Source organism: Sus scrofa, chromosome 6 (genome assembly GCF_000003025.6).
Source record: "Sus scrofa isolate TJ Tabasco breed Duroc chromosome 6, Sscrofa11.1, whole genome shotgun sequence".
Lineage (NCBI taxonomy): Eukaryota > Metazoa > Chordata > Mammalia > Artiodactyla > Suidae > Sus > Sus scrofa.
In genome coordinates, this window is record NC_010448.4 from 55,793,582 (window position 1) to 55,848,982 (window position 55,401).

General features: G+C 53.9%; 1 protein-coding gene and 1 long non-coding RNA gene across 2 annotated transcripts; both read left to right on the forward strand.

The window, feature by feature from the left end:
* Positions 19,780 to 33,218, forward strand: LOC110261036. Its single transcript, XR_002344768.1, has 4 exons — positions 19,780 to 20,504; positions 29,261 to 29,561; positions 30,506 to 30,783; positions 32,260 to 33,218. It is a non-coding gene; the product is annotated as an uncharacterized LOC110261036 (long non-coding RNA).
* Positions 34,897 to 52,680, forward strand: LOC100512905 (igLON family member 5). Its single transcript, XM_003127376.5, has 9 exons — positions 34,897 to 34,920; positions 37,329 to 37,467; positions 45,784 to 45,862; positions 46,261 to 46,493; positions 48,517 to 48,636; positions 49,941 to 50,075; positions 50,285 to 50,405; positions 50,969 to 51,123; positions 52,150 to 52,680. The coding sequence occupies exons 1-9, from the start codon at positions 34,897 to 34,899 to the stop codon at positions 52,236 to 52,238; spliced, it is 1,095 nt and encodes a 364-aa protein (XP_003127424.3). The 3' UTR covers positions 52,239 to 52,680.

A 55,401-nucleotide genomic window follows, 5' to 3' on the forward strand; every position in this document is an offset into this window, starting at 1 on the left:
CCACAGCACATCAAGTGGACTCAGTAAATCTTTGAAATGACTTGAAGTCAATTTCAAGTGGCAGACACAGCGGGGCTCTGCCAAGGCTTCCCATGTCGTGTCTCCAACCCAGGCCACTCTCCTAAGTTCTAAACCCTCCTGTCCTTCACATCTTTCTTTGACTGACCTCCTACTTTGAGCACCTCCCAAACTGGACTCTGCATCACTCTTCCAGCTGCTTTTGCCCCGGGCTCCTGCATCCAGACGGTGAGGCTGTCCGGCCACTGTCGTGGAGCAGACTCCCTATACCAGGAGAGGAGAGCTTTGCATCCTGGCGCCTGGATTAGCTCCAACTCCCCACCAGGACACAGGTTCCGGTCGGCCCCTTCCTGGATCCTGTGAAACAGGCCTCCCCCCTTTGCCTAATCTCTCTGGTCTCGATTTAGGCTCCTCTGGGTCTATTCCTCTAAGAGGCCACTGTCCAACCCACTTCTTCATTCTGGCGGGTCAGCATCTTCTCTTTTCTGCTGGGGGTTGTAAGCCCCACCCTCCACCCTGAATAAACTGCCTCAGGGCCCAGCTACCAGGATGGATAGTTCTCCAGGCCCAGCTTGCCTCGGGAAGCCTTCTTCAACCCTGTCCCAATATCCCGGGGAAGAGTCTAGAATGACTCCCTCCTCTGGAACCCCACACACATCATTTGTCTCTTCACAGTAGGTTTTTTGTTTTGTTTTTTTTTAGGGCTGTACCCATGACATATGGAGGTTCCCAGGCTAGGAGTCCAATCGGAGCTATAGCTGCTGGCTTGCACCACAGCAATGCCGGATCCCTGACCCACCGAGGGGAGCCAGGGATCGAACCCGTATCCTCATGGATACTAGTCGGATTTGGTTCCATTGCACCACAAAGGGAACTCCCTCCACAGTAGTTTTCATCACAGAGCCCAGAGGCTGTTGAAACTGTCTTAGCGAAGGCAGGAGAGGGCAGCTGTTTAAACTGTAAGTCCCTCAGGAGTTCCCTGGTGGTCTGATGGTTAAGACTCAGTGTTTTCATCACTGTGGGCTGGGGTTCAATCTTTGGTCTGGGAACAGAGATCCCATATCACACTGCAGCCAAAAAAAAAAAAAAAAAAATTCTTTTGAAGCCCCTGAACCTTCCTACACGTTAGTGGGAAGGTAAATTGGTGCAGCCACGCTGGAGAACAGTGAGAAGATTCCTTAGAAAACTAAATATAGAGAAACCATATGATCCAGCAACCCCACTCCTGGGCATCTATCCAGACAAAACTCTAATTCAAAAAGGTGGAATTCCCATCGTGGTGCAGCAGAAACGAATCCGACTAGGAACCATGAGGTTTCGGGTTCGGTCCCTGGCCTTGCTCAGTGGGTTAAGGATCCGGCGTTGCCGTGAGCTGTGGTGTAGGTTGCAGACACGGCTTGGATCCCTCATTGCTATGGCTGTGGTGTAGGCCAGTGGCTACAGCTCCGATTCCACCCCCAGCCTGGGAACCTCCACATGCCGTGGGTGCAGCCCTAAAAAGACCAAAAAAAAAAAAAAAAAAAAAAAAAAGGCTAAATAAATAAATAAAATAAATAAAACACCATCCTCATTAACCTCCGGGCTCCAGTCCCGTCCCATCCAGCCCATCCTCCCAGCAACAGCAGAGAGCATGGATACCCAGCTCCAACTCTTTCCCGGCTATCCACCCTTCCAGGCTTGCCCCTGTCCCTCAAGGCAAGTATCGACTTCCAGGGAGAGTGACTGGAGAACTGTCATTCTCACCCTCATCCGTTCCGCCACCACCCCCACCTTCAGCCTTTAGCCACCGCCTCTCACACACCTCAGCCATCAGCCACAGCCCTGACACTTCCTAAAGATCTCATGGCCCTTGGCGTCTGACCCAGCTCCATGCCCATGCTCCATAATACTGTCCCCTTGCTGCATCATGGCTATCCTTTGAGATTCGGCTCCTATGATCACCTCCCTAACCAGCTACCTTCCTGCCTTGCCCGCCCCCACCCCTGCCCTTTCCCAGGGCTTGGATTGGAGCTTGGTGTCCCAACCTGAGTGCTATGGATATTTGGGCATTTGGGGCTGAAGCTTCTTTGTTGTGGGGGCGGGTTCCTGTGCATCACACGATGTCAGGGGCATCTTTGGCCTCTCCCCACGAGATGTCAGTAGCTTTCCCTGCCCCCCCAAAAAAATTGATTTTTCTTTTTGGGCCACCCAGGGCATATGGATTTCCCTGGCCCAAGGATCAGAACCAGAGCCACTAGGCTCAGCGCCAGATCCTTTAGCCCAGGGTGCCAGGCAGGGGATGGAACCTGCCTTCTGGTGCTGCAGAGACACTGCCCATTCGGATATGGCGCAGTACAGGAGCTCCCCCCCCGGCCCCCCTGCCAAATATTGACAACCAAAAATGGCTCTTGTGGCACAGCGGGCTGAGGATCCAATGTTGTCACTGCACAGCTCAGGTCACTGTGGTGTGGGAGCCGTCTCTGATCTGGGAAGGTTCGTGTGTCAAAGGCACGGCCAAAAAAAAAAAAAGTAGTCTCCAGACATTGCCAGATGTTCCCTACCGCTGGCCGAGAACCCCTGGGTTCTTGGCACTCACACGGATACGTGGACACAATGGCAGACCTTCTCCAGTTCTCCTTTCCAAAGTCACCAGAAACACCATTTCTTCACAGCTAGTCTGTTTCAAAACCATCAAGTGCATTTCACTTCCCATACATCAAGTTCAGGAGGGGGCCTCGTGGGAAATTCTTACATTTGATCATCACTTTCATGTCCCCAAACTCCCCCCTCCCCCCACCCCGTTCCCAAACTGCAAGCCTACCATTTGCTGAGAAATAACAAGAGGAAGAAGACATAGTTCCTGCCTCAGAGGAGTTCAAGTTCATGGGGCAGGGTTTAGGGAAGGAACGGAAATATATAACCTATTAAAACACTGAGTGGCGTGCCCGCTGTGGAACAACAGGATCGGCAGGTCCCTAGAGCGTTGGGATGCGGGTTTGAGCCTCAGCCTAGCACCGTGGGTTAAGGATCTAGCATTGCTGCTGCTGTGGCGTAGATCTCAACTGTGGCTCAGATCTGATCTCTGGGCCAGGAACTCTATGTGCTGTGGGCCACAAAACACAACAAAAACGAAAACAAAACCAGTGTGATGAGATCTTTCATGATGGACAGAGGGTGTTAACAGATACTTACAGGAGTTCCCATCATGGCTCAGTGGACATGAATCTGACTAGCATCCTTGAGGTCACAGGTTCCAACCCTGGCCTCGCCCAGTGGGTTAAAAATCCAGCATTGCTATGAGCTGTGGTGTAGGTCGCAGACTCAGCTCAGATCCGGGGTTACTGTGCCTGTGCCTGTGGCTGTGGCTGGCAGCTACCGCTCTGATTCGACCCCTAGCCTGGGAACCTCCATATGCCACAGGTGTGGCCCCAAAAAGACAAAACCAAAACAAAACAAAACAGATGCTTACGGACCATGATCTAGGGGGTTTCAGAGCGAGAGCACTGTCCTCGGCCTCCACAGCGGGAAGAGAGTTAGAAGGGCCTTCTCAGGGGAAGCTCCTTGAGTGGAAAGCTGGAGTTGATCCAAGCTGAGAAAGGGGAAGAGCAGCCCAGGTAATGATGACATCAGCATAAAGCAAGGACGTGGGAGAGGACGGGGCAGCTGGTGAGTAAGAGCAGTCAGTGCGCCGTGGCTGAAACCTGGGCTAAAGGACACCAGGTGATGTCTCACCCCTGGAAACTCGAGCAGAGCTCTGTTCCGCAAGGGCTTTGAGGCGAGACTGAGGCTGGACTTCATCCTTCAGTCTATCACACGCAAAGCAAATCTGGATTAAGATAAAGAGAGCCTTTATTCAAAAGGATTGTTGCAATAATAAGGGGAATGGGATTACTGCAATTGTCTTTTAAAAAATTTATTTTTTTGGCTTTTTAGGGCTGCACCCGCAGTATATGGAAGTTCCTAGGCCAGAGGTAGAATCAGAGGTGCAGCGGCCAGCCTACACATCAGCTCAAGGCAACACCAGATCCTTAACCCACTTAGCGAGGCATTACCCCTGAGCCACAACGGGAACTCTTTAATACATTTTAAACGGGGGATATCATACACAACCTCGCTTCCAATCACAGGGGAATGAAACTAGAAATTGATAACAGAAGGGAACATGGAAAACTCGCAAATATGTGGAAATTAAACAGCATACTCTTTTTTGGGGGGGGCTCACTCATGGCATGAAGAAATTCCTGGGTCAGGGATCAAACCCAAGTCACAGCAGTGACAACATGGGGTTCTTCACCCACTAAGCCACCAGGGAACTCCTAAACACCATGCTCTTGATCAGTGGTCAAAGAAAAACCCACAAGGGAAGGTAGAAAATACCTTGGGACCAATGGAAAGCAAAACATATCATACCCGAAATTTATGGGATGCTGTGAAAGCAGTGCTAAGAGAAAAATTTTGATGCTCATATCAAAAAAGAAGAAAGATGGAGTTCCCGTCATGGCTCAGCAGAAACGAGTCTGACTAGTATCCATGAGGACGCAGGTTCGATCCCTGGCTTTGCTCAGTGAGTTAAGAATGCAGCATGGTCATGAGCTGTGGCCTAGGCCAGCAGCTACAGCTCTGATTCGACCCCTTGCCTGGGGATTTCCATATGCCATGGGCGCAGCCCTAAAAAAAAGACCAAAAAAAAAAAAAAAAAAAAGAAGAAGAAGAAGAAAGAGGAGTTCCCTGGTGGCTCTGCAGGTTAAGGATCCAGCATTGTCACTGCTTGTCATGAGACAGGTTTCCACAATCTTTTCTTAGCCTCTTTGCTTCTATTTTCTATGCTGAAAACTCCATCTTGTCCTGCTTTACTTCACCCCATCTTCCAGCTTGAAAAACAGTCCCAGTGCTGGTAAATGACTTAAGCTTAAGCACAAAGACCTAAAGGCATAAGTCATGCATGGGGTCAGCTGAATGAGGACATAACGCGTTGGTCTAGGCACGCTTGACCTGTGCAGATAGGCACGCCATTTGCACAGCATGATATGTCCCATTAAAATAAGAGAAAGAGGAAGCTCATGGCCAAGTGGTTTACAAGTGGTCGATAGCAGGATATGCATTAGCAAGCAGAACTGAGGTGTAAACCCAGGCACGCAGGGTTGCTGCAGATAGGCATGCCGTTTGCTTTTGCAGAAGCACAATGATGATTCTCTAGGTGCTATGGCCAAGTTTCCTCAATGCTAATGTCTGTTAAAATGGCTGAAGGTCAGAATAAAAGCTTAACCATCCACCAGCTATGAGACTTTTAAAATAATAAAAGAACTTTTAAAATAATAATAAAAAACCACCCTATATCCTGCACCTACCACCCCCTCCTCACTTGACATAATCCTGAAGAGCACAATAAAAGCAGTGTGGTTTCTTGAGGCGGCGCTCTTGGTCCCTGAGACCTTGAGTCCCCCAGTTCACACCTTTAACTAAGTTTAAATGTCTCTGTGTCTTGTTTTATGTTAACTTTTTCCCTTAAGTTTCACGGCACCCATTCTTCAGCCCTCACCTGCTGAGCTAGTCTCCGCAACTGCTGTGGCTCGGATCACTGCTGTGGTATGGGTTTGATCCCTGGCCTGGAAACTTGCACATGCCGTGGGTGAAGTCAAAAAATAAGAAGAAAGGAAGGGAGGGAGGGGAGAGAGAGAGAGAGAGAGAGAGAGAGAGAGAGAGAGGAGAGAGGAGAGAAAGAAAAAGGAAAGGAAAAGAAAAGAGAAAAGAGAAAGAAAGACAAGTTGCCGCTGTGGCACAATGGAGCTGGCAGCATCTTTGCACCGCCAGGTCACAGGTTCCATCCCTGGCCGGGCACAGTGGGTTAAAGGATCTAGCGTCGCCGCAACTGTGGCGTAGGCTGCAACCTGTGGCTCAGATCTGATTCCTGGCTTGGGAACTCCAAATGCGTCGGGGCGGCAAAGAAAAAAGAAAGAGAAAAGACCCAAATTACAAAAATCAGAAATGAAAGTGAGGACATTACTACTGATTCTAAAAAATAAAATACTATTGAGTCTACAAAAAAAAAGAACAAGTGTACACCTGGTGTACAACCACCCCCTCACCCCACACCCACACCCGCACCCACACCCACACCCACACACGATACATACTTTCAGCTCCTGATTGGCTCTGGTAGCTGGGCATCAAAGGCATGTGCTCATGCGCAAAAGCTTCATCTGCCTCATGGATTGGCTGTGGAATACTAAGCCGCGCAGTTACTGATTGGCTGTGAAATAGGTCATGCAGTCGCTGATTGGTTGCGAGGGAGACGCTTACGGCGCATGCGCACTGGCCCAGGGCGGCTCCCTCGCGCCTCGGCGCCTGCTTTCGGGTTGCGGGCCGCGCCTCGCGGTGTCGCAGGGCGGTGCACTCGGCTTTCCCGTCGGTCGCTGGATACGGGACATGCATCGGGACTCTCCAAACTGGGCTTCTGTGAAAACGGGGCTTCTCTGTCGGGCAGCGTGACCGCGAGGTCGGTTAGACTGTTAACCCTGCTGACCGGCGTGAGCGTCCCCAGGAGCCCCTTAGTCGGAAAGGCTAATTCTGGGTCAGACTGGGGACTGGGGGGGTGCTCCCTGAGCGCCAGCTCTCCCACTAGTCAGCCACTTCGCTAAGGACCTGTCTTTGTATGCATCAGCCTGCCATCAAGGGGGTCACCCAGGCAGCCTGAAGGGCAGCCAGGGGGTCACTAACCGAGAAGAGATCGCCAATTGGTGTGTCGATTGATGATCGAGTTAGTGCCCTTACGAGTCAACAGCTAGTCCCCTCGTAAATCTTTGAATAAGCTAATCAAATAATCCACCCCCTTCCACCGCCCGCCCTGTTAATCAGTCACATTAGGCTCAGTCACACTTAGAGATACATCAGCCTCTTCATAAGCTAATCGCTCTGTAAGGCCCTCAGTCATTAGTCACACAATCATCCCCTGTGTAAGCCAGCTAGTCAGTCTCGCGTTAGTCCTTGGGTCCTCTAGAAAATTCATTTTCCAGGCAGCCTAAATAGGTCCGTCCTCCAAAAGTCAATCCTGTGCCTAGCGAGTCTGGAAAGCTCCCTAAGTCTCTGCGGGCGAAATATACCGACGGAGGTCTGCTGGGAACCCTCTCCTGGAGCCTTTGGAAGAGAGGCAAAGGTAACATTGAGAGCAGAAGTGATGGGTGAAGGGTGATGGAAGGGGCAGGAAACAAAGAGGATACATGACCAGTCATGCCGTGTATCGCAAAAGCTTGGCAGAAAGGAGCAAGAAGAAATCAGAGTTTTAGAGCTGGACTGACCGTCATGTCTCAGACAATAAAGCCTATTCGTGTGACAGATGAGGCAAGGCAAGGAAAACCAGAGGGGAAAATAATTGACCCAAGTTACTCAGTGATTTACTGGCAAAGCCTGGGCCAGGACCCAGACAGGGCTCATTCCAATAGACAAATGTAGTTTTAAATCGGACAAGGGAAAAGGCATTGGGCGGGAGGTAGTGGTGCAGTGCAAAATGGAGTGGTTGTGGGGTGTGAGGAAGAGAAATACTTCATTACCCGGAAGCCTGGATGGCGTCTTTTTTGTGCAAGAAGGTGAAATCTGTTTTGACATGTGAGCATTAAGGGTTGGGCCTTGGAGTTCCCGTGGTGGCTCAGTGGTTAACGAATCCGACTAGAAACCATGAGGTTGTGGGTTCGATGCCTGGCCTTGCTCAGTGGGTTAAGGATCCGGTATTGCCATGAGTGAGCTGTGGTGTAGGTCGCAGACACGGCTCGGATCCCATGTTGCTGTGGCTCTGGCCTAGGCAGGTGGCTACAGCTCCAATTGGGCCCCTAGCCTGGGAACCTCCATATGCTGCGGGAGCAGCCCGAGAAATGGCAAAAAGACAAAAAAAAAAAAAAAAAAAAAAAAGAAAAAAGAAAAAGGATGGGAAGGAAAGGAAAGGAGGGAGGACGAGAACTGGCTATAGAACCAAATATGTATATATCTCTCAGAAAAGGATTAGAAGTGGAATAGGGTAGTCCCAAGTCAAATGATGGCAGGGCAAGTTCCCTTTGTGGCGCAGTGTTTATTAATGAATGCGATTAGTATGAGGAGGCAGGTTCGATCCGATCCCTGGCCTCACTTAGTGGGTTAAGGATCTGGCGTTGCTGTGATCGTGGTGCAGGTCGCAGATGTGGCTCAGATTCAACCCTTAGCCTGGGAACCTCCATATGCTGTGGGTGCAGCCCTGAAAAGCAAAATAAATAAATAAAATGTCTGGGTCAGATCTAGCTTGGGTACCACCAGTTGGCCATCTCTGATGCAGACCAACAAGAGTGAGGGAAGGGGTTCACCCAGAATCTTCCAGAAGTGAGAGACAAAGATTAGGCTTTCTGACTTCTGGTCTAGTTCCAGGAAGATTCTAGAAAGCCTTTTTTTTTTTTTTTTTTTTTTGCTTTTTAGGGCTGCACCCGTGGTATATGGAGGTTCCCAGGCTAGGGGTCCAGTTGGAGCTACAGCTGAAGGCCTATGCCACAGCGCACGGCAACACCGGATTCTTAACCCACTGAGGGAGGCCAGGGATGGAACCCGCAACCTCATGGCTCCTCATCGGATTTGTTTCCGACGTGACACAACGGGAACTCCTAGAACCCTTTTGAAAGAAAAGAAGAGAGGGGGGGATGGATGGGCAGGCATCCTGTGTGTCAGGTCAGGCTATAGCTGAAAATGTCTTTTTTTTTTTTTGGAAGATGTTTTCAACTCCCATTGCTGTAGAATTTATAGCTCTTTCTCTGCATATTGTAGCGTCTCTGTGAGGTGTTCAGGGCTCTCAGATTTATTTCCATATTTTATTCATGAGGAAATGGGCTCATGGAGGCGAAGGGCCTCCATTCTCTCACACAGCAGCTTTTAAGGTAAATGATGTCATGGAAAGGACACCGCCTTTGGAATCAAGGGTCGAGCCTGAAATCTGCCACCCTAAGGCCTGCAGTCCTGTGGGTCCGTCACTGTCTGGCAGGGCCCCCTTATCTGTGCTTTCATTTTCTGTGCTTCGAAGACCTGTGGTCTGAACTGTTTGAGCGCCGGGGAAAGAGACACCATTGACCAGAACCGTGAGATCGCAAGCAGAGTTCTCCTTTTTTATTTTTGGCTTTTTAGGGCCGCACCCACGGCATATGAAGGTTCCCGGGTTAGGGGTCGGAGCGGACCTGCAGCTGCCGGCCTGTATCACAGCCACAGCCACACTGGATCCAAGCCACATCTGTGACCTGCACCACAGCTCACAGCAACACCAGATCCTTAACCCACTGAGTGAGGCCAGGGATCGAACCCTCAACCTCATGGTTCCTAGTCGGATTTGTTTGTGCTGCGCCACAACAGGAACTCCCATCCCTGCTTTTAATAGGAAGAGGGGTGAAGGTCTCCTCTCCTGTAGCTTCTTCCTGTTGAATAGGGGCATGGATTAGGGGGTGGGCGGGCGGGAGGCCTCTGGTGGTGTCCTAGGTCCGTAAGGCCAGAGGGGAGCTGACCCATCCTTCTGTGACTGCTTGATGGCTTTGCGCCATCTACTTCTGATGTCCTCTTCTCCTCGTCCTGGTATAGTTTTTCCTCAATGCGAGCACGATTTTGCCAGCAGCCCTCTCTGTGGACCAGTCCAGTGCAGGAACCTGGTTCAGCATTACGGTCTGAAAATCAGGAACTTGTCTTTGTTAGAAAGTCCTTTCTATAGACCTCCTTGAAGAGGAAGCATTTTTGCAAAGGCATCAGCACTAAGCTGGTAACTGCCTATCCTGACAAAAGACTTAAGAAGGCACCTGTAAGATCTGATGACAATGCAATTGGCAAATGTGGTGACTGTGGAGACATCGTACTGTGTAACCTGAGGAGGCGTGTCACTCAGTACATAATGCTCTGCAGGTATTTTCCTCGTTCACTCTCCTTCCCCCATCTCTGGGATGCCTCAGGGCCCTCGGAACCATCCTGAAGTTAGCTGATGTCAAAAAGAACAAGCATTGGAGTTCCTGTTGTGGCTCCGTGGTTATTAACAAATCCGACTAGGATCCAAGAGGTTGCAAGTTCGATCCCTGGCCTTGCTCAGTGGGTTAAGAATCTGGTGTTGCCATGAGCTGTGGTGTAGGTCAAACACGGCTCAGAGCCTGCCTTGCTGAGGCTGTGGTGTAGGCTGGCGGCTACAGCTCCGATTGGACCCTGAGCCTGGGAACCTCCATATGCCATGGGTGCGGCCCTAGAAAAGGCAAAAGGACAAAAAACAAAAAACAACTCAGGGGAGGGAGTTTATCAGGTTTGAATGAGGAAGGCGGAGGGGGAAGAGGGGGAGGAGAGAGAGCTCTGGCCGTGATCTGGGTTAAGAGTCCTCAGCCTGTGGCTGGTTTTTTTTTTGGGGGGAGTGCAGCTGTGTTGGTGGGGTCCAATTCAGAGAGAGAGGAAAGGTAAGAGGGTGGGGGGGGGGTCTCTGTGGTTTAGAGATAGGGTCTTCCCTGAGCAGAAGGACCTGGTAGGCATTGCAGTTTTTAGCAGGAGGGTAGGGATCTTAGGAAGATTTCCAGGCTTTCCTGGAAATAGAGATGCTCCAACCATTTCCCACTGCGTTGGAGTAAATGCTCAAGATTGCATTGAATTTGCAAATTGAATGTGCCATTCTCTGGCCACTGGCTCCATTATCTAATTGATGTTGGGGCCAGGCCACATTAAAGAAGAAAATGAGATGCTCAGGCTTGGTATCCGGGCAGAGCCCTAGAGTTGAAAGGTTGCGGAGAAGACTCCCTAAAGCTGTATCTCTTGGAAGGTGAGAGGCGGCGGCGTGCAAAGCATTAATTTGGGAGTGGAGGTTTGAAATGAGGCATCTCGAAGCCCACCTAGGCGCTCTGCGGAGCATCCCCCTGAGAGGGCTTAGGCCCTGGATGAGATGGGCCGCGTGGATGTCCAGAGGGGCGTCCCCTGTGAAGTCTAGGGTCTGAACGATGCTCGCCCCGATCAGGAAACGTCTTTCCCGAGAGGGCGGGGTGCACCTGATGCCTGGGACCAGATGGAAACCCGGCCGACTGGATGTCCAGATTTGAATGAGGAAATGAAAGATGGGCAATGAGATCAGACCAGGTTTGGGAGGAGAGTGGGGAGGGAACCGCAGGATTTACTCACCTTCCACTCGTCCTGAAACGGAGAGGTGCGAGGTGGTGGGAGTTGTCGAAGGGCCCTTCAGATCTCCGAGCTCCCCAGTCGCAAGGAAGAGGAGACTTTTGCTCTTCCGAGCGCTAGTTCCTGGGAGGGAGGGAGCTCTAAAACCTTCAGAGCCCACCAGGGAGTAGCCCTGGCCTGAGTCTCCAGCTGTTCCCATGGGCTCACTCTGTTCACTGCAAGTCTCAGGCTTAGGAGATGGAAAGCAGGGAAAGAGTTTAGAAACAGAGGAGGCATCCACTCTTTCAGACTAAAGCTACTTGCTCCTAGAGCCTAGAGGGACCGTCAGAAATCTCCAGAGAGTAGGTGTCTTCAGCTGTCCCCCCAAGCCTTGGCGCATTCGTGGAAGCCTGGAAATTGGAAAGGGAGCGCCGGCTAGCCCTCCTGGGTTTCGGCACCGAAGTGTAGGCGCGCCTGGGAAAGAAAAACAGTGCTTGACTGAAGCAGTGAGATCTCGAGCGAGGCTTATTGACCAGCAGAGTGGCTGCAAGAGGAACTCAGAGCTGGGAGAGAATCAGGTTTTATAGGCAGGGGATCATTCCTTGAGGTCATCGTATAAAATTTTAACTTTCTGGAGCTCCCATCATGGCTCAGCAGTTAACAAACCCGACTAGCATCCATGAGGATGCGGGTTTGATCCCCGGCCTTGCTCGGTAGGTTTAGGATCCAGCATTGCTGTGAGCTGTGGTGTAGGTTGCAGACGCAGCTCAGGTCCCACATGGCTGTGGCTGTGGTGTAGGCCAGCAGCTGTAGCTCCAGTTCGACCCCGAGCCTGGAAACTTCCATGTGCCGCAGGTGCGGCCCTAAAAAGAAAAAAAAGAAAATTAACTTTGTCCTGGGGGCTGTTTTTGTCCTTCAAAAGTCAACCACTTCCTGAGCTTGGTTGTTTGGCCTGTGAGGTCTGATCAGGTGGAGACTGAAGGTCTGGGTCTGGGTGGGTCAATGAGTCATGCAGACTCTTCTTTTGTAGGCCTTCACTTTAATTTCCACCTAGAAAGAAACTAGGGTCTGAAAATAGTAAATGGAAATTCCAGAAATAAACAATTCATAGTTTTCAATTGTGAGCCATTTTATTACAGAATAGGATTGTAATTGTTCTATTTCATTATTAGCTATTGCTGTTCCCGCTCTCAGTCTGCCTAGTATATCAGTTAAACTTTATCATGGGTACGTGTGAATAGGAAAAAATACAGTCTCTCTAGGGTTTGGTACGAGGTGCAGTTTCAGGCATCCACACTGGGGGTGTGGGAATGTACCCCCTAAAGATAAGGGAGGGACCACTGTACTTCTCTGAGTCTGTGCTGTTGTCTGTGAAGTGGTGATGGTGAGATCTGTCGGACGAGGTTGTTGAGAGCATTCAGTAAAATAAGTGAAATAAAATTTCATCGTCCCTAGAGCTGTCAGTGGCCACGATCATGTCCCATTAGGTGGTAATTGAAAAGAAGTGACCGGGAGTTCCCGTCGTGACGCAGTGGTTAACGAATCCGACTAGGAACCATGAGGTTGCGGGTTCGGTCCCTGCCCCTGCTCAGTGGGTTAACGATCCGGCGTTGCCGTGAGCTGTAGTGTAGGTTGCAGACGCGGCTCAGATCTGTCATTGCTGTGCCTCTGGCGTAGGCCGGTGGCTACATCTCCGATTGGACCCTTAGCCTGGGAACCTCCATATGCCACAGGAGCAGCCCAAGAAATAGCAAAAAGACAAAAAAAAAAAAAAAAAGTGACCTATTCCTAACTGATCTGAAATAGCCAAAGAGTACTGAGAGCAGACAAGTAACCCAGTGTTAGCTGATGAATGGATAAGCCAAGTGTGGCCCAGCCCCCTTCAACCAAAGTAATGAAAGGGGTATTGATACCGTGGGGAAAAACCTTGAAACCATCACGCACAGGAAAGAAACCAGCCACAGAAGGCCACACCCCTGTGTCACCTCATTTTCTGGTGACAGTGTCCAGACTAGGCAGACACCAATACAGAGAGGGGATTAGTCCTTGCCTAAGACTGGAGGCTGGGCACAAGGGGCTGGGGGCCAGGGGACATGGGGACTGGATGGATATTGCCTGTCTTTTTGTTTGATTTGGGGTGATGGCAACGTCCTGGAATCTGATGATGCTGATGGCTGCCCCCTGTGTGAGCATACTAACAACTGGTGAATCATACACTTTAAAAGTGAGATGTCAGGAGTTCCCCATCATGGTGCAGCAGAAATGAATCCGACTAGGAACCGTGAGCTTAGGGGTTCAATCCCTGGCCTCGATCAGTGGGTTAAAGATCTGGCGTTGCCGTGAGCTGTGGTGTAGGTCACAGACATGGCTCAGGTTCCACGTTGCTGTGGCTGTGGTCTAGGCCAGCAGCTGTAGCTCTGATTCGACCCCTAGCCTGGGACCCTCCTAAAAGAAAAAAAAACTGATGTCAGAGTTTCCTGGTGGCTCAGGATGTTAAGGATATAGCACTGCTGCTGCTGTGGCTCCGGCTCAGTCCTTGTCCTGGCAAGTCCATAGGCTGCAGGTGCAGCCAAAAAAGAAAGAAAAAATGTTGGTTGACTGAAAAGATGGATGAAAGTCCCATCCCAGGGAGTTCCCGTCACGGCTCAGCGGGAACAAACCCGACTAGTATCAGGTTAGTATGAGAGAGAAGAGTAGTCAAAGCAGACTCCAAGGTTTGGATGCTTAATTTCCTCCTGAATATGATATTATCATTGTTGTTGTTGTTTTTTTTCTTGACCACACCCGTGGCACATGGAAAGTCCCAGGAGTTTGTGTTGTGGCTCAGTGGTAACAAATCTGATTACCATCCATGAGGATGCAGGTTTGATCCCTGGCCTTGCTCAGTGGGTTAAGGATCCAGCATTGCTGTGAGCTGTGGTGTAGGTTGCAGATGCAGTGCAGATCCAGCATTGCTGTGGCTGTGGTGTAGGCCGGCGGCTACAGCTCTGATTCGACCCCAGCCTGGGAACCTCTGTATGTCACAGGTGTGGCCCTAAAAAGGGGGAAAAAAAAAAAAGATGCAGATTGAACCAGAATCACATCAGGGACCCAGTCTGCTGAATTGGCCACACCAGATCCCTAACCAGCTGTGCCAAACGAGAACTGGGATTTTATTTATTTACAGATGTATTTCCTAAATTTTAGGTGATTGACTTTCTTTTTTCTGAGAAGAGGGTGAGGCTATTTTATTTGGTTATGTTTTATTTTATTTTATTTATTTTTCGTGTGTGGCACATGGAGGTTCCCAGGCCGGGGATCGAACCTGTGCCGCAGCAGTGACCTGAACCACTGCAGTGACAATGCTGGATCCTTAACCCACTGCAAAGGGCAGGGGTGAGGCTTTTAAACTTTTCATATTAACATCCACCCTTACCATGTTGCCCATTGGCCAGAGCGTATGGGTAGCTTATACAATTTCTACTCTCTTGAAAGTTGGTGTGGAGAAAGAGAAACCCGAGTTTTAGGAGTTCCCGTCGTGGCTCAGTGGTTAACGAATGTGACTAGGAACCATGAGGTTGCGGGTTCGATCCTTGGCCTTGCTCAGTGGGTTAAGGCTCCGGCGTTACCGTGAGCTGTGGTGTGAGTTGCAGACGCGGCTCGGATCCCGCATTGCTGTGGCTGTGGTGTAGGCCGGTGGCTACAGCTCCAATTAGACCCCTAGCCTGGGAACCTCCATATGCCTCGGGTGCGGCCCTAGAAAAAGGCAAAAAGACAAAACAAAAAAGAGAAACTAGAGTTTTAAAAGTGTTGACATCTTTATTTGCTCAGCCACTCTGGGAAAATCACTTATTTCTCATGTTTGTTCCCTCTTGTATGAAGAGAAACTCATAAGGCTTAGTCCCGCAAGTGTTGCTGAAATTCAGCCTCTGTCTGCCGTTGCCACGTTGAAATGCTGAGACAGAGTTTGGGGTGAAGGAGAAAAAGATAGCTTTATGGCATTGCCAGGAAAAGGGGGCCACAGCAGGCTCAGGCCTTAAAGACTGTGCCCCACCTTGGGGGGATTAGGAAGTGGTTTCATAGTTTGGGGAAAGGAAAATAGGGCCCCAGATAAGGATCAGGGAAGAGGCATCGTTTCTCAGAGCTGCTGTTTAGTGGCCCCAGGACTGGCTCTGGTGGTCCTCCTTGTTCCCCCCAGAATGAAGAAGGCTTCGTCCAGCAGTTAAGAGCTTCCGTTTGTTGGGGGTTTTCGTTCTGCAGAAGGGCTCCAAGGTAGTGTTGTGTACATGCCTTGAGGGGGAGCCAGGACCCTGCCCCAAGGCGGCACTCTTGTCTCTGGATGGCTCCTCCCGGATCTCTGCGTCCCCTCCCTTCCCTGATGAGCAGGTGCCCTTTGGAACTCAGGGAGGGTCCTGCAGGCTAAAGCTCATTCCCTAATAACAAGGAATGAAGGACACAGAAAGGCTTGTGTGCCCAGGAGCCCCACAGGACCCTGCTCAGTTACAGTTACAAGGGGTAAAATTTACCAAAAATGTTTTATACTTTTTTTTTTTGGTCTTTTTTTTTGCTATTTCTTGGGCCGCTCCTGCAGCATATGGAGGTTCCCAGGCTAGGGGTCCAATCGGAGCTGTAGCCACCGGCCTACACCAGAGCCACAGCAACACTGGATCCGAGCCGCGTCTGCAACCTACACCACAGCTCACGGCCACGCCGGATCGTTAACCCACTGAGCAAGGGCAGGGATCGAACCCGCGACCTCATGGTTCCCAGTCGGATTCGTTAACCACTGCGCCACGACGGGAACTCCCCCAAAAATGTTTTAAAAAGATGTCTCCAGGAGTTCCCGTCGTGGCGCAGTGGTTAACGAATCTGACTCGTATCCATGAGGACACGGGTTCGATCCCTGGCCTCGATCAGTGGGTTAAGGATCCGGTGATGCCATGCGTTGTGGTATATAGGCTGGCAGCTACAGCTCCGATTCAACCCCTGGCCTGGGAACCTCCATGTGCCGTGTGTGCCACCCTAAAAAGCAAAAAAAGGGGGGGGGTCTAAGATGTCTCAACCCCCCAAGGATCTGACTCATTGGATGCATAAGAAATGCAAAATAACAAGAACAAGTTAAATATACTATCCCTTGGTTATTTCTGTATGCGATCCCTCAAATAAAAGTAAAGGCCTAGGTGGATCCTGGCAGTGGACCAAGTTTGGACTCTGTCCAGTCCAAGATACAGATGTTAGCCTCAGGGCTGATGCTAAAAGGACAGGTTATGTTGAAACCACAGAGCTCACAGAACATTAAAATGACTCACAGAGGAGTTTCTGCTGTGGCGCAGTGGTTAACAAACCCGACTAGCATCCAAGAGGATTTGGGGTCGATCCCTGGCCTTGCTCAGTGGGTTAAGGATCTGGCGATGCCGTGCGCTGTGGTGTGGGTGGAAGATGCGTCTCGGATCCCGCGTTGCTGTGGCTTTGGTGTAGACCGGCAGCTACAGCTTCAATTTGACCCCTCGCCTGGGAACTTCCATTTACTGCGGGTGCAGCCCTAAAAAGACACCCCCCCGCCGCCGCAAAAAAAAAAAAAAAAAAAAAAAAAACGCTAGAAGCCTGAGCCCATAATCTAATCAAGATAAAGATTGATACGGGGGCCTGGGTTCCTCGGCCCCACTCCCATCTGGGGACTCAAAATCTCACACAAAATGCACATTAGTGGTTAAATGGAGGAGATATTTCTGGGATCCCATTAACGGGGGAGTCCCATGCACTGTGATTCTGAAACCTGCTGGTGAGTCCTAATGGGAGTTATAGTTAGAGCTTGAAGCTATGGGTATACAAGGATTGATGGGTCTAAGATGAGAGTCTGGATGAAACTGGGAATGTGTGGGAATTCCCTGGTGGTTCAGTGGGTTAAGGATCTCACGTTGTCACTGCTGTGGCTCTGGTTACTGCTATAGTGTGCTCCTGGCCCGGGAACTTCTGCATGCCACAAACACAGCCAAAAAAAAAGGGGGAAAAAAAAGCAAAGAAAATAAATCTTATTTTTTTTAATTGGAATATTTGAATAGATTTTATGCGAAGTCATTTGTCCCCTCCTTTTCCTGAATGGAGATAGGTAACTATGTATGACTAGGAATCATTTCCCCTACCTAGTATTTTTATTTTTATTTTGTTTATTTATTTCTTTGTTTTTGCCTTTTTGTCTTTATAGGGCCGCACCTGCGGCATATGGAGGTTCCCAGGCTAGGGGTCTAATCGGAGCTGTAGCTGCCGGCCTACACCACAGCCACAGCCACCCTAGATCAGCTGCAGCAACGCCAGATCCGAGCCGTGTCTCCAACCTACACCACAGCTCACGGCAACACCAGATCCTTAACCCCCTGAGCGAGGCCAGGGATCGAACCCGCAACCTCATGCTTCCTAGTCGGATTCATTTTTGCTCCATCCCCACCTAGTATTGTTAAACAGGAGACATGTAAATCCACCTTTCCACCAAAAATTGATTAGATGTGATAAATGGGAACCAGTGAGATGGCCGAAGTCCATAGATGCTAATTTGGAAAGTATAGGATACTTCGTGGAAAAAAGAAAAGGGAGCCCACAGACTGGAATTTATGGAAAAAGCCAGTGAGCGCCACCCAGTGGTGACTACTGGGATTTTAACCAAAAGACCGTTTGAGAGCCCACTGGCTGGTGGCTGGCTTTAACTGAGACGGCCCCTATGTCTGAGAACATAAAACAATCCTGGAACCTGAAATACCCATCATGTCTTTGGTAATGTTGGCTAAAAATGCTAATAAGGAAGGTGATGCCCAGAAGGGTTCCATGATAATGGAAATGGTTGATACATGAACACCAGGGAAATTCAAGAAGGTTCTCATTGTATTCTATTTGTGTGCGTGCGCACGTGAGTCTTTTTAAGGCCGCATCCGTGGCATATAGAGGTTCCCAGGCTAGGGGTTGAATCAGAGCTGTAGCTGCCGGCCTCCGCCACAGCTCACAGCAACGCTAGATCCTTAACCCGCTGAGTGAGGCCAAGGATCGAACCTGCGTCCTCATGGATGCTGGTCAGATTCATTTTCACTGAGCCAGGACAGGAACTCCATCTGTGGTACTCTTGAGCAGGTAGCCTCTTTTCCACCAGCACCAACTGTGGAACCCATCTGGGGAGCTGCCAGATCCTCCTGCCCCTTGGGTGGTGCCAATGAATAGCTCTCAATTGACCAACACAAGAGCTGCCTGCCTATGGACGGCAGTTCCAAGGGGAATGAATGTGTTCCTTTGAGTGGGAAATGGGATGCTGGCAAATATTTAATAGTCAGATCTCCAAAGTGAAAAAAAAAAAATCTCGAACTGTAGTATTGCCAGCTTCCATTATGTAAATACTCTCATCATAGTTATTTTCAGGCTCCTAACCCATGCTGTGGAGTTAGGAAGAGCCGAAGTAGCACAGCATGATGTAGTATTTCCATCATACAAACAACCTCAAGAATATAGATAACGGTGAAATTAGAAAGTAATCAGTTTTGAGTAATTATTTTGGTTTTTTTTGTGTGTGTCTTTTATTGAAGTATAGTTAATTTACAATGTTGTGGAGTTCCCGCATGGCTCAGCGGGTTAAGGATCTGGTGTTGCCACTGCTGTGGCTCTGGTTATAGCTGTGGTGCAGGTTCAGTCCCTGGCCCAGGAACTTCTGCATGCCGGAGGCGCAGCCAAAAAAAAAAAAAAATGTTTTTTAATTAAAAAAAAGTTAGGAGCTCCTATTGTGGTTCAGCAGGAACAGATCTGATTAGTATCCATGAGAATGCAGGTTCGATCCCTGGCCTTGATCAGCGGGTTAAGGATCTGACATTGCCATGAGCTGTGGTGTAGGTTGCAGATGTGGCTTGGATCTGGCATTGCTGTGGTTGTGGCATAGGCCAGTGGTTATGGCTCTGATTCAGCCCCTAGCCTGGGAACCTCCATATGCCTTGGGTGCGGCCCTAAAATGGGAGTGGGGGGTGGGAAGAGCATGACTGTCCCTCACCAATCCCTGATTTCACCAAATGGATGGTGTGTCCTACCTCTTCTGTGTAGAGCGAGGCAGTTTCACGCATCCTTACCCGGAAACTCGTGTAGCAGCCTTTGCTTAAGATGAATGCTCAGGGGTTCCCCTCGTGGCTTGGAGGAAACGAATCTGACCAGCATCCGTGAGGACGCAGGTTCAATCCCTGGCCTTGTTCAGTGAGTTAAGGATCCAGCATTGCCATGAGCTGTGGTGTAGATCGCAGCTGTGGCTCAGATCTGGCATTGCTGTGGCTGTGGTGGAGGCCGGCAGCTGCAGTCTTATTGGACCCCTAGCCTGGGAACCTCCGTATGCCGCAGGTGTGGCCCTAAAATGGAAAGAAAAAAAAAAAAGATGAATGCTCAGTCAGTGGCCACTGGGATTGGGAAGAAGAAAATCTGGAAAGGTGTTCTGTGTATTGGCTGGGGTCGTGCTGGCCATGCATTGGCCAGGCATTGAGCCAGGATCGCAGCAAAGCTTAGGGTGTTCATTCCAACCGTGGCTTCTGGCTCAGTGAACGTGCCTGCTTTGCAGACTAGGGGAGGACAGAGGGGGAAGTGATTTGCCAAGAGCCTCGGGGTAGAAAGTGATGGAAGGAAATCTGACCACAGGTGGGGCTGGGCAGGGGCAGCGTTGGGGTCGGGAGGGAGGGAGGAGCTGGGGCTCGCGGTCTAGCCTGGGTGGAGGTGGGTAGATAAGGGGTCCCAGGCGGCGTTGGTCCGCAGAAGATCCCAGCCGTCTGTCTGGAAGGTGGAGTGTGCAGGTTCAGGTTCAGGCCGGGTGGAGTGAGGGGATGAAGCCACACCAGCCCGTGAGGCCCGACCCCTCTGGGCTTCCAGAAAGGTTTTCCAAAGCTGGCGGGCATCACGAACGAGGGGAAGGCTGGGATCTGGAGGAAGCGGCACCCGGAAGGCAGGATGTCCCGCTGACTCCTGACCGCCCTCCCACAGCACCTGCCAGGGCTGCTGGAGTCCGCCCTTCTGTGCCATCCTGATGCGCTCCATGCAGTGGTGGGTGGGCCAGTGCCCCCGTAGGTGCCAACGGCTTGACTGCGGCCTCCAGGACACTTCCTCCTCACTGGGTCCCTGGGCCAACAGCATCTTCTGCTTGATCGGGCCGCTGGAATTGGGCACAGGGTTTCTCTGTGAGGGCAGGAACCCCAAGGGGGACCAGGCCCTGAGCATCCTGCCGGTGGAGCAGGTGGGCCCGGAGCCAGGGGAGGGAGCAGGAGGTCTGGGGGCGGGGCAGGCTTTCTCACATGCTCTCCACCTTCAGGATAGACTTCTTTGGTTCCCCAGGCATCCCCGAAAGGGCTGATCCAGCGCGTTTTCTACGGAGCCATTGCAATGACACTGCTCTTGCTCCGTCTCTGCCCGCTCATGTGAGTACCTGGGTTAAAACTCACCCGGAAGCCCCTTCCAGAGCCTGAGACCCACAGGCCCTGGCTGTGGCGCTGGCACAGGGAGGGCAAGACGGGACCCCTGTCCTCGAGGAGCTTAGGGTCTGGGGCCAAACACAGTCCCCACAAGCCAGGGCCAGCAGGACTTTACTGAGCCACAAAGCAGGCCCAAGGGATAGAGGCTTTCAGAGAATTTCATAGAAGAGAAAGCGGGGAAACCAGCAGAGTCCCCAGGGTACTATTGAGTGGCATCAGGACTGAGCACTCATTCATTTAGTGGAAAGTAAAAGAGTTCCCTTGTGGCACGGTGGGTTAAGATCCAGCATTGTTCCTGCAGAGGCTCAGGTCAGTGTTGTGATACGGGTTCCATCCCTGACCTGGAACTTCCACATGCTGTGGCCACGGCCAGAAAAAAAAAAGCATGCAGGTCGTGTCTGCAGACCCCGGGGACACGTTTGAGAGATTTCCAGTGTCTTTGTGCAACATCTGGTACACTGACAGTGACAAGTCAGCACTAAACAGGACTTCCCGTGGTGGCTCAGTGGAAACGACTCTGACTAGCATCCATGAGGATGCAGGGTTGATCCCTGGGCCTTGCTTAGTAGGTTAAGGATCTGGCGTTGCTATGGCTGTGGTGTAGGCTGGCAGCTACAGCTCCGATTCAACCCCTAGCCTGGGAACCTTCAGATGCTGTGGATGTGGCCCTAAAAAGCCAAAAAAAAAAAAAAAAGCCAGAGAGAGAGGGAAGCAACCTAAAGGGTAATTACACTCAGTAAGACACACACACACAGACACAGTCCATTGAGAAGACGGTTGGGAGACACACTTGTAGCTTTGGGGCGGAAATCGGAGGGTTTGGTCTCTGAGCATTGGGCAGGCCAGGGTCGGTCCAGTCTGCAGATGCCATGGGCCCAGGTCAGCCCAGAGTGCTTGAAGAGCGGGCCATGCCCAGGTTACTTCATCATTTATTCTGCACCCGCACCCCATATCCTCCACAGCCGGGCATGGGAGGGACAGCTGCTGGGCCTCGCTGCTGTTTCCTCTCCCTGGTTCTCCAGGACCAGCCATGCCCCGCAGCTCTCCTTCCACCCTGCAGGAGAGCTGGCATCCCTGGGTGGGTCAGCCATGCATGTGTCCTTAAATCCCACCCGTCTGTCCTGCAGTATCTCCTAACCTGATCCTGGGCAACGCTGGGATGGCAGGGCGGGGTCAGGCCCTGCCCTCAGAGCCCTTCATCGGGTGGGGAAGGCGGACCCACTGTGACCCACTGAGCTGGGGCGATGGTTGCCTAGAGGAGGCGGGACTGAACCTTCCCGGGCAAGTCAGGCAGAACTTCCCAGAGGGGGCAGCTTTGGCTGCTGAGATGGTGCACCGGGAGGAAGGACCAGCCGGAGCAGACAGGCTCCACCGTGGGGTTCTGAGGAAAGGGGAAGCCACTGCCTGCTTCACGTGGCCTTTTTCTTTTGTCTTTCTAGGGCCACACCAGCAGCATATGAAGGTTCCCAGGCTGGGGGGCAAATCAGAGCTGCAGCTGCCAGCCTACGCCACAGCCACAGCCACCTGGGATCTAAGCCACGTCTGCGATCTACACCCCAGCTCACGGCAATGCCGGATCCTTAACCCACTGAGCGAGGCCAGGGATCGAACCTGTGTCCTCATGGATCCTAGTCAGATTCATTTCCACTGCGCCATGATGGGAACTCCAGAATGTGAGTTCTTTGAGAACAGGGCTCGTGTTTGTCTCACGTTCTACTTTTATTACCGGTACTTAGAATGGTTCCTAAAATATAACAGGCTTTCACAAATGTCTATGGGATAATTGAACAAAAGAATGAATCATAAGCTGTTGGAAGGTCTGCAGCCAAGACGTGGAGTGACCAGCTCTCCAGTGAAGGATCGTTCTAGGCGTAGTTATTGAGATGTATTTAGACAAGATGAGGTATGAGGCAAAGAGCCCCCGTTAGGAGGCTGCTGCAGTATTTCTTGGCCCAAAAGGAATACAGGGAACGAGAACAGGATTCTGGCAGGAGAATGTGTGTTCCCTTCAGAAGAGATGACAACTTCCTTTTTTGGAGGCAGATACTGGGAATTTTTCACAGGCTGGGAAAAGCGTCATCTCTTTGCTGGGGCATTATTTGTGGATAGATTAGTGGATCTCCATGGCCAGGGAGACGCTTGTCCTGTGCTCAGGGTGGGTGATCCTATCAGCCACACGTGCATGCATGCAGTGCACACACGCCACGGAAATACTGTGCCGGAAATGAGGCAAAGATGCCCAACGCTGGCCCCACCTCCGTAGGGCTTACAGTCTACACACGTGCACAGCAGTGAAGAAATAAACACAGAGGGAGTTCCTGTCGTGGCGCAGTGGTTAACAAATCCGACTAGGAACCATGAGGTTTCGGGTTCGATCCCTGGCCTTGCTCAATGAGTTAAGGATCGGTGTTGCCGTGAGCTGGGGTGTGGGTCGCAGACGCGGCTCGGATCCTGCGTTGCTGTGGCTCTGGCGTAGGCCGGCAGCTACAGCTCCGATTAGACCCCTAGCCTGGGAATCTCCATGTGCCCCGGCTGCGGCCCTAGAAAAAGGCAAAAAGACCAAAAAAAAAAAAAAAAAAAGAAATAAACACAAAATTATAGCTTAAAATATTGATGACTGCCAGGAAGAAAAAAGAAGGAACGGTATGAGAAAGGAGACGGGACCAGGGGAGGAATCTCATTTGGACCAAGAGTCACAGATGGCCTCTCTGAGAAAGTGACACTTGTGCTGAGACCTTAGGGAATATTAGGAACCAGCCAGAGGAAAAGCAGAGTCTAGGCTCTAAGATGGGGGAGCGTTGGTGAGGTCAAAAGCCAGGAAGGGACCCATGTGACTGGAGCGCATATAGATCGGTGAGCTCCCAAGAGGCCAGGGCTTTGAGGGCCCGAAGGATGCTGATGAGAATTTGACACTTTATGTTCACCGGCAGGGTGTTACTTCCTTGTGTGCTTTGTAATGTTGAAAAGCACCTGTGGTTCAGTGGTTAACGAACCCGACTAGGAACCATGAGGACACGGGTTCGATCCTTGGCCTCGCTCAGTGGGTTAGGGATCCGGTATTCCTGTGAGCTCTGGTGAAGGTCGCAGACGTGGCTCAGATACCACATTGCTGTGGCTGTGGTGTCGGCCGGCAGCTACAGCTCCAATTGGACCTCTAGCCTGGGAACCTCATGTGCCAGGAGTGCGGCCTTAAAAAGACAAAAAAAAAAAAAAAAAAAAAAAAAAGAAAGAAAAGAAAAGGGGGCTCCTTGTTCACCAGGCCTTTGTGAGAATCTGGTGCAACAGAAGTTTCCCAGTGGGTGGTAGAAGCCTTTCTAATGCCTTCGGTGTTTGCTTCCGTCCTTGAAACAAACCATTCAGGAGAGGCGGACAAGGATGGGGAGAGGGAGCAAGGGTGGGTTTGGGGAAGGAGAGAAAGAGGATGGGAACTGGGCTAGGAGTAGGTCCGCGATGGGTCTCCGCAAGAAAATGGAAAGCGGGATTCTTGTTTTGTTCGTGATGGGAGCCGTGGTTGCAGGACAGCGAACGCGGGGTACCAAGGTGCCTTCTGATTGGCCCTGAGGGTCGCGCACTTGGCATTTTGTTCCTTAATCGGTAGCTTCCAACCCGGCCATCACCTTCTTGTCCCCGAGTACTGGGGTTGAGGAAGTGTCCCTTAATGGCTGATTAGCCCAGGACGCCCAGTAGTGGCGGCTGTTCTGCCCTGGCGCTGACAGCAGGGACTCAGATTCTCCTTGGCGCCCTTGGCGGAGCCTCGGCGACCCAGCGGCTCCCTCGCGCATTCTCAGGCCCTGATTGGCCTGCGGGGGTGGGGGGTGGCGGCGGGGGAACTCGCGCATGCTCCCTGGCGCGCCTGCGATGGAGCCTGGTGGCATCGGGAAAGTGGGTTGGGGATCCCCGTGTGACCTCTGGGGGATGGAGGGTTGGTGAGGCCCCAGGGACTCTGGGTTCGCCCAATGAGCTGATTACGGGACAGCTAATGAGTTGGGCTTCCTCTGCCTTAGTCACTTCCCGGTGAGTCATTCAGTCGTGGTGCACGCGGTTATCCCACATTCAAGTTCACCAGGCTCATCCCAAGGCGTTCTGTCAGTCCCAGAAGTCTCCCTCCTGGAAAGTTTAGTCCTCCAGTCAGGATTCTGCAGCAATAAGTCAGCCTGTCACTTGACGCACTCAGCAGAGGTCAAGGAGGACCTTCCGTTTCGTAGGAAATAGGCAGGTGGAGAGGCGCTAAGGAAGACTGGCTGGAACCCACCAAACCCCGGAAGGGGGTAGATTTGGGAAAGGATTTGATCCTTAAGGGGGAGAGGAAAGAGGGTGACCCCGAAGACAACCCATGGGAGCGCCAAGGCCCAGAGAAGGGACCTGGCAGAAATGAAAATGTTGAGGTCTGAAACACTGGTACAGGCAGGGCAATAAAACCCACTGGGTTCCAGATGAGGGGAATGGGCGGAAAACCAGAGAGGGAGGAGCAGTTGCCTAAATATCTAGTGAGTTCCCGGCAAAGCCCTGGCTGGAACCAGCCCAGAGCCTCTTCTCAGTCTTCGATTTGAAGTTGTACGTAAATGGCTGTCTTCTCTGAAACCATTAGGTTCTGAAGACTCCTGACTACAATTTGTGTTTCAAAATGTAAATATCCATATAATCTAACTGAAAGGAGAATTGGACTCCTCCTCGCTCAGGAATCGAGCAGAGATGAAAAAACTGGAATAGCTATAGAAGACTATCAACCGAATGAAACTAAGTGACGTTTATAGAATATTGTTCCCACTAATAGTAAAATACGTGTTCTCTTCAGGGGCTTGTGGAACATTTACCAAAAAAGAGCATCATCTGGGCTGTAATACAAGTCTCCACAAATTTAAAGGAACTGGAATCATATCAAGTACGTTCTCTAAGCACAATGGAATTAAACTGGAAATTAATAATAGACAGCTGGAAAATCACCAAATATCTGAAAGCTAAACAACACATTTTAAACGCAAAAAAATCACAAGGTGTGTTAGTTTTCGAGGGCTGCCATAACAAAGTGCTGCAAACCAGGTGGCTTAGAACAACAGACATTTATTTTTTTTCAAATGATTTCTATTTTTCCCATTATAGCTGGTTTACAGTGTTCTGTCAATTTTCTACTGTACAGCAAAGTAACCCAGTCACACGTGTATATACATTCTTTTTCTCACATTATCATGCTCCATCCCAAGTGGCTAGATAGAGTTCCTTGTGCTATACAGCAGGATCTCATTGCTTATCTACTCCAAAGGCAATAGTTTGCATCTTTTAACCGCAGATTCCCGGTCCATCCCACTCCCTCCCCCTCTACCTTGGTAACCACAAGTCTGTTCCAAGTCCATGAGTTTCTTTTCTGTACATAGGTTTATCTGTGCCATGTATTAGATTCCAGATATAAGTGATATCATATGGTATTTGTCTTTCTCTTTCTGACTTATTTCACTATGAGAGTCTCTAGTTCCATCCATGTTGCTGCAAATGGCATTATTTTGTTCTTTTTTATGGCTGAGTAGTATTCCATTGTGTGTATGTACCACATCTTCTGAATCCATTCATCTGTCAATGGACATTTAGGTTGTTTCCATGTCTTGGCTATTGTGCATAGTGCTGCAATGAACACACGGGTGCATGTGTCTTTTTCTAGGAAAATTTTGTCTGGATATATGCCCAGGAGTGGGATTGCTCCATCATATGGTAGTTCTATATTTAGTTTTCCAAGGTACCTCCATGCTGTTCTCCATAGTGGTTGTACCAATTTACATTTTCACCAACAGTGCAGGAGGGGTCCCTTTTCTCCACACCCCCTCCAGCATTTGTTATTTGTGGACTCCTTAATGATGGCTATTCTGATAGGTGTGAGGGGGTACCTCATGGTAGTTGCGATTTGCATTTCTCTAATAATCAGTGATGCTGAGCTTTTTTTCATGTGCCAGTTGGCCATCTAACAACAGAAATTTATCATCTCACAGTTCCGGTAGGGTATTTCATCAGTTTCCTAACTAGAGCAGTAAGCAAATGAAGAAGCGTGGCTGTAGACTGCAGGGTGGTACAGCAGCTCCCTAAGGCTGTCAGGGAGCCAGGATCCCTATACCGTTGTCAAAAATATCCTCAATCTGCGGCTTTGATCTCCGTGCTTCCTCATGGTTGCCAGATGGCTGCTCCACCTCCAGTATCACATCTATATTCCAGGGGAGAAGAAGAAAAGCCACAAGGAGAAAGGAGTAGTGCAGATATCAGAAAACCAGAACTCCCCAAAGTCTCTAGCCGCTAGCCTCCTATGTTTGGTATTTCAAGTGGGCAAGTCTCTCAGCACCTTTGCTTAATAAGAAATCTAGCAGCAGAGTCCTTGGTTTTTATTTTCGCCTTGTCCGTGTGGGAGAAGAGAAGCGTACAATCCTATGGATAGATACACAGTTTAAGAAAACAGACGTCAATTACGATGTTGTTGTTGTTGCAGAGCAAGGCGTTATCAAGTCTGACAACTGGTCAGAATTTCATTTTATTGGATATCATTTTCATAAGACACGGAGTAATTTCTAATGTTTTTGGAGTCTCCTAAGACCACTTTGTGTAAAGTGTTCTTCCGAAGGCGGATTTGTATCAACAGAGAACAGAACAAGTCAGTAGCTGTCATGAATATTCATACGAAACTGTGTATTACAGAGGAGAACAGACACTATATTTGGAGAAACTTCCCTGGCTTTGGACAATATCCAATCAGACTCCTTGAACCCTTTTCTAACACAGAACAATATCTTTTGATTTATAGTTGCAGGGGAGGGAACATCTTCAAGTCTTTCTGAGATGTGTTTCCTTTATTATGAATACTTTATTTTTATTTTATTTTTTTATTTTTTATTTTTTTGTCTTTTCTAGGGCCACTCCTCTGGCATATGGAGGTTCCCAGGCTAGGGGTCTAATCGGAGCTGTAGCCACCGGCCGGCACCACAGCCACAGCAACGCCAGATCCTTAACCCACTGAGCAAGGCCAGGGATCGAACCCGCAACCTCATGGTTCCTAGTTGGATTCGTTAACCACTGAGCCACGATGGGAACTCCATGAATACCTTTTTTAAAAACCAGGCTCTCCAATTTCATTAACTAGTAGTATATGCCAAAAAACCGCCCCCAGACCTCAGGAGTTCCCATTGTGGCTCAGCGGTAAGGCCCCCAACTCATATCCATTAAAATTTGGGTTTCATCCCCAGCCTCGATCAGTGAGTTAAGGATGTCGCGTTGCCATGAGCTGTGGTGTAGGTCGCAGAGGAGGCTTGGATCCCACGTTGCTGTGGCTGTGGTGTAGACTGGTTAGCTGCAGCTCCAAACCGATCCCTAGCCTGCGGGCTTCCATTTGCTGCAGGTGTGGCCCTAAAAAGCAAAACAAACAAACAAACCAAAAAACCCAAAACAGACCTCAGAGCTCAACTGTGATGGGGGAAAAAAAAGGGGGAAAGTAAAGGGTGACTAGACTTCATTCGGTGATAATCATTTAATGGCATTTTCCTTGTACTTGGCTCATTGGCCAGAACTATCACACGGCCAGTCCGAGAGGTCAAGGAGGCAGGGAAATCGTTGTTTGTTTTGTTTTGTTTTAAACTGGGAACTTCACGAAGTTGAAGTTGAAATAGTGGCGTTCCCGTTGTTCCCATTGTGGTGCATTGGAAACAAACCCAACTAGCATCCATGAGGATGCAGGTTCGATCCCCGGCGCCGCTCCATGGGTTAAAGGATCCAGCGCTGCAGTGAGCTATGATGTGGGTGGTAGACTCGGCTCAGATCCTGAGTTACTGTGGCTGCAGCTCTGGCCGGCAGCTGCAGCTCCAATTCAACCCCAAGCCTGGGTGCAGCTCTAAAAAGCAAAAAATAAAATTAAAAATTAAAACAGTAGGACCATACAGGAGGGAGGATATCAGACAACTCCGGGGTTCTGCCTGAAACGCTCTCCTGAAAGAGGTGAGTATATGGGGGTGCCGAAGAGAAGACTGAGGAAGGAGCCTTTTTATTTATTTATTTTGTTTCAGGGCTGCACTGGCGGCATAGGGAGGTTCCCAGTCTAGGCGTCGAACCGGAGCTGTAGCTGCCAGCCTCCACCACAGCCGCAGCCACAGCCACGCCAGATCCCAGCTGTGACTGCGACCTACAGGGCAACACAAGATCCTTAACCCTCGGAGCGAAGCCAGGGATCGAACCCGCCTTCTCATGGATCCTAGTTGGGTTCGTTACTGCTGAGCCACAAGGGGAACTCCGAAAGGAGGCTTGTGTGTGTGTGGTTGTGGGGATCCAGGAAGGCTACGGGAAGGAAATGAGATGTGACCTGGACTTGGAAAGAGAGCTCCAATTTGAATGTGGGCAGAGTTGCAGAAGGAAGCCGAGGAAAGGGGCGTGGCCCGAGGGTACCCACAGAGGTAGCGATGGACGCAGCGGCTGTGCTGGGTTCGGTCCCCCACCTGGCACAGTGGGTTACAGATCAGGTGTTGCTAGGTCAAAACTGCAGCTGGGATGGATCCCTGGCCGGCAAACTCCCTCCGCTGCGGGGTAGCCAAGAAAGAAAAAAAAAAAAAAGAATGACAGAAAGGAGGGCAGTAGAGAGAGGATGTGTCCAGGTCATGGAGAGCCTTGAATCCAAGGCAAGGGAATTTGGAATGTATCTTGCCAGCCATCATAGAAATATCTTTTTTTTTTTTTTTTTTTAGGTCCGAACCCGTGGCATCTGGAAGTTCCCAGGCTGGGGGTCGAATCGGAACTGCACCACAAGCCACAGCAACGCAGGATCCATAATTCACAAGTGGCCCAGCCAGGAGCCCCTGGGCAATCATGACTTTATTTCTGCCTCCACCGCAAGCCTCTTACTGCTGCCCCCTCCCCATCCGTTCCGGACGCTGCCCTCCAGGACATATGGATCTGAGATCAAGAGTTAGCACCATGGGAAGTCCTGGCCCTTGCTTCTGCCTGAGAGCCTTCTCCTGCTGAGGGGACCACCACTGATATGGTTGGGTGAGTGCAAGGAGCGGCAGGATGGGGGGTGTTCGAGAAAGCCAAGTAAGGGCCTGCGGGGAGGGTAAGGGTAGGTGGACTGACATAAGATGAAGAGGTGAGAACCTAAAGAATTAAGTGCATGCAAAAAAAGCAAAGGGGAGTTCTCTGGTGGCCTAGAGGTTAAGGACCTGGTGCGGTCATTGTTGGGGCATAGGTTTGAACCCTGATCTAGGAACTTCTACATGCTGCAGGTGTGGCCAAAAGGATTATTATTATAATAATATATTTTTTGCTTTTTTAGGGCCGCACCTGCGGCGTATGGAAGTTCCCAAGCTAGGGGTTGAACTGGAGATGCAGCTGCCAGCCTACTACACCACAGCCACAGCAATGCGGGATCTGAGCCGTGTCTGCAACCTTTACCACAGCTCATGGCAACACTGGATCCTTGACCCACTGAGTAAGGCCAGGGGTCGAACCCGCATCCTCATGGATACTAGTCGGATTCATATCTGCTGTGCCACAGCGGGAACGCCAAAAAAGATTATTTTAATGATGAATAAAAAGAATTTTTAAAAATTTTAGGAGTTCCTGTCATGGTGCAGCAGAAATGAATCCGACTAGGAACCATGAGGTTTCGGGTTCAATCCCTGGCCTCATGCAGTGGGTTAAGGATCCAGCGTTGCCATGAGCTATGGTATAGGCCACAGACTCGGCTTGGATCCCGAGTTGCTAAGGCTCTGACATAGGCTGGAGGCTACAGCTCCAATTAGACCCCTAGCCTGGGAACTTCCACATGCTGCGGGTGTGGCTCTAAAAAGCAAAATAAATAAATAAATAAATAATAAATAATAAAATAAAAAGAATAGATGTGTGATAAATAATACATAATAGACATCTCCCATCTGCGTGTTCTGTGACTGGCTTTATGACCCACCGTGTGTCCCATTTTCTCTGCCCAACAGCTCCCTGAGGAATTATTATCCCATTTCACAGATGAGGAAACAGGCTTTGGGAGATTAAGCAACTTGCCCAGAGTCACTAGAAACGTGGCTAGTGGAGTGCCCAATTCTTCCATTTTGTTATTATTATTATTTTTTTTTACTGGATTCCCCTGCAAGCAAGAAAGAAAGAAAGCAAAAAAGCAAGCAAGCAAGCAAGCAAGCAAGAAAGAAACCAGAGCTGCCGGAGGAGCCAAACGCCCAAGGAATCTGAAGCGAAACCCCACCTGTTTCTGTAGGAGGTATGTCCCTGGGCTGGGCTGTTGCACTCCTGAGCCACCACCAGAGGGCACTCGTTAGAAACAAAGATTCCAGGGCTCCCTGGACCTGGGAACCCCCACCCCCAAGTCTGGAGTCCAGAATGTTGTGATGCATGGCCGCCAGGAGGGAGAACCAAGGCTTTGGCTTAACTGAGCTGAGAGCCCCTTCCAGCAGCTGCGCCCCCTCTATCACAGGCAGTGGGACCCTGAAGGGTGTCAGCTCCAGCCCCTGCCTCACAGGGAGGCAGACTTGGCCATTGCAGCCACTGCGCTGCCAGGGGAGGACAGTACAAGCTGGGGGCGGGGGGCAGGAGTTCCTGTTGTGGCTCAGCTGATTAAGAACCTGACCAGTATCCTGAGGGCAGGGGTTTGATCCTTGGCCTCGCTCAGTGGGTTAGGGATCCGGTATTCCTGTGAGCTGTGGTGTAGGTCGTAGACGCGGCTTAGATCTGGTATTGCTGTGGCTGTGGTGTAAGCTGGCAGCTATAGCTCCAATTCAACCCCTAGCCTGGGAACCTCCATATGTCACAGGTGCAGCCCTGAAAAGGGAAAAAAGCAAAACCTAGAAAGGGACAATGAGTCTCCTTGTGTTGTCATAACAAAGCATCACAACCCAGGGGGCTTAAATAACAGAAATTTCTCTGTTATGACTCTGGAAGCTAGAAGTCCAAGATCAAGGTGTGGGCGGGGCTGATTCCTTCTGCTTCTCTCTCTCCCCGGTGTGCAGGCGGCCATCTGCCTGTGTCCTCACACAGCCTCCCCTCTCTGCGAGGCCGTGTCCTCATCTCCTTGTTATGAGGACATTGGTCCTGCTGGACCAGGCCACCCATGTGACCGCCTTTCACCTTCATTAGCTCTCTAAGGCCTTGTCTCCAGACAGTCACATTCTGCGGCACTGGGGGTCAGGGCTTCCGCAGATGGATTTGGGGTGGAGGGCAGACACAGTTCAGCTCATAACAGAGGCTTCAAGGAACTAGTTGGGGAAGTTCCTATCGTGGTTCAGTGGTTAACAAACCTGACGAGGATCTATGAGGATGTGGGTTTGGTCCTTGGCCTCGCTCAGTGGGTTAAGGATCTGGTGTTGCCGTGGCTGTGGTGTAGGCTGGCAGCTGCAGCTCCAATTCAACCCCTAGCCTGGGAACCTCCATCCGTATGCCATGGGTGCAGCCCTAAAAAGCAAAAAAAAAAAAAAAAAAAAAAGGGAATATGCAGCCTTTGCATGAGGAAGCAGAGGGAAGGTGCAGCCTGGGTTAACACCCCACACAAAGCAAGTGGCGGCCCAAGATTTATGATGGCCAAGATTTATGATTACTTACGGGTCCCAGGCGCAAGGGGGCACAGTTGAGGCAGCGAGGGGCGGTCCTCCATCTCCGGGTAAAAATGCCCATTGCTTCTCAGGTGGAGGGGGCGAGGTCACTAACTGGGCCGGGGCGTAACTCTAAGTGGTTCTTTTAAAAGGTATCTCGGGAAGAGCAAAGCGTGAACTTCTGGCGAGCATCCTAAACTCAAGTCGTTATCTGATGTTCAGATGCCAGGGGAGAGAGCAGGGTTATCACTCCGTAAAATGCCTGGGGAGCAACTGGGAAAAACAAAGTTGTTTTCCTCAAAAGTGGCTTGTGCAGCCACAAGAACCCATGTGGCAGTGGCCACATCCTTGACTTCGACCTCAAAGGGCCAACCCCCCACCCGTTAAGGGATTGTGGAGACTGGGAGGCCGACTGGAGGAAAAATGGGATGTCCCTGGGGGTGGGTGGCAGGGTGGGGGCGGCAAGGAGCCGCCAGCAGCCCAAGGAATAAAGATGAGGTTGGAAAGCAGATCATCTTCCAAGAAGTGGTCACCGGGTCGACTTCTTCCTCCAGAAGCCACAGAGAAACAGAGGAGGCCCTGAGGAGTCTGACACACAGGGTCCAGCCCCAGGCTGTGCGACATCACGCCAGTCACAGCCTCTCTCAACCAGGATAAGAATCAAAAGCTTGGCATTCCCGCTGTGGCACAACGGGATCAGTGGTGTCTCGGGAGCCCTGGGACGCAGGTTCGATCAGCCTGGCACAGTGGGTTAAGGATCCAGCGTTGTTGCAGCTGCGGCATAGGTTGCAACTACGGCTCAGATCTGATCCTTGGCCTGGGGAACTCCATATGCCATGGGGCAGTCGAAAAAGAAAGAATAAAAAATCAAAAGTTTGAAGATCATGGGAGGAACCCCACACAGAGGGCCTCCAGGAACCTACTTCCGAGCAGACGTTTGCTGGTGTTCATTGTATTTGGATGATTCGCTAGAAAAACCCACAGAACTCCGCAAGGCTGTTATGCTCGCAGTTAATGGGTTATTTCAGCAGAAGGGTACAGATTAAAATTAGCTGTGGGGGAGCTCCCGTTGTGGCGCAGTGGAAATGAACCTGACTAGTATCCATGAGGATGTGGGTTCGATCCCTGGCCTTGCTCAGTGGGTCTGGGATCTGGTGTTGCCATGAGGTGCGGTGTAGATGGCAGATGCAGCTCGGATCCCACATTGCTGTGGCTGTGGTATAGGTCAGCTCTGATTGGCCCCCTAGCCTGGGAACTTCCATATGCCCCAGGTGCAGCCCTAAAAGCAAAATAAAATAAAATAAAATGCCATGGAAGGGGCACACAGGGCAGAGAGGCCAGGAGCCAGCTTCCAGTTGTCCTGTCCCAGTGGAGTCATGCAGACAGCATGACCACCCGGCAACCATGTGTGACAACACAGTGTTGTCAACCAAGGAAGCCCAGCTGAGTCTCGGGGTCCTGGTTTTTGGTTGTTTGTTTTGTTTTTTGTCCCTGGTGGGCTGCACCCATGGTATATGGAGGTTCCCAGGCTAGGGGTTGTATCGGAGCTATAGCTGCTGGCCTGCACCACAGCTCACGGCAACACTGGATCCTTAACCCGCTGAGTGAGGCCAGGGGTCGAACCTCTGTCCTCATGGATACGAGTCGGGTTCGTTAACCACTGAGCCACAGGGGAACTTCCGGTCCAGGGCTTTATTATTGGAGGTTGGTTTTGTAGCCCTTGGTTTCCAGCAACCCCTCATCCACGGAGGTCAAGCTGATACCACATGACCCAAGGCGACAAGGCGACCCCCTGAATGCCACCGTTAGCATTGACTGGTGTGGCCCATTGTCACCAGATAAACAGAGTCATTCTTCCCAGGACCTTCCAAGGGCTTCGAGGTTCCTGCCCAGGAGCTGATCATGAGCCAGGCCTCTCTTTGGAATGGGCAGGGTTTGGACACGCACCTGTGGCCAGCTGGGAGTGCAGGAGGTGCACGTGAGTCAGGCTGGACGGGGACAAGGGCTTCTTCCTCTGAGGGATAACAGGGCTCAGTGGCTTAGGCTGTTTTGAGCCCACAGCCCAGCCTCGGCGGTTCCCATTCACAGAGGAGCAACAGAAGGAAGGAATGAGGGAGTTCCCGCTGTGGCTCAACAGAAACGAACCCAGCTAGTAGCCATGAGCACTCGGGTTCAATCCCTGGTGTTGCCCCGTGGGTTAAGGATCCCACGCTGCTGTGGCTGTGGTGTAGGCTGCAGCGGTAGCTCTCATTCAACCCCTAGCCTGGGAACCTCCATATGCCGCAGGTGCGGCCTTAAAAATACAAAAATAAAAATTAAAAAAAAAAACAACGAATGAATATAACAAAAGAGAAACAGACTCAGAGACACAGAGAACAAACTAGTTACTAGAGGGGAGGGGGGGGCAAGATGGGGGCAGGGGATTAAGCGATACAACCGACTATGTGTAAAATAAATAAGCTGCCAGGACCTATTCACGGCACCAGGGAATACAGCCAATAGTTTCTAACTTTAAATGGAGTATAATCCATAACATTTTTGAATCGCTAGGTTGTACACCTGAAACTAATATAATATAAATCAACTACACCTCAAACAAACAAAACCACAAAACCCTGCCTGGGTAAAGCTTACATTCAGCAAGTGGGGCGTCGGGGGAAAGGGAACATTCCGAGGGTGTTTGCTTGGAAATAAGTAAGTGGACCTATAACATAAGGTAACAGTGAAGTCTGCGGCGGACACAGAACTTGCAGAGGGCCGTGGCTTTGGGGCGGGCTTACTTGGACAGCATGATCAGCAAAGGCGTCTTCAACGTGAGACCTGGAGTTCCCTTCGCGGCTCGGCACAAACAAATCCGACTAGGAACCATGAGGTTGCAGGTTTGATCCCTGGCCTTGCTCAGTGGGCTAGGGATCCAGCGTTGCGTGAGCTGTGGTGCAGGTCACAGACGTGGCTCGGATCCCCCGTGGCTGTGACTGTGGTGTAGGCTGGCAGCTGTAGCTTTGATTCGACCCCTAGCCTGGGAACCTCCATGTGCCACAAGTGCAGCCCTTAAAAAACAAAAAAACAAACAAAAAAAAAAGTGAGACATGATTGATAAGAAAAAGTCTTGTGCCCATCTGGTGAGAACAGCATTCCAGCTGAGGGAACAGCAAGTGCAAAGGCTCTGAGGCTGGGACGAGTTTGGCTTGTTCAAGGAGCAGAAACAAGGCCCCGGGGGAGCTGGAGCTGAGTGAGAGTGAGAGAGGCAGGCCAGTGGCTTCAGCTGGTGCACACAGTCAGTGCTGGTTGATCTGAAGCGGAGGCAGAGAGGCCTCGATGGAGACTGGATGACCAGGGCACCGGCTGCTGTCGTCAGAGCGTCATCCAGAGGAGCCGTGACAGCTCAGGATGGGGTGGGGAGGAGAGGACGGAGTGGAGATCCATTCAGGAGGTTCTTGCAGATGCTGGAGCCTCATCCAGCTGCTCATCCAGCTGCTCTTGCAGATTGGACGTGGGGGGGTGGGGAGCAACTGAGGATGTATGTGCTTCTTTTTCTTTTCTTTTCTTTTTTAAGGGCTGTGCCTGCGGCATATGGAAGTTCCCAGGCTAGGGGTCCAATCAGAGCCCTAGCCGCATCTGTGCCTACACTGCAGCTTGCAGCAACACTGGATCCCTAACCCAATGAGCCAGGCCAGGGATCAAACCTGAATCGTCATGGGTATTACTCAGGTTCTTAACCCACTGAGCCACAATGGAAACTCCCTTTTTAAATTTTTTGTCTTTTTATAGTAGCCCCTGTGACACATGGGAGTTCTGTACAGGCTAGGGCTAAGGGTTAAATCAGAGCTGCAGCTGCAGGCTACACCACAGCCATAGCAACACTGGGTCCATGCAGCTCATGGCAACTCTGGATCCTTCACCCACTGAGCGAGGCCAGGGTTCAAACCCACATCCTCACAGAAATTACATCAGGTTCTTAACCCACTGAGCCACAAGGGGAGCTCCCTGATGGATGTGATTTTGTGATAAAATGGTCCCTAGGGGTGACTTCAAAAACTCCTGCCTCCAACTGTACCAGACATGGAGGATGCTCAGGGGTTGTTCTCCTCTTGCCTCAGAGCCTGTTTGGGGGGACAGGGGACAGGGATGCCTCCCCTGGTGGGCCAGGAGGAAGGACTGTACCTGGCAAATGGATGCATAATGGGACAAGGAGGAACGAACTAACCACAGGTGGTTGGGGCCCTGGGTAGAGCCAGCAGCTCCCTAGCATCTCTCTTATTTTCCCCAATAACCTTGATAAATGGAGATGATTCCATCTTGCAGGAGACACCGCGGTTCTGGGAGGAGACGTGGCTTGTCCAAGGTCATGCAGCCAAGTAAGTGCAAGAATGAGCAGCGGGGATTTTCCATACTAAACCCTGGGTTACCCTCTCTCCCCCAAGGTCAGGTCCCCTCATCTCTCCTCATTCCTCTGTTTTGCTGGGGAGCAGGGTTGGGGTGGACAGAAGAAGGAACTTTCACCCCCAAAGTCAGTGTTATTCCTCAAAGTACGTGGAGAAGCTGATCTCTGCTCCACAGGCAGAGGGGGCTGGGGGCTGTGATTCCTGGGCCTGGGGGAGGTGGGAGCTGGGGGGCCGGATTCCTGGATCTGAGGGCGGAGGGGCTGGGAGCTTGGACTCCTGGGCCTGGGGAGGAGGAGGTTGGGAGCCAGGACTCCTGGGGCTGCAGGGAAAGGGGGCTGGGAGCGATGATTTCTGGGTCTCGGGAGGAGGGGACCGGGGCTCTGATCCATGGCTCTGGGGAAGATGAGGACCGGGGGACCGGACTCCAGGATCTAAGGGAAAAGGGGCTGGGGGCCTGGATGCTTGGGGCTCGGGGGGCCGAGATTTCTGGGATCTGAAGCAGGAGGGAGGTGGGCTCCAGGAAGTGTCCCAGACCCGGGGCTCCAGGGATCCGAAGTGGGAAGCCGCGGGGACGCCCGGGGCGGGAGGGGGTAGGGGCCGGGCCGCAGTAACAAAGGCCTCTCCCTCCAACTAGCAACCCCCCTCGGCCCCGCCTCCCCGGCCCCCGCCTGCCCTGATTGGTCGGCCTTCCTGCCCGTCAGCGCCGCCCCCTCCCCGGGTCTGCAGCAGCTCCGGCCGCCTCGTCGCGCCCCCCCAGCCCCCTCCCCCCGCCCCCGCCGCCCCCGGGCCGGTGCAGCCGCAGGCGGGGTCCCCCTCCCCCTCCCCCTCTCCCCCAGGCCTCGCGCGCCCCGGACCGGCCCCCCCTTTCCCCTCCCCCTTCGCGCCGCCGCTGCCGCGATGCCCCCCCTGCGCCCGGGGCCCGGCTCCGGCTTCTCGCCGCCGCCGCCCTGGCCGGCCTGGCCGTCATCAGCCGAGGTACCGCAGCGCCGGGGGCGGGGGGTTCGGCTGGGACTCCAGGGTCCCGGGCAGGGATTGGGGGCGGGGGGCTGCATCCCCGGGCGGGGAAGGAGAGGCCCCCAGAAGCCGAGGTCGGGGCCCGGGGGCGGGGGCTGCATCCTCTGGCTGGGAAGGGGATCCTCGGACGCCTGGATCCATGCCCGGGGGCGGGGGTCCGCGTTCCGGGGGGCCGAGCCTGGGCCTAGGGGCGGAGGTCTGCTTCTCCGGGCGGGCAGGGGATCGCCGACACCAGGTCCCGGCCTGGGGCCGGGAGTCTGCGGCTCCGGATCAGGGAGGGGGATCAGACGCTAAGTAAGGGGACCGGGGCAGGATCTCTGAACTGAGTTGAGGGTTGGGGGGAGGAGGGATGCCCCGTCGGGGGTCTTCATCTTTGCCCCGAGAGGGTCCCCCAGGGGCTCCTGGCCTGAGGCTGGAGTAGGTGTTTCTGGGCAAAGGTGGGGCGATGGTGTCTTACCGGGGTCTGTAAGACAAGGGGGCAGGGGTATCCAGAGACCACCGTCCCAAGGCCGGGAAAGAAAGGGGGTGGGGTCAGGTCTCCGTGCGGAAAAGGGGCTGAGATTCCCCAGCTGAATTGTCCAGGTTTGGAGAAAGTGTGAGTATTTGGAGGGTTGCCGTTGTGTGTGAGGGGGAAATGGAGCTGGAGATCCAAGAAGTTGGGGTGCGGGTCTGGGGACTCTGGAAAGCTTGGTTTGGGGTCAGGACGGAATAAGAGGTGGGCAGATTGAGAAGGGAGGGAAGGGAAGGGTTAACAGGGGCCAAAGGGTTAATTGCAGCCCTCACTGTCCAGGGGTGGGAGGAGTGGTCTTTTGTAGAGCAGAAAGGGGAGAGTGGAAAGTGGGGGACCCAGGCCATGAACTTGGCAGTCTGGGTTTAGCAGCTATGTCGCTGGACCTTGTGTCCCCTCAGTGGGCTGGCAACCCCCGGGGCTGGTCCAGGAGATGCTTCTGACTAAGGAGGGGAGGGGAGAGCAGGAAGGCAGAGGGCAGGGTTCATTCGTGCTTCTGGAGAATTCTCCCCAGGCCCTGCCCCAACCAAGGATCACAGAATCAGGGGTACACATTTGGGGACAGCCTAGAACCCCCACTAGCCTCCCTAGAACCCCCAGCAGCCTCTGCGAGGCAGCGGCTCTGAGCCTCCCGCCCACACACCACCGGTCACACACAGCCACATAAATACCCATCACCCAACCGGACCAGAGCCGCACCTGCAGACACCCAGTCACACCAACCCCGCCGGAGCACGCAGACTGCTTGGGGAGGGGAGTGGGGGGGGGCTCCTAATCCGTGATGGTGCAGACGGTCTGCGCGCCCCTCCCTCCTGACCCGTCTGAATCACTGTCTGACTTTCTTCTGCCTGCCTGTCTGTGTCTGTTGGTCTCTGTCACTTGTCGGTAGGTCTCTCTCACGTCTCGGCCATTTCCGGAGGCTCCCTAGCTCTGGGTGACATTCCGGCTGTCTCTGTCTCTGGGTCCCCATCTCTCCATCCCTGCTGGGCTCAGCACAATCTCACATCTGTCCCTCTCCGCCTCTGGAACTGCGTCTCCCTGTCGCCCCACGTGTGTGTCCCTAGACCCTCGCTGGCGCCTTGTCCTCCTCTGCTTCTGGGAACTCGCGTCCCATCTCGGTCGTTCATCTCCGTCCTTGTCCTTTCCTAGTCTCTGGCCTTCTCCCTCCTCCACGCGCCTCCCGGCTTTCCTCTCTCCCTCCCGTGACTCTCGAAATGACTTCCCACTTTCTTTCCATCCACTTCTCCTGTTCAGAACCCTCGAAACCCCATTGTTCACACGGGCCGGGCGAGGGCGCTTAGCGGGGCCAGGAGGTGGTCTGTGATCTAGGTTAAGTCCATTCCCACCTCTGGGCCTCGGGTCCCCCATCTGAGAACTGTGTGCAAGAGGGCTGGGGCGGAGAGGGGGGCGGGTGTGATGAGCTGAGACAGTGTTAGGGTGGCAGAAAGACAGCCGCGCCCACCCACCACCCCCTGACAGCTGGGGCTGTCTGAGAAAAAGCCGGTGGAAGATATGCCAAATTGCATCTCCTCCTGTCTTTTATTCATTCGATGTCTTCCAAATTACGAGAGGAACGCAGACAAGTGAACCATCCACCACAGACGGGCAGAAGAGCAAAATCCCCACCATGTCCCCCCCTCACCAAACCCAGCCTCCCACGGTCCGACACAGCACAGTTCAGCATCTGTAAGGGATTGGTTAGTGTGTTGATGGTTTTCCCAAGATAGAAACAAAATAAAGCCATTTCTCTGCAACTGGCTTTTCCCCACTTAACTCCACCTCCCCAGCATCTCTAGATACTGTTTCATCTTTACTAATTTTTGTTTTATGCCAACACACACACACACACGCACGCACGCACACACACACGCATCTATTTACAAGAGTAGCTGCAGCAGGTGATTTGGGGCTGTTCCTTTGCCATATTAGATGGAGCGGGGACGGGATGAACCCGGGTGTGGGGACTGTTCTCCAGGAGTCCCCCCACCCCGCCCTGGGCACCCTGTTTATCCAGCCTGTGGGCTCTGCCTCATCCGCTCATTCAAGCTGTACATACTGAGCAGAGGGTCACTGTTCCGGACACTAGGAATCTATAAACCCAGCAGTGAGGGAGCAGGTGACGTTCCTGCCCTCACAGAGCTGGCGTCCTGGTGGGATGGAGAGAGATCAACAAACTAAAACCAAACCTAACAAGCAAATAGGTAAACAGGTCATTTCAGAGTGTGGCCAGTAACGAAGAGAATGACTCGGCAGACAGCTGGCCTTGTGGGAGTTCACAGCCGAGTGGAGTTCAGACTGAAGGGGGCGTGTGTGGAATCAGCCTTGGAAAGCTCTCCAGGGAATGGCAGAGGCAAAGGCCCTGCGGTGGGAACCAGCAGAAAGGAACAGCCAGCATGTGGAAAGTTCCAGAGTTCTTGGCTCATCTTCCGGACTCCAGGCATCAGTCATAAGAAGGACCTAGGGGAGTTCCCCGGTGGCCTAGTGGTTAAGGACTTGGCGTTCTCACTGCTGTGGCATGGGTTTGATCCCTGGCAGGGGAACAGCCAAAAGAAAGTAAAAGAAGGAGTTCCCGCTGTGGCGCACCGGGATTGGCAGTGTCTCCTCAGCGCCAGGACACAAGGTTCGATCCCTGGCCTGGCACCGTGGGTTCAAGGATGCAGCTGCAGCAGCGGTGGTGAGGTAGCAACCGCACTCAGATCTGATCCCAGGCTGACACCTGCCACATAACCGGCCCATCAGCCACATACATAGAGCTGTTTGTAGGCGCTTAACTAGTAGGTGTGTTTTGAACCCTTGCTTGGGTGACCCCTGTCACTCCCCCCCGACGTCCCTGTTTACAGATGGGGACACTGAGTCCCAGGGAGAGGAAGTCAATTTGTGCACCCCAGTGGCACAGCTGGGATTTAAACCCAGGCAGCCCCACTCCCCAGTGCTAGCCTGGTTGTGACAGAGGAGATGCTGACAGGGCATCTGTATGGGAGTTGCTGACTTGGGGGGGCGGTGCTGGGCATAGAGAGACCTACAGCCTTCCCCCTCCTCCCACCTCCGGGGACCAACTCGGAACCTGAGATAACAATAGATGTTTCCTTAAAAAGAAGGCACTGTTAGAAGTAGCTAGCATTTATGGGGCCCTTTCTGCATGCTAAGCACTAGACATTTTGCCTGCATGTTCTCGTGGAATCCTTGACCGAATATCCTCCAAGGGAAGAACTGCCGTTTTTCCCCTTTCTACAGTTGGGGAAACTGAGGCTCCAACTGGCCGGAGGTCACCCAGCGCAGGCTCCTCAGGGCTTTCTCATCCTGTCTCTAGACTTAAGCATTCCCTCTCCAAACAGTGAAACAGTTTCCCTCCTCGGAGCTAAGCCCAGTTCTGGGGGACACAGCCAAGATTCAGGCCCTCAAAGGGAGTTCCCGTTGTGGCGCAGCAGAAACGAATCCAACTAGTATCCAGGAGGAGGCAGGTTCGATCCCTGGCCTTGCTCAGTGGGTTAAGGATCCAGCATTGCTGTGAGCTGTGGTGTAGGTCACAGATGCAGCTCGGATCTAGCATTGTCATGGCTGTGGTGCAGGCCAGCAACTGCAGCTCTGATTTGACCTCTAGCCTGGGAACTTCCATATGCTGTGAATGCAGCCCTAATAGAAAAGAAAAGAAAAGAAAAAGATTCAGGCCCTTGGGGAACTCCAGGTCAAATAGAAGAGACGCCCCTGGACACTGTCCCAGTTGAGTCAGAAGGTACCCAGGAGAGAGAGTGAGGACTCTCTGCCTTGAATAGTCAGTGAGGTTCCTCTGGCAGAGGGGGCATTTGCATTGGGGTTTTGAAGAATGAGTAGGAGGTCGGGAGTTGGAGAAGCATGTTGCGGGCAGCCCTTTACATTCACTCATTCAACAAATATGTCCCAAGGCTTTCTGGCCCAAGTCTTGCCCTGGGAGATGCTGAGGACGCAGACCTGAAGCAGACCCAAGCTCTGCTGTCAAGAAACTTACAGTCCAATGGGGGAGACAGACACAGCCACCACAGTGTGATCTGAGCTCTGATGGAGGGAGTCCAGTTGTGGGGACACAGCTAGGGCTGGAAGGAGTGGGGAGTCAGAGTTTTCCAAGCAGAATTGCTGCGGACGGAACCTCATGTGCACTAGCTTGTGTATTTATGTATTAAACATCTCTTGGAGTTCCCGCTGTGGTGCAGTGGGTTACGAATCTGGCTGCAGGGAGTTCCTGTCATGGCTTAAGTGGTCGACGAACCCGACTAGCATCCATGGGGATGTGGGTTCGATCCCTGGCCTCGCTCAGTGGGTTAGGGATCCGGCGTTGCCATGCGCTCTGGTGTAGTTCACACATGTGCTTGGATACCGCATTGCCGTGGCCCTCGTGTGGGCCAGTGGCTATAGCTGTGATTGGACCCCTAGCCTGGGAACCTGCATAGGCTGTGGGTGCAGCCATGAAATGCAAAAAGAAGAATCTGAATGCGGCAGCTTGGGTCGTTGCAGAGGCAGCAGGTCGAGTCTCAGCCCAGCACAGTGGGTTACAGACCTGGCATTGCCACAGCTATGGCATAGGCTGCAGCTGCGGCTCGGATTCCACCCCTGGTTCAGGAACTTCCATACGTCACAGGTGCAGCCGTTAAAAACAAAGAAACGAACAAACAAAAAAACATCTCCTGAGACCTCCTGTGGGCCAGACCCTGAGCTGGGTGATGCTGGAGGTGGCTCAGGCCCAGTTCCTGACCTGAGATGCTTGCATCCGGTGGGGAAGGCAAACCCAGACACGATCCAGGGTCACTGGGACTGTGGCAGAGGGAGAGGCTGGGCCCAGCGACAGAGAGGGTGGTGGAATGGCTAAAGGTCCCAATTGCTAAGGCCCAGAGAGGGCAAGGGTCCCACCCCAGCTCACCCAGCACGAAGGCGCCTCCTGATCCTGCAGTCTGGGAACCAAGGTGAGATAGCTATGCAGACATGCAAATTTATAGACACACAGACCCGGAATGAAAGACCCACTTGAGATAACTTCATTACTCATCTCCCGAGACTGCCCTCAGCCGGGGCCCAGCTGGGTGTGCTGGGGACACAGATGGCCTGAGCCCGGCCCTGCCCTGGAGGAGCAGGTGGCGGGGGGTGGGGGCGGGCAGACGACTCTGATCCACGATGCCCTGGGAGCAGGGCAGAGTGGGCCATCCCTCCTAAGACAGGACCATGGACTAGGTCCCCGGAGAAGGAGGAGCGTTTGGAGGGGAAACAGCGGGGGACACTGTAAATCAATGCTAATGGCAAAAATTAGGTAAAGAAGGCAGAGCTGGGCGACGCTGTGGGCGAAGAGGCTGGAGAGTCACGCCAGGGCTCCGATGCCAGGCTGAGGGGCGGGGGCCGCTTTGAATGTTGGGAAGATCCCGCCAGCAAGGCGTGCATCTGTGTCTGTCTGTTTTCCTGTCTGCTGGGACCCGATTAAGATCCTGCCTGTCTCTGTGAGGTCCACACCCCACCCCAGGGCCCTAGGCTGAGCGCAGGAGCCCGGGTTCTTCCCTGCAGCTTTGGGGGGGACCTTGGACAGCTCCCTGTCCACCCCAGTCCTCCTTTACCCTTGGACAATGGCTGTCCCAGGGCTGAAAGGGGTGGGGGGGATTTTGCCCCCTAGGAGGCAGCTGGCAATGTCCAGAGGCATTTTGGTTGGGGACCTACTGGCATCTAGGGGTCAAGGCCAGGGGTGCAGCCAAACATCCTACATTGCACAGGGACGGCCCTACCACGAAGAATCATCCAGCCACCTGGTCTCAGATGTGCATGACCAGGACTATGACAGATCCTGTGGGATGGGGGTGTGTGTGTATGTGTGGATGTGGTTGTGTGTGATCTGATCGAGGGTGACAGCGTGACTGCCTGCACCCGATTCTTGGCCCACGGCATCCCCTTTGTATTTGAGAGGCTGTGCTGGTGTCGCTGTTTCATTGCACAAGCCACAGCTTCACGCATGACTTTCCAGAGTGAGGGGTGGGGATGAGCATGGCCCTCTGGCTGGTAGTGTCACCGTGACTGATTAGGCCAGCATGTGTGTGTGTGTGTGTGTGTGTGTGAGAGAGAGAGAGAGAGAGAGAGAGAGAGAGAGAGATGGACAAACAGAAAGAGAGAGAGACAGCCTCTGGGTAGGGCTGTAGCCGTGTGTAGATTTTCCACATGCATTGGGGGCACTGCTGGTGTCCGGGTAGCGGTGTGGATCCGGTTGTACGCGGTGGGGCGAGTCAGGGTGCCGTGGCTGCTTGGCCTGGAGCTGGCCCTCTGGTGGCTGATAGGAGTGCGTCTGCAAGAGAACTGTCTTTTCCGTCTGACCTTCTCCCGGGTGTGCGTCCCAGGCTTGTGCGTCAGCCGGAGCATGAGCTCCTGTCCCTCAGAGCAGGGCCCATTGAAGCGCGGGGGATTATTTGCCGGCTGGGGAGCTGGCTCTGTGCGTCTTTCCCAGGCCCTGGTGTCTGTGTGCGTCTGTCCCCTGGCCGCCCCTCCCGTTACGAGGGCCGCGTCCACTCTGCATGGCTCAGGAAGGGTGTTCAGAGCGCAGAGGCCGCTCTGGCCCCGGGGTGCCCAAGGTGAAGGGCTGCAGGGCTCAGGCCGCCGATCCCAGGGTCTGGCCAGCCCACTGCGCTGACTCTGCCCCCAGCTGCGTCCTGGGGGGCTGCAGACAGAGTGGGCCTCTGGGAGTCATTGGGGCTGCACAGGCAATTAATTCGTTAGGTTCATTAGCTCTCATCCTGGGGCGGGGACCAGGGCAGCCCTGCGTCAGGCCGTCCCTCCCCAGGCGTCCAAGGTCATCTGGCTGCCTCCTCCTGCCTGCCTGGTGCAGCTCCATCCGCCGCCTCCGCATGCCCAGCCCCCACTCCCTGGCCCCGGTCCAGCCGCTGGCCACGGTCCACAGAGAGATGAATGGGTCGGGGTGGGGGCTCTGCCAGGCGCTGGGGCACTGGAGTGCGCAGGCCGGCGTGGGCATGCGCCCGCACCAGGGAGCCCCGCTGGGCATGGGCACACGGGCGAGGGAGTGTGTGTAGACGCGGGGTCTGCAGAGGTTTGTGGGGATCTGTACTTCACACCTTCGGGTGCACTGGGCGCCTGCGATAGATGTGTGTCTGCGTGGACATACGAATGTGGCTGTGTTGTGTGTGCGCGTTTGCCTTTGTGAGTCTCTGGGTGGCTGGCTCTGTGTGTGTGTCCTCCCATGTATTTCTGAATTCCTGTGTGCACTTGTGTGTGTCTGTGGCATCTGTACCTGTCTCTGAGCTTGTACGTGCGAATGTGTGTGTACATATCTGTTCGTGAATCTGTGTATGTGTGTCTGTACGCTGTTTGTGAACATGCGAGTGCCTGTGTGGACACGTGTGGACATGTGTGTGTGTACGCGTGTCCATGCGTGTGTATTTGCACATGCATTTCTGTACTTGTGAATCTGTGTGTCTGTCAGTGTGTGCACATCTGCACGTAGCATCTCTGTGTACATGTGAGCCTTGGTGTACGTGTGTTTGTGTGCCATGCTGGGCTGTTGTCTCAGCGTCTCTGGAGGTGTGTAGGTTTGTGTGTCAGGGTCTGGGTGGGTCCCTGTGGGCTTGTGGGAGGTACATGCTGTGTGTGTCTGCTCTGAGTGTGTCTCAGTGAACGTGTGTGCGGGCGGGGGTGGGAAATGCCTGTGTCTGCAGATCCTTGTGTGTGCACGTCTGCACACGTGTGTACACGTGTTTGTGTGCTCACCTGTACTGTCCCGGCCCCGGCCGAGCTGAGCGCCCTCCATTCCGCAGGGCTGCTATCCCAGAGCCTGGAGTTCAGCTCCCCCGCAGACAACTACACTGTATGTGAAGGCGACAACGCCACGCTCAGGTAGGGCCTTGTCCTTCCTACCTGCCGCCCCCTGACTTTCCTTTGGGGGGCGCCGCTCCTGACGCGAAGGCACAGCCCGGCCCTCCCCCATCAGGGGAGAGGCGCTACCCCTGGGCCTCTGTGCCCTCATCTGTCAAATGGGTGGAGGAGCAGGGCCCACCGCCTGGGCGGTAGTGAGGATTCGAGTCTGCGCTCGCGCCCTGAGCATGGACAGCGTGACCCACTGTGACCGCCTGGCCGTGGAGACGGGAAGGTGGGCGCAGGCCTCGCTGCCTGTGAGGACTGCAGACCAGCGGTGGGCTTGCCTCCCCCACCCCGAAGCCCCACCGGGGGGGGGGGGCTGGAGCGCCAGGTTGGAGGGGGGAGACGAACCGCCCCGCCCTCGCCCTTCCCGCCAGCTGCTTCATCGACGAGCATGTGACCCGAGTGGCCTGGCTGAACCGCTCCAACATCCTGTACGCGGGCAACGACCGCTGGACCAGCGACCCGCGGGTGCGGCTGCTGACCAACACGCCCGAGGAGTTCTCCATCCTCATCACGCAGGTGGGGCTGGGCGACGAGGGCCTCTACACCTGCTCCTTCCAGACCCGCCGCCAGCCCTACACCACTCAGGTGTACCTCATCGTCCACGGTGAGCCCGCCCCGGGGCCCCAGGACCCCGGCAGTGGAGGAGGGGACCCTCGTGTCCTCGCCGATCCCAGGGGCACAACCGTGGGGCAGGCAGGCACACGCCCTGCGCTCACGGATTCCGGCCAAGCGGAGGGGGGACGTCACGAACCAAGTCTAGGGCAGGACAGTGCAGTCGCTGGCTCAGCTCTGCTTTTGGGGGGCTTTTTTCTTCCTGCTTTTTAGGGCCGCGCCCGCGTTACATGGAGGTTCCCAGGCTAGGGGTCTGATTGGAGCTACAGCTGCCAGCCTACCCCGCAGCCACAGCATGGCCGGATCCTGAACCCACTCAGCGAGGCCAGGGATCAAACCCGCAAGCTCATGGTTCCTCTTTGGATTCGTTTCTGTTGCGCCACAGCGGGAACTGCGTGTCAGCTCTGTTTATTGAGCACCTCCTATGGGTGGGCATTGCTCCACGCCCTGGGGATAGAGGAGACACCCGCAGGCTGTCCCTGCCCCTTCAGAGGTGACTTTCCAAGGGAGGCAGCTTCCCAGATCTAATGCCTGAGCTGAGACCTTCAACTGGGTGCAGGGCTGGTCCCAGAAAAGGCATAGCACGTGTGGGGGCTGGATGCGCGGAGTGGGAGATGTGGGGCTGCGGGGATCTGAGGAGGGGGCCAGCGGTGCGCTGGAGGGCAGGGAGCACCTGGAGAGACAGGGACCCGGGGACAAACCCGACCTGGGAACTGGATCCCCCACCCCACCCCTGCCCCGTTCCGACCTTGCTGCCACCAGCGAGCAGCCCACCAAGGGCCCCAGAGACCCCAGGCGGTCTCGGACTCCTCCTCTGCGGAACAGAGATGATGCCATCCTGCATCGAATCCAAGACGTGGTCAGGTGGAAGGGGCGCCTTTATTTCACGCCCTGCTGGAACCGAAAAAACCCAGCTTCTGCCGCTTAAACTCTGGTGTCTATACTGCAAGGCCACCCTGACTGGAGAACTAGTCAAGCAGGGTGTAGAGGCTGAGGCGGAAGATGGCTGTGTTAGAATCGAGGCGTGTACTACACCCACCCCAAAGGCTGGTGGTGGGGTTAGGGTTTAATGGGTGAATTTTTTTTGGGGGGGGGCAGCACCTGCAGCATATGGAGGGTCCCAGGCTAGGGGTCTAATTGGAGCCGTAGCTGCCAGCCTACACCACAGCCACAGCAGTGCGGGATCCGAGCTGCGTCTGTGACCCACACCACAGCTCACGGCAGCGCCAAATCCCCGGCTCACTGAGCAAGGCCAGGGATGGAACCTCGATCTTCATGGATACTAGTCGGATTCATTTCCCCTGCGCCACAATGGGAACTCCCTAATGTGTGAATTTTTATAAAACACTCAGAACAGGGTAAGCTTACACACAGTAAGCACCCTACAACCATTAGTTAAAGAAATTAATTTTTTAATTAATAGTAATAAATAAATAAAAATAGAGACAGGGAGGCGTTCCCATCGTGGCCCAGCGGTAACAAACCCGACTAGTATCCATGAGGACTCAGGTTCGATCCTTGGCCTTGCTCAGTGGGTTAAGGATCCGGCATTGCTGTGAGCTGTGGTGTAGGTCGCAGACTCGGCTTAGAACCCGATTTGCTGTGGCTGTGGTGTAGGCTAGGCTGGCAGCTGTAGCTCTGATTCAACCTCCGCCTGGGAACTTCCATATGCTGCGTGTGCAGCCCGAAAAAGCAAAAGAAAAGGAGAGAGGGAGACAGGGAGGGAGGAATTGGGACCAGGAGACAGAAGAGAGGAATCAGGTTGGGAGGAAGGTGGAGAGAGACAGAGACTGAGACAGACCAGCAGCTGGAGAAGGAACCAGACACAGAGGGAGGCGAATACACAGAGGAATTCCTACCGAAAGAGGAATGTCTGCCGGACCCAGGGTCTCACGGAGGAGGGGCTGGGGCTGGATCCTGGGTCTGAGGGAGGAGGGGCTGGGGGCTGGACCCCTGGGTCTGAGGGAGGAGGAGCCCACCCCCAGCCTCTCACTGACCCACCCTCTCGCCTGCAGTCCCCGCCCGCATCGTGAACATCTCTTCGCCCGTGACCGTGAACGAGGGGAACAATGTGAATCTGCTCTGTCTGGCCGTGGGGCGGCCGGAGCCCACGGTGACCTGGAGGCAGCTCCGAGGTGAGGACCCCAATCCCAGCCAAAAGCGCCTTTCCCTGCTCCACCATCTGGGCCCCTCTGTCGCCCACGCCCCCAGCCAGGTCCCCAGCGCCTCCCCTCCTCCTCCTCTGCTCCCCCCGCCCCCCCCCCGCCCCATTGCTATGACTGGACTTCCCGCTCCCACCCTGGCCCCTGATCTCCTGCAGACCACAGGGCCTTAGCGCCTTCACCACTTGCCAGCCCAGGCCTGGGTTTTTCCCTCCACATCACCTGCTAGATCCCAGTAGCCTCAGTCTCTCCCCGCCGCCAGGTCACAGGGTTCTCCGGGCCTCAGAGCCCCCCCGCCCCGCCCCCCCCCCCCCCCCCCGCCACTAGATGGCCAGAGCCAGGTTACGGCCACGGCCTCGGCCCATGTGCCCGTCTTCTGCTCACATCACTGCATCTCTGCTGAATGCCTTGGGCGAGCGGTTCTCCGAGTGTGTCCCCAGCATCAGCATCACCTGGAAACTTGCCAGAAATGCACACTCTGGGGCCTACCCGGCCTTAACAAGTCCGAACCGCCCTCCCCCCATCATCACCACCGTCTGTCTTCCCAAGCCCTTCAAGTAATGCCAAAGGTGGAGGCGAGGACCAGGGCTGCCCTCCGAGTGCCCAGGTGCTGGAACGGGCCTTTCCAGATCCCAGGCCTCGCCTGTGGCCCCTTTTACCTGGATCTCCACCACTGTTTCCCAGATCCCTAGATCCTCCCTCGCCAGCTCTTTGGAAACCAATGATGCCAGTTACTAGATCTCCTGGGACTCCAGAACCCAAGAACTAGGTCTCGGATCCTTGGATCCTCCCCTACTGGTTCATCTGAGCCCCACAGCCCTGGTCTCAAGATCCTGCATCCCCGGATGCTCTGAGTCCCAAAGAATCTTCTGAGCCCGGCGACCTGCCATAAGACTCCAGGCGCCTGGATTGCTGATCCCAGTCAACAGATCCTGAGTCCTTGGATGCCAAGGACTAGATCCCAGAACCCCTCCTCCACTGGGTCTGTATTTTCTGGATCTTTCTGAGCTTCAAGATCCTAGGACTCTTCCCACTGGATCCCGTGAGCCCCATAACCTGAGTTATGGCCTCCCAGCTCACTGTATCCCCTTAACCCCCAAATTCTAGGGCCCACCCTTAGCAGGAGGTCCCCACCCCCCAGCCCCCTCCCCCTGCCACTGACCCGGGCACTCCAGGCCCTGCGGTGTCCGCCCCGCTGATGTGTGTCCGTGTTGTGCCCGTGTTGTCCCGTGTTAAGTGTTTGTGTCTGGCCCCGCCCCCGCCCCCGCCCCCCACAGACGGCTTCACCTCCGAAGGCGAGATCCTGGAGATTTCCGACATCCAGCGAGGCCAGGCCGGGGAATACGAATGCGTGACACACAACGGGGTTAACTCCGTGCCCGACAGCCGCCGCGTGTTGGTCACAGTCAACTGTGAGCGCCCGCTGGCACTGGGCCCGAAAGTGGGGCGGACCCTGGGTCCCGGGGGAGGGAGGATGTGAGGGCAGAGGAAGGGGGTGGGTCTCGGGAGGAAGGGGGTCTGAGGATTTAGACCTGGACTCCTAGGGGGGAGGGGGCTGGCCGGCGGGACCCCTTCGTCCCCACGTAGCTAGGAGAATTCATTGGCCTCTGTCCCTCGCCAGATCCTCCAACCATCACGGACGTGACCAGCGCCCGCACGGCCCTGGGCCGGGCCGCCCTCCTGCGCTGCGAAGCCATGGCCGTGCCCCCCGCAGATTTCCAGTGGTACAAGGATGACAGGCTGTGAGGACGGCGCTGGGGCTGCGGGGCGGGTGGGGGCTGTCGTCCCTAGCCCTTTAGACTGTGGGGAATCGGGCAGAGGGAGCAAAGAACTAGGTCCTGAGAACTAGGGGTCCAGCGTCTAGGTGTTGGCGTCCATGGGGCTCTAGGGAAACTGGGGTGACTTGTTGGAAACGGGGCCCCAGGATGATGAATACCGGAGCCTGGTCTTCTCGGGCTCCTCAGGAAGGCCTGGGATCCAGGTCGATGCTGAGGATCTAGGGAAGCTGTCGGAGACCCGTGGGTCTGGGATCCAGCGGGGCATGGGAGCCCCTAGCGGTTGGGGACAGATCCTGGGAGAATCCAGTGGCCCTGAGGGCTGGGGTACCCGGAGAGGGGCATCAGTGGGAGTGGCCCGGCATCCCTGGGGAGCTAGAACCCGAAGGTCGGGTTGCCGGGGTGGGGGACAGAAGGAATGGTCCCCAGGGGGTGGGGAAGCCTGAAAGTCGGGGGGGCTGGGGTTTCCGGCTGGAGGGGGTCCCGGGCCGGGGTCCTGCGCCCTGGCCCCTGACCCGGCTCCTCGGCAGGCTGAGCAGTGGCACGGCCGAGGGCCTGAAGGTGCAGACGGAGCGCACCCGCTCGATGCTTCTCTTCGCCAACGTGAGCGCCCGGCATTACGGCAACTACACCTGCCGCGCAGCCAACCGGCTGGGGACGTCCAGCGCCTCCATGCGGCTCCTGCGTGCGTCCCTGAGAGGCGGGAGGGGCGGGGCCGGGCCGCGTGGGCGGGGCCGGGGAGGTGGCGCCGCAGGCTCTTGCCGCACGTTGAGATGCAGAAGCAACGCGACTGGGCCAGAAAGCCATTTCTTCCACCGACATTCACTGAGCGCCCACAAGGGCCAGGGAGACAGCAATGCACTAAAGAGGCAAGGTCGGAGTTCCCGTCATGGCTCAGTGGTTAATGAATCTGACTAGCATCCGTGAGGACGCATGTTCGATCCCTGCCCTCGCTCAGTGGGTTAAGGATCCGGCGTTGCCATGAGCTGTGGTGTAGGTTGCAGATCTAGGGACTGGTACGGCCTACAGTCTAGCAGTAATAGAAAAGCAACAAACAAATGGACACATGCATAAAATGAAAAACACAAAATAAGCAGAATAATTTTGGATATGCATAAGGGCTGAGAGACAATAAGCTTAGCCTTAGGTAAGCTCATCAGAGAAAGTTTCCTGGAGAGGGTTGCATTTGGACTTGAGATCTGCATGGTCAAAAGATGTCAGCCCTGGAGTTCCCTCTGTGGCTCAGCAGGTTAAGTACCCAACTAGTATCCATGAGGTTTGATCCCTGGCTTTGCTCAGTGGGTTAAGAATCTGGCGTTGCTGTGAGCTGTGGTGTAGGTCATAAGACACCGCTGGGATCCTGTCTTGCTGTGGCTCTGGCATAGGCTGGGCAGCTGTAGATCCAATTCAACCCCTAGCCTGGGAACCTCCTTATGCCACGCGTGTGGTTCTGGAGAGGAAGCAGCAGCCAGCTCGCCAGGGTTTGTGGGAAGAGCTTTGTAGGCAGAGGGAACAGGGATCAGTCAGATGCGAAGACTAAAAGAGGGTCAGATGCGCAGGCACACTGAGTGAAAGCCCAGAATGATCCCGAGCAGGTAGACCCTCAAACAAGACCCTCAGAGACCAGAGCAGAGGCGAGACCCCCACGAGAGACACACACATGGGTCCCCCGGCTCCAGGCCTCCGCCCATGACCTCCTCTCTTTCCCCAGGCCCAGGATCTCTGGAAAACTCGGCGCCGAGGCCCCCGGGGCCGCTGACCCTCCTCTCCGCCCTGGGCTGGCTGTGGTGGAGGATGTAGGAAGAATCCAGTGCAGTTTGCTTCCCTAGGCAGCGGCGGCGGCGGCGGGGGGCCTGGGGCCGAGAGCGAGAGGCAACGGGGAGCAAGCGCCATGGGTCTCGAGGAGGAGGAGGAGGCGGCGGAGGGGCTCTCGGCCACGGAGGAAGAAGAGAGGAAAAGGAGCAGGAGGAAAGCTCTTTAGAGAACCCATCACTGTGAGGGATAACGCAAAATTATGCATCTTTCTACAGCCATTCTCGCCACCGTTCACCCTTCCAAATGTGACCCACCCCCCGGCCACCCCACACCCCTCTCTTAGCTCAGGCTGGCAACTGGATCGCGTGTGCGTAGTGGGCGTGGGAGTGTGAGGTGAGTGTGTGTGTGTTTGTGTGTGTGTGGCTGGGTGGGTGGGCGGGAAAGGGCTCAAGCACACGCGTCCCTCCTCGACACCCCCCAGGTCCACTGCCCCCAACCCGCTGGCTCTCGCCTCGGCTGGAGGGAGCGATGGGGGCCCCGTGCTAGAAGCTGCCAGGAGAGGTTTTTGCCAGGCTTCCCCGCTTTCCCAGTATATGCACGCACACCGCCCCTCCCCTCCCCGGGACAGGCTGTCTCCTGGGCAGGTTGGCAGCGGGAGGGGCATCGCGCTGGCTTGTCAAGCTGTCCCTCAGCCTCAGCGAGCAGGTGCAGGATCTCCATCCTGGCTCCGGGCCTCCCCCCCCCCCCCCCCGTGCCAACCGCCCGCTGCTGCCCAGAGCCAGAGGCTCCACCCCCCGCTCAGCGGCCTGAGACCTTCCCTCCCGCCTTCCCTCCCTCCTCCCCTTGGACTTTCTGGCCCCTTCCTGGGCCGATCGGTGCTTCCATCCAACTGGCAGGCAGGCGCCTGTGGCCACCCGTCTGTCTCAGTGCTTTGCCCTACCCCACCCCCGCTCCCCGCGGCCCCCGGCAGCGCCCCCCGCAGCCCACTCACAGGACCCCTCCCTGGCTTCTCCGCCAACCGACCCTCCCCAAGGCTGACCTGACCGCCCTCACACACACTCAGACACGCACACCCACCAGCAACGGTGACCAGCAATAGCCCCCTGTCTCCAGCTGTCCTGCAGCCGGTGACCCGCTGTAGTTCCCCCAAGGATGGGCCGACTTGGTCAGGAAGGGACGCTGAGGCTGTGACATCAGCTCAGATTGTAGGCACGCCCCAGTCACAGAGGGGCGGCGGGGGGAGACATCACACAGACATCCTGAGCCCAGACCAAGATGCCAGGTCACCGGCTCCGATTCCCGGGAGACCCTCTAGAAACACCCACCCTGAACTAGGCCACCCAGAGCTTGGGATGGGGGAGAGGGCAGAGCAGGGGCAGGGGCGTCGAGGGGCAGTGACTGTACCTCAGACGGGGGCGTGGGCCCCATCCCACATTGTCTTCCATTCCCAGGGTCCGGGGGACGGGGAGGGGAGGGGGAGGGATGCGAGGGGGGGGCGGGTGGGGGCCCTGGGGGCCGTGTGTTCCGACTCATGGGGAGTGTTGAGACCACCACACCAATAAACGCCTTTCAAAGCTCTGCCTGTCCTTCTTCTCTTTAAACCTTTGTGGCTGCCTTGTGGCCCTGGAGATACAGTTCAAATCTTCCATCGTGACCTTTCAAAGCCGTGTGTTTGACTCTGTCAGCTCTCTGTCCTCCGTCCAGACTTTCATCCCTGCTTTTCTCCACCCAAGCTGTATTTTGCTTCCAGGCCTTCCTCTGGATTATTCCCTGAGCGGCTTTCTTTTTTGCTCTGTGTCATTCATTTCTCAAATTGCAAAGGGTAACCGTTACCATCTAGAGGAGCCCTTCTTAAATCATGGCAGAAATCCGGCGATAGTTGGTTTAAGGTTACTTGGCAACATAGTGAACAAATAACACGTCCCGGCTCTTTGTGTCCCTTACTGCTATGGACCGTACAGGTGGTTGGCATGTGTCTCATGTAGCAAAGGTGGCTGCGCAAGCTCCAGGCGTCAATCTTCGACAACTCTGATGTACAAAGAAGACAGGAGCACGAGTTTCCCTCCTTCATGAGCAGAGGGAAAAAATCTGGAAGCCTAACAGCAGAACTTCCCTTGTGTCTCATTAACCAAAAACTGCACATCCCTGGCAAGGGGGCTGGGAAACCAACATTCTAAGCCAGTAATCTATGGACGTGGGTTTCTGCAGCAAAAGATGAAAGAGGGAGACAAATAACTAAAATGTGGCAACTACCATCCATCTCAGGGAAAGAAAGGGTGTTAAGGCATTCTGGTTAAAGCCTGGGGTGAAAGAGGTCTTTGAAAATCCATTTAAAAAACTGAGGAGTTCCCGTTGTGGCTAGTGGGTTATGAACCTGATATACTGTCTGTGAGGTTCGATCCCTGCCTTGCTCAGTGGTTAAGGATCTGGGTTGCCGAGACGTGTGGTCACAAGATGCAGCTGGATCCCAGTGTTGCTGTGGCTTGGTTAGCGCAGTGCAAGCTCCAATTCGACCCTAGCCTGGAAACTTCCATATGCTGTAGATGCAGCCATTAAAAAAAAATTATTAAATTAAATTAAAAACGGAAAGCTGGAGTCCTGGGTACCTGGACCGTCTACATGTGTCTTCTATACCGGTTAGGATTTTCATTCCTTTGTAATCACTAGAAACAGAAAAACCTAACATGAGCTGTCTTGAACACACAGGGGACTTTATTGCTTATTGTGAGTGAAGGTGGGCATCAGGTTAGGTTTGGATTCAGTTGGTCAAATGCGTTATCATAACTCACTTTCTCCACATTCCAGAGTGTCTCTATCACTCTCCAGGCCCCACGCGTTGTCACCCCCACTGCCATCCCCACAGACCCAGATCGCTCCATGCGACGGAACAAAGCAAGCCTGCAGAGCTAGATGCACACCATTGGGCCATGTCACCCAGCAGAAAGCCTCTCTCCTGGGGAATCCACACAGCCCTGGTATTCACACGCTCGGTGGCCTGGCTAGGTCACGTGCTCACCTTGAGCCAGTCACAGTGGGAAATGGGCTTATGCCAGTGGCTTAAGTCAATCAGGGGCCACCTCTGTAAGTGGGTCAGTTCTGCACCTACCAAAGAGAAGGAAGCGGGTAGAAATGACGCTGGGAGGCACCACCCATGACCACGGCCATTGTTCCCTGCATGCGCCCGTATCCTTAACGACTCTGACACCTC

Bases quoted from the DNA above. Each gene is read 5' to 3' on its own strand.
- LOC100512905 (XM_003127376.5), top strand. From the start codon at position 34,897: ATGATCAGCAAAGGCGTCTTCAAC. The intron at 50,076-50,284 runs GTGAGCGCCCGC...GTCCCTCGCCAG, and splicing joins CGTGTTGGTCACAGTCAACT to ATCCTCCAACCATCACGGAC. The intron at 51,124-52,149 runs GTGCGTCCCTGA...CTCTTTCCCCAG, and splicing joins CGCCTCCATGCGGCTCCTGC to GCCCAGGATCTCTGGAAAAC.